We start from the raw sequence: 72089 nt of genomic DNA, 5'->3' as shown, positions 1-72089 counted from the left end.
ATTCGGAAGGCCGAATTCGGGGCGCGATACACGCCTTTAAGCCGGATAGGGCCGGCCCCTCACTCTAAGCGGCATAAGTCTTTAGGGACTCGAAACCTCGCCGAACAGCGACCAGTCTCTCGCCTTATCATGACAGTCAGTTTTAGCTTTCTCTACTGAGGTGCTTAACCCAGCAGAACCGGGGCACAATCGCAGTAGTTCTCCTAGCGCTACGTTAGCCGATAGAGCGGAACGTAAGGTACCAAAACATAGGAGCCGGGCAAACCCAACATTTGACCAAAGACATGATTCGGAGCTGATGCATATAATGCTATAAGTTCGGGGTGCTGCACTTGTGAAAGTGTTCGGACTTTTCACACCATATTGTGGGGTACGTAAGCCCCTGGTGTGTTGGCCGTACCAAAGTGTACGGTTGCAAGGCGTCATTAATGAACACATATATAAAACATGAATGCAATAATAGTCGTAATGTTATGCATTGTTTATTCAAAAAGGTGCGTTAAAGCAGAATGATACAGATAGTGCGATAAGCAAAGAGTAGGACTATGTCCCTTCCAAGGGCAAGCTGAGGAATAGTATTAAATCAAATATTTCGCTCGTTACTGTAATCCACCTGGGAATTCCGTGGTGTGACGTAGCTTTCTGCCTCCTTGGTTGCTGCATCATGTGTTCGGCAATAGTGCTGCCAGACAGGGTTTTCAGAGATTAAAGTCCTGAAAAAGAGAAAAATAACCAAGAGGGAAGCCCCTAGTGCGGTTTAAGCCGCGTCTTGGGGCACGCCGCAGTTGTGCCCCCTCCCCTCCTGTGCCCATGGTATTTTTATGCGTAATTATGTACGCGTGGCACGAGTTTCGCCGCTTGGCTGGGACTGGGGTGCGGCCGCATTGCTACGCGAGCTCACATCGCGCCAGGCGGTCTAGTTGCTGATTGCTCCGAGCGCGCTTGAAGGTGTCCGGGTCTTGAAACTCCGAACTGGTGGATTGCCTTGAGAGGCCGGTTTGCGCTTCTGCTGCGAGGGCCACAGTGTGCTCCTCCGTTCGGAGAGAGCACTTTGTGTTTCCATTGACTGTAATAACCCCACGAGGTCCTGGCATCTTGAGCTTGAGGTATGCATAATGCGGTACCGCATTGAATCTCGCAAATGCGGTTCGCCCGAGCAGTGCATGATAACCACTGCGGAACGGGACTATATCGAAGATTAACTCTTCGCTTCGGAAGTTATCCGGGGATCCGAAGACCACTTCCAGTGTAATTGAGCCTGTGCAATGGGCCTCTACGCCTGGAATAATGCCTTTAAAGGTCGTTTCTGTGGGTTTGATCCTTGAGGGGTCGATACCCATTTTGCGCACTGTGTCCTGATAAAGCAGGTTCAGGCTGCTGCCACCATCCATAAGGACTCGAGTGAGGTGAAATCCGTCAATGATTGGGTCTAGAACCAGTGCGGCGAATCTGCCATGACTGGGGTGGTCCCTGCTATCGAAAGTGATCGGATAGGAGGACCATGGGTTCAACTTTGGGGCGACCAGCTCCAATGCATATACGTCCCTGAGCGCACGCTTCCGCTCCCGCTTGGGGATGTGGGTTGCGTATATCATGTTCACCGTCCGCACTTGTGGGGGAAACCTCTTCTGTCCTCTAGTGTGTGGCTGCCAGGGCTCCTCTTCGTCATCGCTATGTGACCCCCTTATCCTTGTTTTCGGCAATTAACTTGCCGGCCTGCTTGAACACCCAACAATCCATGTTGGTGTGATTGGCTGGCTTGTCTGGGGTGCCGTGTATTTGACACGAGCGATCGAGTATGCGGTCCAAACTGGACGGGCCCGACATACTTTGTTTGAATGGCTTTTTCCGCTGACCGGGTTTAGAGCCTTTAAATTCGGCATTGACTGCTGTATCCTCAGTATTATCGCTGTTAATGCGGCGGTTATGTTTGTTGCGACGGGACCTGCTATTGCCGTCCTTGGTATCCGAGGTACCATGGTTCTTTGACATATTGTTACTGCGAGTCAGCCAGTTGTCTTCTCCTGCACAAAAGCGGGTCATGAGTGTCGTGAGGGCTGCCATAGATTTCGGCTTTTCCTGACCAAGGTGCCGGGCTAGCCACTCGTCGCGGATGTTGTGTTTGAAAGCCGCTAGGGCCTCTGCACCCGGAGAGTCGACAATTTGATTTTTCTTTGTTAGGAACCGAGTCCAGAATTGCCTGGCCGATTCCTCTGGCTGCTGAATTATGTGGCTCAAGTCATCGGCATCTGGTGGTCGCACATAAGTGCCCTGAAAGTTGTCGAGGAATGCGGCCTCCAGATCTTCCCAACAGCTAATGGACTCTGCTGGCAAGTTGTTAAGCCAATGCCGCGCTGGTCCTTTGAGCTTTAGTGGGAGGTATTTGATGGCGTGTAAGTCATCACCGCGGGCCATGTGGATGTGGAGGAGGAAATCCTCGATCCATACCACAGGATCTGTTGTGCCGTCGTATGATTCAATATTTACAAGTTTGAAACCTTCTGGGATTTGATGATCCATTACTTCGTCTGTGAATCATAAGGGGTGTGCGACGCCTCTGTATTGGGCTATATCCCAACGCAGCTCAAATGTGTCTTGCCCGCTGTGTTCGACCCGGCCGGATTTACTTTTACTGTATCCGGCGTGACGTTTATCGTCTCGCATAGTGGCGCGCCCTCGTGATCCGTATATCGATCTTGCATGTTTTGCTTTGTCCTCCAATACATCTCGCAGGTCTGGCGTGTTTCCCCATGCTTTTTTATTTGAATGGCGTCGGGGTGCGGGCTGAGCTTTTGGTTGGAATGCCTCTCTATCACGGCGACGGGGTGGCCGATCAGCCGCATCATACGCTTCTTCCTCCAGTCGAGGTAGCAGCCTGCATTTTGGGTAACTCTTGGAGGGGCGCTCGAGTTTACATTCCTCGGCCGCGAGGACATCAATCCATCTGTCAGATAGCAGATCTTGATCAGCTTGAAGCTGCTGCTGCTTTTTCTTAAGGCTACTTGCCGTGGCCATAAGCCGGCGCTTGAAGCGCTCTTGTTCGACGGGATCCTCTGGCACGGCGAATTCGTCCTCGCCGAGGCTTGCCTCGTCTTCGGAGGGGGCATGTAATTATCATCCTCCGCCTCTCCATCTGCCGCTCTCTCGGGAGGGCTAGCTCCTCCGTCCTCCTGCTCTAAATCTTGCTGGAGGGGGCTGTTGTTGTCTTCGGCACTATCCGGAGTGTTATTACCTCCTGTGCCGGTATCACCACTTTTGCTTTGGCGGGACTTAAAGCGGCACTGGTGACGTCGGCGCTTGGGTTGCTTCTTGGAGGGGCCATCCTCCGCTATCTCGTCGCCATTGCCTTCACTGGGTGTATCCACCATGTATATATCATATGATGAGGTGGCTGTCCAGTGCCCTGTGGGCAGTGGTTCCTCTTCGTCTCCCGCATCATCGTCCATACCGTCGATGTCTTCGGAGTCGAAGTCGAGCATGTCGGTTAAGTCATCGACAGTGGCTACTAAGTGGGTGGTGGGTGGGCCGCGAATTTCTTCGTCGTCCGCATCCCAGTCCTACCGGACATAGTTCGGCCAGGATCCTCCTGACAAGGAGAGAGACCTTAATGAGTTCAGTATGTCGCCAAAGGGCGAGTGCTGAAAAATATCCGCGGAGGTAAACTCCATGATTGGCGCCCAATCGGATTCGATAGGAATGGGCGCAGGCGGTTCGGAGTCCGTGGCCGGAGAAGGATCCGGCAGTTTAACAACACAGCTCTCGTGCAAGGTAAGGTCGGTGTTTGGCTCGATCGCCGCTGAGGGTAAGGCCTCCGTGGCGGTGTAACATCCCCAGTGTCATGCTACAGTAACCCTCTGTGATTAAACTAATCATTTTTCCAAACAGTGCTTAATCACCTTTGTTCAATATCCCATTTGAAATTCCAGTCAATTCAAATTCAAGTGAAGTTTGAAGTTTCTCAAAAGTTGCTGGAAAAATGTTCATCATTTGTCAAAAATTCCATAACAATTATTTGTTAAGGAACACAACATCATCATCAACTCTAAATGGTCCTAATGCATTTTAACAGAGAAAAAGTAATTAAAAAAACTAAACGAGACAAACCCCCGTCCCTCACTGGGCCTCGGCCCAGGTAACCCCCAGGCCAACCCACACGCCCCCCTCACCCCCCTGCATAACCCCCCCACTAGCTCACCGTGACCTAGCCCGAAAATATTTCCCCACTCCCCCCCTCCCCCGCACGATCCCCTCTCCCTCGAACACGTCTCTCTCTACCCCCTCTCGGTCGGATCGGGGCAACCCCGACCGGCCCCGCCGATCGCTGCCGCCACTCGGAGACCCGCCTCCCGCCTCCCGTCTCCTCCCGCCCTGCCGCCGCCGCGGCTTGCCACCTTGACGCGCCGGATCATCCCCGTCCTCCTCCCCGCCTCGACCTCGCCGACAGACGCTGCTCGCCGGAGCCGCGTCGCCTCGCCTCCTCATCTCTCCCTCATAGGCACCGACGAGCCTCGCCGACCCCCCTACTCGGCAATGGCCGTGAGCGCCCCTCCATCTCCCCTCTCTTTCCGTCGTCCCGAGCGCCACCGCGCTGGCGCACGCGCCTGCACCGGCCCCGTTCGCTACACACGCGCTTCGCCCGCCGTGCTCACCTGCTGCTAGTCGTGCCCTGCACCCGCACCCTGCCGTGGCCACGCCCTGGCTGCGCTCGTGCCGCGCCGGCCACGCCCGACGCGCACACTCGCGCATCGCCTCCCTCCCCGGCGTGCTCACCGCGCCCTGCCACTCCACCCAGCCGCTCTCACGCGCGCGCCGTGCGCCCCTGACCGTGCCCTAGCTCCGGCCCGGCGCACCCTTCCCCGCGCGCGCCTTGTTGCTGCACCGCCGCTGCCGTGCAGCCCGACGCGCGGCAGCGCTCACCCCGCGCCCGTTCCTCGCCGTTGCGCGCTCGTCGACCCACCACCACCGCCGCCTTGGGCCGCCGCTCGCCGCTGCTGGCGCCTCGCCGCGCCCAGACGGGCTCCGGCATCGACGGGCGCCCACGCCCGCAGCGCCCTGCGCTCGTTAACGCACATCCGCCGCCCGTTAACGCACATCCGCCGCCCGTTAGCCCCTAGGCCAATGACGAATGGGGCCCGCCCCTGTTAAAATGAAAACAGACTTAAAATTATATAAAAAATATATAATTAATTAATTAACTGAATTAATCTAGTTTAATTAAACTTGATTAATCCTGCTTAATTATAAACCCTAATTATTCTGCTTAGTCCATGATAGGTGGGTCCCACTGGACCCACATGTCATTTGACTTAGTCAACTGACTGTTGACGTCATGCTGACGTCAGCAAACACTTTTCTGGATAATGTTGATTAAATTAATTAAATAAATCCTAAAAATGATTTAAATCTTCTAAAATTAATATAAAATAAACCGTAGCTCGGATGGAAAAACTTTGTACATGTAAGTTGCTCAGAATGACGAGACGAACCCGGATACAAAGCCCATTCGTCCGCCACGCATCCCGAGCATAGCAAACACGCAACTTTCCCCCTCCGGTTCATCTGTCCGAAAACGTGAAACACCGGGGATACTTTCCCGGATGTTTCCCCCCTTCGCCGGTATCACCTATCGCGTTAGGTCACACCCGGCACATCTTATTGCCATGTTATGCTTTGTGGTGCTATGTTTGCTTTATATTTACTGTTTCTTCCCCCTCTTCTCTCCGGTAGACCCCAAGACCGATGATGCCGCTGTGATCGACTACGCCACCGACGACCCCTCCTTGTCTGAGCAACCAGGCAAGCAAACCCCCCTTGAGCATTCCGATATCGCCCATTTCTTTCCCTCTCATGCTTGCATTAGAACTGCTACTGCTTTCTGTATGATCCTACTCTGATGCATAGCCAATTATTGTTACCTGCTTTCATACCTTATCTGCTTATCCTAAACTGCTTAGTATCGGTTGGTTAGTGATCCATCAGTGACCCCCAGCTTGTCCCAGTTGCCTCGCTTTATGTTCGATGACTCGATCAACGTGATTGACGTCCAGGCCCCGACACCGCACATCACCCACCCTTAGTTGTACGACTCTGTAGAGTCACCATCGAGTGCCGAGGGTGGAACCTCTTACATCACTCCTGATGAGACCTTTGTAGTGTAGCTATCCGGTCGTGGTCATCGAGGGTGATTCCGCCTTAACCACTTCCGATACGACACTGTCGTGCAACCCCTCAAGTGTGAACCTCGAGGGTGGTCCCTCTTACGTTCACCTTGATGATTACATCGAGTGGAATTCGCCGGGGGTGATTCCTCGGGCTTTCCCCTTGATGTTTGGACACCCGGATACTTGGACTTTACCCCTGTTACTTGGAAAGACGGGTCAACCCTGAGGGGTACCCGCGCAAGCATAATTGTGAGTGATGTGGAGTCGGGTTGACCTGGAAGGTGCCCGCGAGATACTTACGAGGCGTGGCCGAGCATTCTTAGCCCTTGCCGCGAGTACTCAAGACGGGGCGACGGGGTCACACCGATCGTGAGTCTCTGCTCGTTACCGCGCGTTCCTAACCCACTACGATTTGGATATTTGATCCGAGGGGCCTCTGGCCTGATAGCACTAACCATCACGTGGGCATAGTATGGGCGTTCTGCGTCGTATACATCAGCCGAAGCTTAATAGACGTCAGTGACTGAGCGGCGCGCGCCGGGTTGGACTGGAAAGCACCTACCTTGTTGAAGGAGGTAGCTAGGTCTGCTCACCGGCCGCGTACGCAACGTGCAGGAGTTCCCGGGGAGATGGCCCATGACCCCTGGGGGCATAGGTTTAGTCCGGCGTGCTGGCCTCTCTATTGAGCCTAGGTCGGGTTGCGGCGTATTGTTTGGCCGAGGCCGGACATGACCCAGGAAAGTGTGTCCGACCGGAGTTAATCTAGCGTGGTGAGTAAGTTGGTGCACCCCTGCAGGGAAGAAAACATCTATCGATAGCTTCTCCTATGGTAACGGACACTTGGAGTTGTATCCCGATCGATACAACTAGAACAGGATACTTGTGATGAGAACTGGATGGTGATGAGAATTGGAATGTGTTGACACTTGGATAGTACGGCTCTGGGATTGCTTTCTCGCAGGGAGTCGAGAAAGGATCTCTGGCCAAGGTTGATAACACTACTACTACTTTACTTTATGCTACTCTACTCCCTCCTGTTGCTGCAAGATGGTGGTTTCCAAAAGATGCTAGTCTTCGATAGGACTAGGCCTTCTCTCTATTCTGGCATTTCTGCAGCCCGGTCCACATATACAACCCATTCCTTTGATACAGATGCATACTTAGTTTAGATCTGATGTAAGTCTTGCAAGTACTTTGGATGATTACTCACGGTTGCCTTGCTACTTCTTTTCCCCCATACCCGATTGTTGCGACCAGATGATGGAGCCTAGGAGCCAGACGACGCCACTGATGACTACTACTACCCAGAGGATGCCTACTACTACGTGAAGACCGCTGACGACTTGAAGTAGTTAGGAGGTTCCCAGGCAGGAGGCCTTGCCTTTTCGACCGTTATTGCTTTTGCGCTAGCCTTCTTAAGGCATTCTTGTCTAACTTATGTCTGTACTCAGATATTGTTGCTTCCGCTGACTCTTGTGTATTCGAGCTTATGTATTCGAGCCCCCGAGGCCCCTGGCTTGTAATATAAAGCTTGTATTATTTTAATTTGTGTCTAGAGTTGTGTTGTGATATCTTCCCGTGAGTCCTTGATCTTGATCGTACACATTTGCATGTATGATTAGTGTATGATTGAATCGAGGGCGTCATAGCGGGGTCCATCCACCCGTCCATGGACGGCGCAACTGGCTCCGAATTGAGGGTCGGAGCGGCTGCCTGTGCGATCTCCCGAACACTGTCCGATGGTAGAGCTAAATCATGCTCATCGTGACCGCGTGACGCACAAGGCAGAGGCTCGAATCTGTCGAAGATCAAGTCTCCACAGATGTCGGCCGTGTAGTTTAAGCTTCCAAACCTGACCTGGTGGCCAGGGGTGTAACTTTCAATCTGCTTCAGATGGCCAAGCGAATTGGCCCGCAGTGCAAAGCCGCCGAACACGAAGATCTGTCCGGGAAGAAAAGTCTCACCCTGGACTGCATCGCCATTGATGATAGTCGGAGCCATCAAGCCTAACGGTGATGACACAGAGGAACTCTCAATGAAAGCAACAATGTCGGTGTCAAAACCGGCGGATCTCGGGTAGGGGGTCTCAAACTGTGCGTCTAGGCCAGATGGTAACAGGAGGCAAGGGAAACGAAGTTTTACCCAGGTTTGGGCCCTCTCGATGGAGGTAAAACCCTACGTCCTGCTTGATTAATATTGATGATATGGGTAGTACAAGAGTAGATCTACCACGAGATCAGAGAGGCTAAACCCTAGAAGCTAGCCTATGGTATGATTGTATGTTGTCCTACGGACTAAAACCCTCCGGTTTATATAGACACCGGAGAGGCTAGGGTTACACAAGGTCGGTTACAAAGGAGGAGATACACATATCCGTATTGCCTAGCTTTCCTTCCACGCCAAGTAGAGTCCCATCCGGACACGAGACGAAGTCTTCAATCTTGTATCTTCATAGTCTAACAGTCCGGCCGAAAGATATAGTCCGGCTATCCGGAGACCCCCTAATCCAGGACTCCCTCAAGGCCCAAGTAAAAAATGAGAGAAAAGAGAGAAGGGGCAATGCTACAATACTTTCACCACACTTGTGCTTGAAATTAGCACCATGATCTTCATGATAGAGAGTCTCCTATATTGTCACTTTCATATACTAGTGGGAATTTTTCATTATAAAACTTGGCTTGTATATTCCAATGATGGGCTTCCTCAAATTTCCCTTGGTCTTCGTGAGCAAGCAAGTTGGATGCACACCCACCTAGTTTATTTTTTAGCTTTCATAAACTTATAGCTCTAATGCATCTGTTGCATGGCAATCCCTATTCACTCACATTGATATTATTGATGGGCATCTTCATAGCCCATTGATACACCTAGTTGATGTGAGACTATCTCCTTCTTTTTGTCTTCTCCACGACCACCGTCTATTCCACCTATAGTGCTATGTCCATGGCTCGTGCTCATGTATTGTGTGAAAGTTGAAAAACATTCAGAACATCAAAATTATGAAACAATTCTTGGCTTGTCATCGGGGTTGTGCATGATTTAAATATTTTGTGTGATGAAGATGGAGCATAACCAGACTATATGATTTTGTAGGGATAAGCTTTCTTTGGCCATGTTATTTTGAGAAGACATAATTATTTTGTTAGTATGCTTGAAGTATTATTGTTTTTATATCAATATTAAACTTTTGTTTTGAATCATTCGGATCTGCACATTCATGACACAACATGGATAAATATGATAGGTAGCATTCCACATCAAAAATTCTATTTTTATCATTTACCTACTCGAGGAGGAGCAGGAATTAAGCTTGGGCATGCTCGATACGTCTCCAACGTATCTATAATTTTTTATTGTTCCATGATATTATATTATCTGTTTTGGATGTTTTATATGCATTATTATGCTATTTTATATGAGTTTTGGGACTAACCTATTAACCTAGAGCCCAATGCCATTTCCTGTTTTTCCCTTGTTTTAGAGTTTCGCAAAAAAGGAATACCAAACGGAGTCCAAAAGGAATAAAACTGTCACGATGATTTTTCTTGGACCAAAAGACAGCCACATGACTTGGAGTGCATGTCAGGATGTCACGAGGCGGCCACAAGGACGGAGTGCGCCCCCACCCATGTGGGCCCCTCATGACTCCACCGACCTATTTCTTCCGCCTATATATTCTCAAATAACCCAAAACCAATCAGGAGAGCCATGAAAACACTTTTCCACCGCCGTAATCTTCTGTACCCGTGAGATCCCATCTAGGGGCCTTTTCCAGCGTCCTGTTGGAGCGGGATTCTATCACGCAGGGCTTCTACATCAACACCATTGCCTCTCCGATGAAGCGTGAGTACTTTACCACAGACCTACAAGTCCATAGAAAGTAGATAGATGGCTTCTTCTCTCTCTTTGATTCTCAATACCATGTTCTCTTCAATATTTCTTGGAGATCTATTCGATGTAATACCTTTTTGCGGTGTGTTTGCCGAGATCCAATGAATTGTGGATTTATGATCAGCTTATCTATAAATATTATTTGAGTCTCCTCTAAATTCTTATATGCGTGATTTGATATGTTTGCAAGTCTCTTCAAACTATCGATTTGGTTTGGCCAATTAGATTGGTTTTTCTTGAATGGGAGAAGTGCTTAGCTTTGGGTTCAATCTTGCGGTGCTCGATCCCAGTGACAGAAGGGGAACCGACACGTATTGAATTGTTTCCATCGAGGATAATGAGATGGGGTTTTCATCATATTGCTTGAGTTAATTCTGCTACATCATGTCATCTTACTTAATGCTTTACTATGTTCTTATGAACTTAATACTCTAGATGCAGGCAGGAGTCGATCGATGTGTGGAGTAATAGTAGTAGATGCAGGCAAGAGTCGGTCTACTTGATAGGGACGTGATGCCTATATTCATGATCGTTGCCTTAGATATTGTCATAACTTTGCGCTTTTCTATCAATTGCTCAGTAGTAATTTGTTCACCCATCGCAATAATTTCTATTTTGAGAGAAGCCTCTAGTGAAACCTATGGCCCCCGGGTCTATTTTCCATCATATAATCTTCTACTTTCCAACATATAAGTTTCCAGTATACTATTTTAGTTTCCTATTTACTTCCTTTGCAATCTTTTACTTTCCTTTCCATAAACCAAAAATACCAAAAATATTACTTTACCGTTTATCCATATCTATCAGATCTCACTTTGCAAATAATCGTGAAGGGATTGACAACCCCTTTATCACGTTTGGTGCAAGTTGGTCTTTGTTTGTGCAGGTATTCAGTGACTTTTGCGTTGTCTCCTACTGGATTGATACCTTGGTTCTCAAAACTGAGGAAAATACGTACTCTACTTTGCTGCATCACCCTTTCCTCTTCAAGGGAAAAACCAACGCAAGCTCAAGAAGTAGCAAAGACCTAGGGCAATTTTTTGAGGAAGGCCATCATTGGAATATACAAGCCAAGTCCTATAATGAAAAATTCCCACTAGTATATGAAAATGACAATATAGGAGAGTCTCTATATCATGAAGATCATGGTGCTACTTTGAAGCACAAGTGTGGTAAAAGGATAGTAGCATTTCCCCTTCTCTCTTTTCTCTCATTTTTTTATTTGGACCTTCTCTCATTTTGTAACGCCCCGGACACACCCGCCGGTGGTCGTTACTCCTGGCGGGATCTAGACTGGCCCCACAGATCAATACTGGTCTTTTCTGTGCACTTTGTCCTCACTCGTGCGCACCCGGGAGCAACTTCCCGGTCGGCCACCCATCCTGACACTACTCCAAGCTGAGCACGCTTAACTTTGGAGTTCTGTCCGAATGGGCTCCCGGAAAAGAAGGAATTCCTTATTGATATGAGTAGTCTATCATCCCTAATAAGTCAGGCTATCACATACACCCCCACTTAGAGGAACCGATGTCCTCGTCGGGCCACAGGAACGTTCCATCTTGGCACATACGTCTGTGCTTCCAGTCCAGTACATGTGCCATGTCGTGTGCCACGACGGGTCAAAAACGTCATGAACAACATGACCACGCACCTATCCGCAACGATCCGTGTAACCGCGAGGATCGGCTCTGATACCAACTTGTAACACCCCGGACACACCCGCCGGTGGTCGTTTCTCCTAGCGGGATCTAGAGTGGCCCCACAGATCAATACTAGTCTTTTCTGCGCACTTTGTCCTCACTCGTGCGCACCCGGGAGCAACTTCCCGGTCGGTCACCCATCCTGACACTACTCCAAGCTGAGCACGCTTAACTTTAGAGTTTTGTCCGAATGGGCTCCCAGAAAAGAAGGAATTCCTTATTGATATGAGTAGTCTATCATCCCTAATAAGCCAGGCTATCACAGAGCCTTCCCCGACTTAGGAGCCTCCTACTTGATCAAATCGCTGGCGTTGTTGAGTCTAGAACAAAATGTTTTGAGTCTTAGGATTATATATATCGGAGAGTAGGATTCTTTTTACTCCTCAGTCCCTTCGTCGCTCTGGTGAGGCCTCCTGACGTAGAGTTTTGACTCTTCTTTTCTCAGATCTCACTAAAAAAATTTAGGATCACGCGGGTATCTTGGAATCGTTCCGATGGTTTTGTGATGAGAACATTGTTCTTGGTGCCTCCTGACACTTAGGGGTTGTGGCGGTGTCCCGGGGAGTTGAGCTCCGAGGTGTTGCCATCACAATTTTATCGTTGCAGTTCTGGAATACCTGAGTTCGCGGACATCAAAAATCTCTTTTATGCAGTTGTTGGTGAGATAACCTCGACGCCACCCAGTACTGGGGCGGGAGTTTGGGAGTATTGCCATAACTCGTATAACGGATGCTTTTCGAAGGTTGAGGTAAATGATTTCCGAAGGTTTCTTGGTTATGTTTTGAAGGATGGATACAGCTGGATGTGGGAATTGCTAGTTTGGGTGAGATATTATACTTCCCCTGTATCCCCAACACCTGATTGCATAACCAGAAAGTTTCGGGAGTTCATAAGTGGGAATTCAAGTAGCCCTTAGGATATCTTTCCGACAGATGCATGATATGATATTGGGGTTCGACGTCTAGTGGTCCGCCTATCCACGGTTGGTTTTACAGTGGTCTCTTGTGTCTTAAAGAGTCCTTGGCTATGCTGACTCGGGGACGCTTCGTATGTCATGTGCACTGCCTTGTACATGATGATGTTGTACGATCGAGCCCGTGTGGGCCCCACCACGAAAACTTCGGACAAAATCTCTATCATATGTTTGTTTCCGACTTATTCTGCAAGCCAATCCTTTGTTTTCGTTTTGGTTTGTGGTATTTGAGTTGCTTCGATGTCAAGTGTTGATTCCATACCTCCCCTAAGTGGTGTTCTCACACTTCTATGTGAATACTAATCCCTCATGATAATCAAGATTGCCATGTTAATTCTTTTTCAACCGGCGTGTTTCTCTTCAAGTGGATCCGATCATTTCAACATCCGCAACATCAATTATCAGTTCTTCTCAACGGTGTTTGTTTCATCCGTCCCAAGTTGCCTTTATTTTACCCACCCTCCCAACCTTTTTCTTCAAGGACTCGGATTTCTTTATCAAGTAAGCCATCTTATAGATGTGAAGCCTCTTTACTCCTCTCTTTCAGTGTTCTTATCCGGTGATTCTCAGGAAGATTCTAATGGAGCTTCAAGTTCATCATTCGTCATTCTTTTCTTCTTCGGTGGACTCAAATCAAGCTTTTGGTGTTGATCATATACCTTTTCCTCGTTTCAAATACCTTGTCATACCGGTGCACCTCATAATCATTCACTTCTCGCTATTCATGTGTTCGGGAGTGCTAAAGATATCTCAGAAGGCTCGTCTTTTCAGTCAAGATCCGTTAAACCTATTTCGAGGTTGTTATCTCATTCAAGCCATTTAATTCAACCGGTGCAATCTCTCTTTTCAAGCAATTGTTCAATGGTGTATCTTTGAGTGGGCCCTAACCCACAGGTCTTTTTCCAGGATCTTACCAGACTCTTCTAATTTTACCGGAGTTATTCTCAAATCTTTCAAAGGTTGATGTAAGAATGAATTATCATCAGTCAGATGGTTTATCCAAGATCTTATAACTCTTTTCACCGTTGGCTCAACCTTTCTAATTTTCATTCCGGAGTGCATCAACAATTCATGGTGGTGTTTCTCGTCATCATTCTCAACATTTGAAGATCGAAGGAGAGTTGTTCCTCCAAATCTTGCTCCATTCTCTTCAAGATTCATGGTTCTAGCTTCAGGCCATCCTCTCATAATTGTTTTTTATTTTGAGAATTCTTTTCACTCATCTGGAGCTATTCAGGAGTCTTTTCAGTTTGATTCTCTGAAGGCCATCATTTTGGGATTATTCATATTCAGCTTCCAGCTCTCGTTCTCCAAATCTTACCGGTGCATCGTTCAAGTGTTCTCTAATCAGCTCTTCATCTCTTTGTTCTCATGTATCTAAATTCTCTAATCAAGCATCTTCATTCATGTGCTAATTCTTCCCAGTGTTCGCTATCTTTTCCTTGATCATTTTTAATTCTTACGGTGGTTCATTCAAGTTTCTTCTTCCTTCATTTATCATATCAATGCATTCGTGCTTTCCAAATTCTACCGGTGGATCATTGAGGACCTTATTCTAGTTTGCGCTATATCTCTCTTAATCCTTTCTACGAGAGTAAGTAGTATGCAAATCCGTTGCTTGTCATCAATTTAAATTGGTGAAGGATACGCATAACATAATTCTTATTCTTGTTCATCCAAGTGATTAGTTCCTTATTCTGGAGGCTCATCAAATTCTCGGTTTAAATTGTTTCATCTTTCGGAGTTCCAAGCTCTCTCAATTTTCTCGTCATGAAGATCCATATAATCATTGCAAGTCTTCACCTTGTGTATTAAACTTCTCTTTCCTTTCATTTAATCATCATGTTATTACTGGAGTTCTTCATGGAGGCTCTACATGAAGGTTCATCAAGGATTTAATTCCTTCTCGAAGTGTTCATTGAGATTCTTTTCAGAGGAGCTCAAGTTTTCTTCATCTTGCAATCCGGAGTGCAATTGTTCTCCCTTATCTTTTGAGGTGGTAACATATCATTATTCTTTCACAAGAATGAGATATTTAAACCCATCACTTTCTTCCGTAGAGTTATCTTGGTATAGTTTTCGCCTAAAGCCTTCCATTGGGAATGTTGCTCTTTGTGGTGATTATCTATGATCCAAGTTTTATCCATATCACCTCGGTGGAAGAAGATTTCTATCTTTTTTTTCTAGCCCCCAATCAGATCTTTTCTGTGAGTGGCAAGTTGTCACCTCATAATTTTTGAGATGTCTTCTATAAGTCCATATCAAGCTTATCCTTTTCGTTGTTGGTTTTTCCAACAACTCCGTTATAACTTTCTTGGAAGGGTGATCTTCAAGATCATTTGTGGCATAAGTTGACCTTTTCTTCTCCATCCTTTCATTTCAATGATATTTATTCTTTCTCTCTTATGGAGGCATTGTGATGTTGCTCTTTTCTCTCATCATCTCGAATGGTGAGGATCGTGTTCTTTTCATGCTTATCCATTTAACCAGAGTGTTGTGCCCTCTGCTCAAGTTCTTTTCATCTTATCAAGTCTAGCATTTCTTTTCAACCAGAGTGTTGTCCGAATTTGTTCTTCCTCGTTCCTCTTTTCTAGCGGAGCGTTTTTCAACTTTGTTCATCTTCATCGTATTCTTTCTTTAAAGTTGTTCAACCTCTCAAGGTTCATGGTTTCACTCGTTTGTCAAAGAAGCAACTTAGTTTTACCTCTCCTCTTCCTCTTCCTTTTCCCTCCGATGACATCCTAGATCTCGGGACGAGATCCTCTCGTAGTGGTGGAGTGTTGTGACGCCCCGAGACCGATGCGCCAGGTGTCTTCCAGTTATTCGTGGTTGTTGCCTCGTCACGTGCTTGCGTGTCGCATCTTAGCATGTCATCATGTGCATTGCATCATCATGTTTTCAAAACTTGCATCCGTCCCGGTCTCCTCGTTCTTTCCGTTGTCCGTTCTGAGCCCAGACACACTTGCACGCGCCCGCGGCATGTCCGAAATATTATTTTATAAGTGGCCGGAAAATATTCTCGGAATGGGTTGAAAGTTGGCGTGCAGTCTTATTTTAGTGTAGGTAGACCGTCTGTCAAATTTCATCCCGTTTGGAGTCCATTTGATGCCCCAACGGATAACTATAGCGGCATTATAGTCGGTCTAACATCGGACGTTTTTGGTCTCCGGAAACAGTCGCCGGGCTGCATTCCCCTCTTTCCTCTCAGCCCAAGCCCTTCCTCATAGTCCACCTAGGCCCAGCCTACCCCTCTTTGCGCAATGCATCGACTCCTTGCACGCGTCCGGAAACTGTCCCGGACCCGACCCGAGCAGTCGTGACCGATGGGTTCGGAACATCCCCAAACATCTACAAAACATCACCGTTTTTCTTACTTGGACTCCCTAGCCTATTTTTCTCGACCGCCCGATTACGATCGGACGGACCGAATACCACCTAACCTAATCCAACAACGTATATAAGAGGGCAACCCTAAATTTTAGGCGAGTTGCCCCATCGTCCACTCGTCGCCCCCGCCACTCCACCGAATCCCCCTCGGGATCCTTCCACCAACCAGCTTCATCTGCTCCCGATCCATCCATCCAGTCGATCCCCCTCCTCGAATTGTGAACCTGGCCAACCACCGAGCACCTCCAGGATCACCACACCGCCTCCACCAGAACTTCCCTCGATCCCCACCAACCAGAGCCCCACGGCCCTTCTCGACCAGCAGGGTTTGCCGGCCTCCCTAAGGGAGTCCTGGATTAGGGGGTGTCCAGATGGCCGGACTATACCTTCAGTCGGACTCCTGGACTATGGAGATACAAGATTGAAGACTTCGTCCCGTGTCCGGAGGGGACTTTCCTTGGCGTGAAGGCAAGCTTGGCGATACGGATATGTAGATCTCCTACCATTGTAACCGACTTTGTGTAACCCTAACCCTCTCCGGTGTCTATATAAACCGGAGGGTTTTAGTCCGTAGGACACCATACACAACAACAATCATACCATAGGCTAGCTTCTAGGGTTTAGCCTCTCTGATCTCGTGGTAGATCTACTCTTGTACTACCCATATCATCAATATTAATCAAGCAGGACGTAGGGTTTTACCTCCATCGAGAGGGCCCAAACCTGGGTAAAACTTCGTTTCCCTTGCCTCCTGTTACCATCTGGCCTAGACGCACAGTTTGAGACCCCCTACCCGAGATCCGCCGGTTTTGACACCGGCATTGGTGCTTTCATTGAGAGTTCCTCTGTGTCGTCGCCGTCAGGCTTGATGGCTCCTACGATCACGAATGGCGATGCAGTCCAGGGTGAGACCTTCCTCCCCGGACAAATCTTCGTCTTCGGCGGCTTCGCGTTGTGGGCCAATTCACTTGGCCATCTGGAGCAGATCGAAAGCTATGCCCCTGGCCATCAGGTCAGATTTGGAAGCTTAAACTACACGGCTGACATCCGCGGGGAGTTGATCTTCGACGGATTCGAGCCACTGCCGAGCGCGCCGCACTGTCACGACGAGCATGATCTAGCTCTGTTGCCGAACAGTGCCCTGGAGGCCGCACCCACATCGGCTTTGACCCTTAATTCGGAGCCAACTGCGCCAATCGAGGATGGGTGGTTGGACGCCGCCTCAGGGGCTGCGATCCCAACGGCGATCGAGCCGAATACCAGCCCCGCACTCTGCAACACTCGTGACTCCAAGGAGCTGGACTCCTCTCCAGACTCCAAACCCTCCGCGCCCCTGCCGATCGAATCCGGTTGGGCGCCGATCATGGAGTTTACTGCCGCGGACATCTTTCAGCACTCGCCTTTTGGCGATATTCTGAAAAAACTGAAGTCTCTCTCTTTATCAGGAGAGCCCTGGCCGGACTAGGGTCGGCAAGGTTGGGATTCGGACGATGAAGAAATTCAAAGCCCACCCACCACCCACTTTGTAGCCACTGTCGACGATTTAACCGACATGCTCGACTTCGACTCCGAAGACATCAACGGTATGGACGCCGATGAAGGAGACGATGAAGAACCAGCGCCTATCAGGCCCTGGAAAGCCACCTCGTCATATGACATATACATGGTGGACACCCCAAAAGAAGGAGATGGCGATAGCACAGCGGAGGATGACCCCTCCAAGAAACAGCCTAAGCGCCGGCGTCAGCGGCGCCGCTCAAAATCCCGCCAAAACAAATACGGTGATTCCAACACGGGAGATAATAATACTCCGGAAAGTGCCGAAGAAAACCCCCTCCAGCAAGATTTAGCACAGGAGGATGGAGAAACCAGCCCTCATGACAGAGCGGCAGACAGAGAGGTCGAGGACGATAATTATATGCCTCCCTCTGAAGACGAGGCAAGCCTCGACGACGACGAATTCGTCGTGCCAGAGGATCCCGTCGAGCAAGAGCGTTTTCAACGCAGGCTTATGGCCACGGCAAGAAGCCTCAAGAAAAAATAGCAACAGCTTAGAGCTGACCAAGATTTGCTAGTCGACAGATGGACTGAAGTCCTTGCGGCCGAAGAGCATAAACTCGAACGCCCCTCAAAGAGCTACCCAAAGCACAGGTTGCTACCCCGATTAGAGGAGGAAGCACTTGATGCGGCCGACCGGCCACCTCGTGGCCGCGACAGAGAGGCCTCTCGGCCCTCCACTCAAGCCGCACCCCGTACCAAGGCACGGGAATATGCGCCGGACTTACAAGATATGTTGGAGGACAAGGCAAGGCAAACAAGATCGATCTACGGATCACGTGGGCGCCCCACGGCTCGAGACGGTAACCGTCACGCCGGCCACAAATTCGACAGGGCCGAACACAGTAGACAAAGCTCATTGGATCTACGTCGTGATATAGCCTAGTACAGAGGCGCTGCACACCCACTATGCTTCACAGAAGAAATAATGGATCATCAAATCCCCGAGGGTTTCAAACCCGTAAACATCGAATCATATGATGGCACAACAGATCCTGTGGTATGGATCGAGGATTATGTCCTTCATATCCACATGGCCCGCGGCGATGATTTCCACGCCATCAAATACCTCTCACTCAAGCTTAAAGGACCAGCTCAGCATTGGCTTAACAGCTTGACAACAGGATCAATCAGTTGTTGGGAGGATCTCGAAGCCACATTCCTCGACAATTTCCAAGGCACTTATGTGCAACCCCTCGACGCCGAAGACCTAAGTCACGTAATTCAGCAGCCAGAGGAATCGGCCACACAATTCTGGACATGGTTCCTAACAAAGAAAAATCAAATAGTCGACTGTCCGGACGCTGAGGCCCTAGCAGCCTTCAAGCACAATATCCGTGACGAGTGGCTTGCACGACACCTTGGACAGGAAAAGCCGAAGTCTATGGCAGCACTCACGACACTCATGACCCGCTTTTGCGCGGGAGAAGACAGCTGGCTTGCTCGTAGCAACAATATGACCAAGAACCCTGGTAATTCAGATACCAGGGATAGTAGTGGCAGGTCGCGTCGCAACAAGCAGTAGCGCCGCATTAATGGCGACAATACTGAGGATACGGCAGTTAATGCCAGATTCAGAGGCTCTAAATCCAGACAGCGGAAAAAGTCATTCAAAAGGAATCCTAGGGGCCCGTCCAGCTTGGACCGAATACTCGACCGCTTATGCCAGATACATGGCACCCCCGAAAAGCCGGCCAATCACACCAACAGGGATTGTTGGGTGTTCAAGCAGGCAGGCAAGTTAAATGCCAAAAATGAAGACAAGGGGCTGCATATCGATGACGACGAGAGCCCTGGCCGCCGAATAACAATGGACAGAAGGGTTTTCCCCCACAAGTGCGGACGGTGAACATGATATACGCAACCCACGTCCCCAAAAGGGAGCGGAAGCGCGCGTTAAGGGACGTATACGCGGTAGAGCCAGTCGCCCCAAAGTTCAACCCATGGTCCTCCTACCCGATCACCTTTGATCGAAGGGACCATCCCACTAGCATCCGTCATGGCGGATTCGCCGCATTGGTTCTAGACCCAATTATTGACGGATTTCATCTCACTAGAGTCCTTATGGATGGCGGCAGCAGCCTGAACCTGCTTTACCAAGATATTGTGCGGAAAATGGGCATAGATCCCTCGAGGATTAAGCCCACCAAAACGACCTTTAAAGGCGTAATACCAGGTGTAGAGGCCAACTGTACAGGCTCAGTCACACTTGAAGTGGTCTTCGGATCTTCGGATAATTTTCGAAGCGAGGAGTTAATCTTCGACATAGTCCCATTCCGCAGTGGCTATCACGCACTGCTCGGGCGAACCGCATTCGCCAAGTTCAATGCGGTACCACACTACGCATACCTTAAGCTAAAAATGCCAGGCCCTCGAGAAGTAATTACAGTCAATGGAAACGCCGAACGCTCCCTCCGAACGGAGGAGCACACGGCGGCCCTTGCAGCAGAAGTACACAGCAGCCTCTCAGGCAGTTCTCCAGTCCGGCCATTAAATGACCGGACACCGTCAAGCGTGCCCGGAGTAACCTACAACAAGACCGCCTGGCACGACCCGAGCAGGCGTAGCAATGCGGCCCAACCCCGGCCCTCGCAAAAATGCGATACCAGTACTTCGCGTACATAACTACGCTCTAGAAATACCATGGGTACAGGGGGAGGGGCACCATCACGGCCCGCCCGAAACACGGCTTAAACCGCACCAGGGGCTGCCGATTTTTTAATTTTCTCTTACTTTCAGGACTCCACTCTTCGGAAGGCCTGTTCGGCAGTTCAATTGCCGCAAAAACGATGCAAGAACCAGGGAAGCAGACAAGCCACGCCGCATTACGGAACTCCTAGGTGGTCTCTATCACGAGCAGTATACCTGTTTCGCATACTATTCCGTAGCTTTCCCCTGGAACGGACATGTTACATAGTCCAACCTTTTGCTTATCGCATTATTTGTATCGTTCTGCTTTGACCGCAGCCCTCTTTAATAAACAATGCATAGCTTTTGTCTATTTTTGCATTACTCTTTTTTAATATATGTTCCTTAATGACATGTTGCATCCGTACACTTTGGTACGACCAAAATACGCCAGGGGCTTTAGTACCCCTCAATATGGTGTGAGAAGTCCGAACACTTTAACAAGTGCGGCACCCCGAACTTATAGCATTATATGCATCGGCTCCGAATCATGTCTTGGGTCAATGGTTGGGTTTGCCCGGCTCCTATGTTTTGGTGCCTTACGTTCCGCTATATCGGCTAAGGTAGCACTAGGAGAACCACTACGATTGTGCCCCAGTTGAGCTGGGTCGAGCACCTCAGTGGAGAAAGCTAAAACTGACTGTCATGATGAAGCGAGAGTTGGTCGCTGTTCGAGAGGTTTTCGAGTCCCTAAAGACTTATGACGCTTAGAGCGAGGAGCTGGCTCTGTCCGGCCAAGGCGTGGATAGCGCCCCAAACTCAGTCTTCCGAATACCAGGGGCTTCGCCAAAATTTAAAATTATAGAATTCTATGGCAAAGTGAGAGTGTTCACGCATTATAGTCCGATTGCCTTGTTCGTTGGGCTGAGCGCCTCCCTCGAAGGACCCAAACATGGGAAAAAGAGCGCTCAGGTTTATCCCCGAAAACCCCAGCACTAGCGGCACGGGGGCAGAAGCCGATGACTTGCCATCTCTCAGAATTGATAAACAGCCGCACAGAAGGTAATATTTTAAATTCCAACAGCATTGCTTAGCGCATATGAACAAGTTTTTAGCGCACAGGACAAAACGAGCAAGTTTCACTCAAAAATTACATCCCTAGAACATTCATCCGCCACAAGGCAGGCACCCTTCAGAACATCCTTATAATAATTCTCGGGCTTGCAATGCTCTTTCCCCGGCGGTGGCCCGTCCTTCACAAGCTTCTCCAAATTCAGCTTGCCCCAGTGCACCTTAGCACGGGCAAGGGCCCTACGGGCACCTTCAATGCAGACAGAGCGCTTGATGACTTCGAGCCTCGGACATGCCTCCACCAGCCGCCGCACCAGCCCGAAATAGCTCCCAGGCAGAGCCCCTCCAGGCCACAGCCGAACTATGAGGCCCTTCATGGCCTGTTTGGCCGCCTTGTGGAGCTCGACCAGTTGCTTCAGCTGGTCGCTCAGGGGCACGGGGTGTCCGGCCTCAGCATACTGAGACCAGAACACCTTCTCTATCGAGCTGCCCTCCTCGGCTCAATAGAATGCGGCGGCATCGGACACACTTCGCGGAAGATTTGCGAACACTCCTGGAGAGCTCCGGATTCGGGTAAGTAACAAGTAACTCACGTTTATGTGTTTGCTTTGCATAAAGAATGCCTTACCCGCCGCTATCGTCTTCACCTCATCCAACTCCTGGAAGGTCTTCTGGGATTCGGCCTTGGCAGACTTGGCATTTTCCATAGCCACCGCGAGCTCAGACGCTCACGTCTTTGAGTCAAGCTCCAAACTCTCATGTTTTTCCATGAGAGCCTGGAGCTCTTGCCGTACCTTGCCAACCTCGGCCTCATACTTCTCCCGCTCGGTGCGCTCCGTGGCCGCCCTCTTCTCGGCCTCGACCGGCGCTTGCTTAAGGGTCGCCACCTCAGACGTGGCCCCTACAATAGCCATGATAATCCTGTCATTTTTTTGCAATTGCACCTTTTTATATATATTTAAACAAGGTATTTCTTACCTTCATTGTCCTCGAGCTGCTTCTTGGCACGCCCGAGCTCTTGGTCGGACCGCTCGAGGTTCTGCTTTAGCGTGTCCACTTCCGCAATCAGTGCGGCGGACGCAAGCAGAGAAGCCTGCATACGCATATCGACTCCTTTTTGTTAGACTCCTGTGAATTTTATTTGATCCTCTATTCGGCTTTTCTTCCCGAACGCCAAACAGAGCATCAGGGGCTACTGTCTATGCGATAATATTATTTACACATTATTTACTTACCTCAAAGCCTGTTAAAAGGCTAGTACAAGCTTCAGTCAGTCCGCTCTTGGCGGACTGAACCTTCTGGACCACCGCACTCATAATGGTGCGGTGCTCCTCGTCGATGGAGGCGCCTTGGAGCGCCTCCAACAGATTGTCCGGCGCCTCTGGTTGGACGGGGGTCACCGGCACGGTGGGCTTGCTCCTCTTGGAAGGAGGTCCCCCGCCGGACTCTGGAACCTTTGAAGGTTCCGAAGTGGTGTCCGGCCTAGAGCTGGACTTGGAGCCCTGGGGGGTTTCATCCCCTTTACTCCAGGAGTCCGGGAGGTCGCCTTGCGGCGCCTCCAGGACCACTTCCTCCCGGCTTGGAACCTGTTGGGACAACACTTCGATGCCGTCCGTAGGGCGGGGGAGGAAGCCGTCGGAAGCGAGTTCACATCCGACGAGTCCAGTGAGTCGCTCGACGACGCGTCGAGCCGGTCTTTGGGTGGGCTGCATAAACATATTCGACATCAGGGAAAGTTGTGCAATAAACGAATACTATGAATTACTCTGGTATCCGGATACTTACGATTTCGCCAGGGGCTTGGCCCTGGGCGGCCACTCCTCTTCGCCGTCGTCGGCGTTGGTGGAGTAGTCTGGAGGAAGGGTTCTCCCCTTCTTGGACCCTTCGGCCTCCCCAGTTGGGGCGGCCTTCCTTTTCTTCCCTTCCCCCGCTGGAGGGGGAGAGGTCTCTTCTTCCTCCTCCTCGTCTTCACGGGAGGAGTGCGTCTTGGATTCGTCGGATGATGAATCCGACACCTCCGGGCGTCGGGCACTCTTTCGAGTCCCTGTGGCCTTCTTCTTGGCCTTCTTCTCCGGCACCACATAGGGTGCAGGAACCAGCAGCTTCACCAAGTGAGCGTCCGCTGGGCCTTCGGGCAAGGGAGCCGGACAGTCGATCTGTCCGGACTTCGCCTTCCAACTCTGTCAAAGGTAAGGGAGCTTAGATCCCACATTGAGTTAAACTATGGAAAACTAATGCCCTGTAAAAGGTACAAACAACGTACCGCGCTAGCGTGACGCTGCGCGCTGAATCCGCGATCCTCGGTGGCAGATGCGGGAGCCTCGGCGCCCTTGAAAAGCACCTTCCAGGCGTCTTCGTACATCGTGTCAAAGAGCCTGCTCAGAGTTCGGTGCTGCGCTGGGTTGAACTCCCACAGATTGAAGGCCCGTTGTTGACACGGGAGGATCAGGCGGATGAGCATAACCTGGACTACATTGACAAGCTTGAGCTGCTTGTCCACCAGGGTTTGGATGCATGTTTGCAGTCCAGTCACCTCTCCTTTGTTGCCCCACGACAGGCCCGTCTCTTTCCAGGATATGAGCCGCGTTGGGGGTCCGGACCGGAACTCGGGGGCTGCGACCCACTCAGGGTCGCACAGCTCGGTGATGTAAAACCACCCCGATTGCCACCCCTTCAGGGTCTCCACAAAGGAGCCCTCGAGCCATAAGACGTTGGGCATCTTGCCCACCATGGCGCCTCCGCACTCCGCCTGGTTGCCATGCACCACCTTCGGCTTGATATTGAAAGTCTTGAGCCAAAGGCCGAAATGGGGGCGGATGCAGAGGAAAGCCTCGCACACGACGATAAACGCCGAGATGTTGAGGATGAAGTTTGGGGCCAGATCATGGAAATCCAGGCCGTAGTAGAACATGAGTCCTCGGACGAATGGGTGGATCGGAAAGCCCAGCCCGCGGAGGAAGTGGGGAAGGAACACTACCCTCTCACGGGGCCTTGGGGTGGGGAGGAGCTGCCCCTTTTCGGGAAGCCGGTACGCGATGTCATTAGACAAGTATCCGGCCTTCCTCAGTTTTTTGATGTGTCCCTCCGTGACGGAGGAGACCATCCACTTGCCTCCCGCTCCGGACATGGCTGGAGAAGGTTGAGGTAGGGAGTGCGGACTTGGGCGCTGGAGCTCGAGTGCGCGAGAATGGATAAGCAAGGGAGGAAGAAGGTGTAGGTGAAAAGGTGGATCCTTATCCCCTTATATGGGTGGACGCAACTACGTGTCCCCACCAGCCTGGTAAAACTCGCTTATCTCCAAGCGCCGTAATCAATGGCGCGGTTGGGTTACCCACGCCCGTATTGATGAGAATCCCGGAATAAGGGGACACGATCTCTGCTTTGACAAGACGTGCCAAGGAAACCGCCTCGCATGACGCGCTGAGGTGGCATAATGAAATGACTCAGATAAAGGCTTGGTCGTGGTGTGTCACACTACGGAATACGTCAGCAGATAAGATTTGTGTAAATATTATTCTCTCTATGGCAATATGTGGAAACTTATTTTGCAGAGCCGAACACTATCTTTGTGTTCAAAATCTTCTATGAAGTACTTGGAGGAGGAACCCGCCTTGCAATGCCGAAGACAATCTGCGCGTCGGACTCGTCGTCATTGAAGCCTGGTTCAGGGGCTACTGAGGGAGTCCTGGATTAGGGGGTGTCCGGATGGCCGGACTATACCTTCAGCCGGACTCCTGGACTATGGAGATACAAGATTGAAGACTTCGTCCCGTGTCCGGAGGGGACTTTCCTTGGCGTGGAAGGCAAGCTTGGCGATACGGATATGTAGATCTCCTACCATTGTAACCGACTTTGTGTAACCCTAACCCTCTACGGTGTCTATATAAATCGGAGGGTTTTAGTCTGTAGGACAACATACACAACAACAATCATACCATAGGATAGCTTCTAGGGTTTAGCCTCTCTGATCTCGTGGTAGATCTACTCTTGTACTACCCATATCATCAATATTAATCAAGCAGGACGTAGGGTTTTACCTCCATCGAGAGGGCCCGAACCTGGGTAAAACTTCGTGTCCCTTGCCTCCTGTTACCATCCGGCCTAGACGCATAGTTTGGGACCCCCTACCCGAGATCTGCCGGTTTTGACACCGACACTCCCCTACCGCGCCGCCAAGTTTCTCGCCAAAGGATGCCGTGGCCGTCGCCCTGTCAAGACCCATCGATGGACCCCGTGGGACTCTATCCGACTGGATCTGCCGCGCCCGCTCGCGCCGGAGACCATCAGCGCTTCGACCTCCATCTCCCTGCATCGCTCTGTCGCCACGTCTGCATCGCCCCGAGCGACCGAGCTGCTGCCATGGTGACCGCAGCTGTAGCTCACGCCCTGCCAAGCCACCGCCTCGTCCCTGCTCCAGAGGAGGACGAGCAGCGCCCGTGCCCGTTGAATGCATCGCCCCGAGCACCATCGCCATGGCCTCCCCTGCTCGCAGACCGCGCCGCTGTCGTTGTCTTCGCGCCCTTTCCGTCCCGGTCTTCCCCGCCGCCTCGTCTGCCTCCCCTGCATCACGCCCTGTCAAAATTGACCTCCAACGCCGCCAAGCCAGGTCCCACACCAAGCTGCTGTCTCCTACCTCACTCGTCCCAGCCGTGTCCCTCGGAAGGTCGCCGCCACGGAGCTTCCCCGGCCTCTCCTCCGCTCCGACCCAGGCCTCCGGTGGCCTTGCCGTTGTCGTCGCCTAGGTGAGAAGACGGTCCACCGCGACCTTGCCTCTGCCTCCTCCTCTCCACGTCCTGACCGCCGGCCATGTTTTCCCCCACAGGAGCTCGTCCGTTTCCCAAGGGCTCCACCGACTGCGGAGTTCGACGGAGTCCACGACGTCCAGCTTGTCCCACCTCCCGCGGGCCTCCCCGTCGATTGTCGGAGCCCCAGCGCCACCGTGTCGACCTCGCCCCTGCCTTTTGCCTCGCCTCTGCTTCGAGCGACAGATCACCGCTCGCACGTGTCGTTGACCCGTCGCCCTGCTGCCTGGGCCAATCCAGCCGCAGCGCTCGGAGGCCCAGCTCAGCCTGCCTGCCTCACCACCAAACCGGGCCTGGCCCAATGTGAGGCCACCCCCCAGCACCTTTTTTTCCTTCTGGTGGGCTAGCAGTTTCGGCCCGTGTCCTTTTTTCCTGACGATCGAATTTGTCCATTTATGCAGAGTTACCAGTTTTACAGAAAAGCCCTCATACTTCATTCATTTAATAACTCACAAATGGTGCATCGGGTTAAAATGTTTTATATATGAAAAATGCTTAGAATTTCATCTAGTTTCATTATATGCCACTTTCATGCATGTTTAAAATGTTTGAAATGTTGTTTGTCTAATTTTGCTCCTATTCCATGCTAAATGCTTTATATCATAACTAAATAACCGTAGCTCCAAACTTAACAAACTTTATATGTAATTGGGGTAGAAAATGCATAGTTTAACATGGTGGCATCACTTTGCATGTTTAACAACTCTAAAATATGGTTTAGGGCAGAATAGTACCAAACCTAAAATATGCACATGAGGATTTTCCGGAATTGTTGTTTGTTATTTCCGGCCTCATTTAAACTTGGCTAGATAGTTAGTTTAATTATGTTTCACCTCTTGCCATGTTAATCAACATTTAATATTATTGGGTTCATAAACGAGATCAAACCAAATAACTTGAATGTGGTGTTCTATCAATATGCAACTCGTTGCATATTGAGCTCCACTTAATTTGTAGTGTTGTTTGTTGCACTTTGCCATGCCATGCCTCATTAAACCGGACATGCATCATACTTGGTTGTGCATCATGCCATGTTTATGTCGTGGTTGTTTACTATGTTGTTTGCTTCTTTCCAGTGTTGCTTCTTCGGGTTAGTTCCAATAACATCGAGTTTGTGAGGATCCGCTCGACTACGTCCATTTGTCTTCTTCATGGACTCGTTCTTCTTCCTTGCGGGATCTCAGGCAAGATGACCATACCCTCGAAATCACTTCTATCTTTGCTTGCTAGTTGTTCGCACTTTTGCTATGCCGCGATACCTACCACTTTCTATATCATGCCTCCCATATTGCCATGTCAAGCCTCTAACCCACCTTGTCCTAGCAAACCATTGTTTGGCTATGTTACCGCTTTGCTTAGCCCCTCTTATAGCGTTGCTAGTTGCAGGTGGAGATGAAGTTTGTTCCTTGTTGGAACTTGGATATTTTGTTGGGATATCATTATTATATCTTGTTTACTTTAATGCACCTATAGACTTGGTAAAGAGTGGAAGGCTCGGCCTTATGCCTGGTGTTTTGTTCCACTCTTGCTGCCCTAGTTTCCGTCATACCGGTGTTATGTTCCTTGATTTTGCGTTCCTTACACGGTTGGGTTATAATGGGAACCACTTGACAGTTCGCTTTGAATAAAACTCCTCCAGCAAGGCCCAACCTTGGTTTTACCATTTGCCACCTAAGCCTTTTTCCCTTGGGTTCTGCAGACTCAAGGGTCATCTTTATTTTAAACCCCCCCCCCCCCGGGCCAGTGCTCCTCTGAGTGTTGGTCCAAACTAGAGCCCCTTGCAGCGCCACCTCGGGGAAACTTGAGGGTTGGTTTTAGTTGTACGGACTGCTCATCCGGTGTGCCCTGAGAACGAGATGCATGCGACTCCTATCGGGATTTGCTAGCAGATCGGGTGGCTTTGCTGGTCTTGTTTTACCATTGTTGAAATGTCTTGTAACCGGGATTCCGAGTCTGATCGGGTCTTCCTGGGAGAAGGAATATCCTTCGTTGACCGTGAGAGCTTGTGATGGGCTAAGTTGGGACACCCCTGCAGGGTTTTGAACTTTCGAAAGCCGTGCCCACGGTTATGGGCAGATGGTAATTTGTTAGTATCCGGTTGTAGAGAACTTGACATTTAACTTAATTAAAATGCATCAACCACGTGTGTAGCCGTGATGGTCTCTTTCCGGCGGAGTCCGGCAAGTGAACACGGTTTTGGAGTTATGCTTGAACGTAAGTAGTTTCAGGATCACTTCTAGTTCACGACCGTGCTTTTGTGACGCCCCCGATTTGACCGTACACTAATCATACACGCAAACGTGTACGATCAAGATCAGGGACTCACGGGAAGATATCACAACACAACTCTACAAATAAAATAAGTCATACAAGCATCATATTACAAGCCAGGGGCCTCGAAGGCTCGAATACAAGAGCTCGATCATAGACGAGTCAGCGGAAGCAACAATATCTGAGTACAGACATAAGTTAAACAAGTTTGCCTTAAGAAGGCTAGCACAAACTGGGATACAGATCGAAAGAGGCGCAGGCCTCCTGCCTGGGATCCTCCTAAACTATTCCTGGTCGTCGTCAGCGGGCAGCACGTAGTAGTAGGCACCTCCGGTGTAGTAGGAGTCATCGTCGAAGGTGGCGTCTGGCTCCTCGGCTCCAACATCTGGTTGCGACAACCAGGTAGAAGGGATAGAGGGAAAAGAAGGAGAAAGCAACCGTGAGTATTCATCCAAAGTACTCGCAAGCAAGGAGCTACACTACATATGTATGCATTGGTATCAACTGGAATAAGGCTATTATATGTGGACTGGACTGCAGAAAGCCGGAATAAGAGGGGGATAGCTAGTCCTTTCGAAGACTATGCTTCTGGCAGCCTCCGTCTTGCAACATGTAGAAGAGAGTAGACTGAAGTCCTCCAAGTATCATCACGTAGCATAATCCTAACCGATGATCCTCCCCTCGTCGCCCTGTGAGAGAGCGATCACCGGTTGTATCTGGCACTTGGAAGGCCGTGTTTTATTAAGTATCCGGTTCTAGTTGTCATAAGGTCAAGGTACAACTCCAAGTCGTCCTGTTACCGAAGATCACGGCTATTCGAATAGATTAACTTCCCTGCAGGGGTGCACCACATAACCCAACACGCTCGATCACATTTGGCCGGACACACTTTTCTGGGTCATGCCCGGCCTCGGAAGATCAACACGTCGCAGCCCCACCTAGACCAATAGAGAGGTCAGCACGCCGGTCTAAACCTAAGCGCCCAGGGGTCTGGGCCCATCGCCCTTAGCACACCTGCATGTTGCGTGGGCGGCCGGAAGCAGACCTAGCCTAGTAGGCGTTCCAGTCCAATCCAGCGCGCGCCGCTCCGTTGCTGACGTCACGAAGGCTTCGGCCGATACCACGACGTCGAGTGCCCATAACTGTCCCCACGTAGATGGTTAGTGTGTATAGGCCAGTAGCCAGACTCAGATCAAATACCAAGATCTCGTTAAACGTGTTAAGTATCTACGAACGCCGACCAGGGCCAGGCCCACCTCTCTCCTAGGTGGTCTCAACCTGCCCTGTCGCTCCGCCACAAAGTAACAGTCGGGGGCCGTCGGGAACTCAGGCCCACCACTACCTGGATGGAGCCACCTGCCCCTTCAGCCCCCATCTCCAAACAGTATCACCGGTAATGTAACAGTGCAAGTATATAGTATATGCCCGTGATCACCTCCCGAAGTGATCACGGCCCAGTAGTATAGCATGGCAGACGGACAAGAGTGTAGGGCCACTGATGGAACACTAGCATCCTATACTAAGCAGTAGGATAGCAGGTAATGGTAACAACAGTAGTAGCAAGGACAGGCTATGCATCAGGATAGGAATAGCGGAAAGCAGTAACATGCTACACTACTCTAATGCAAGCAGTATAGAGAAGAGTAGGCGATATCCGGTGATCAAGGGGGGGCTTGCCTGGTTGCTCTGGCAAGAGAGAGGGGTCGTCAACACCGTAGTCGTAATGGGTAGCAGCGGCGTCGGTCTCGGTGTCTAGCGAGAGAAGAGGGTGCAGAAACAATAAATATAATGCAACCAAATGCATGACGATGCATGACATGGCAAAGTGTGATGCTAGTTGTGCCCTAACGCGGTACGAGGTGGTACCGGTGAAGGGGGAAAACATCCGGGAAAGTATTCCCGGTGTTTCGCGTCTTTGGACCGGTGAACCGAAGGGGGAAAGTTGCGTGTTTGCTATGCTAGGGATGCGTGGCGGACGAACGAGCAGCGTATCCAGATTCGTCTCGTCGTTCTGAGCAACTTTCATGTACAAAGTTTTTTCATCTGAGCTACGGTTTATTTTATATGATTTTCTAAAGTTTTAAAGCATTTTTAGAATTAACAGAATTAGTTTAATTTTAAAAAATGCCATTATGATGTCAGCATGAGGTCAGCGTGATGTCATCAGTCAACCAGTCAATTGACTTAGTCAAACTGACTGGAGGGTCCCACTATCATTGGATGTTTGTTAACAAAGTAATTAAACAAGGTTAATTAGTTTAGTTAAATGACTAGGTTAATTAAATACAATTAATTAAGTTAATTAATCTTTAATTAATTAATTAATTAATTTCATTTTTATTTTTATTTTATATATTTTTTAATTCCCCTTTTTAAACGTTTAATAGGGGCGGGCCCCACATGTCAAAGGCCCAGGGGCTCGCGGGCGCTGCGTTAGTGGTTACGGGCACGGGCGCCAGGTCACCTGGACCCGGGCGCGCGCGCGGTCCGGCTGCAGAGCTGGGACGCCAGGCGAGCTCCGGCGGTCAGAGACTCGGGCAACATGGGGGAGGATCAGCAGGGGAGCCTTGCAGCAGTGCAACGAGGGGGCTTGAGGAGCACAACTGCCGCAGCGACAGCGGTCGCGAGCTCCAGCGCGGGAGCGGAGGGCCACGGTGGAGGGCGCGTTGTCGGCGACAGAGGGAGGCGGCCGCGGCCGCGGTGGGGTGTGCGCGTGCGAGGGGAAGGGGGCAGCGAGTGGGCGGGAGCGCGGCCACGTGGCAGTGGGGGGCGCGCGCAGGCATGCACAACAGGCGGCACGGTTCGGCGTGGTGCTGCAGCGGGCGCAACCCGTCGAGCGGAGTCGCAAGGGTGCGGGGTGGTCCTGGTGCGCGACGAGCACGGTCATGGACAAGCGAAACAGAGAGAGGTTGGGGAGGCGGCGGCTCACAAGGTGACGGTCGAGGAGGGCAATGGGCTCGGGGTGGATGGCGAGGCGAGGGTACGGAGGAGCACGACGTCGGGGCGACGCTCGACGACGGCGCTCGGGTCGGGGGCGACGGGATCGGGGCAGCGAGCGCTGGGGCGCGTCGGGGAGGAGGCGAGGCGGTGAGGCGGCGGGCGGCGCCAACGGGGATCAGGTTGGCGATGGCGACGGGGAGCACCGGCGGGGTCGGGCGGCAGCACTGATTCCCCCTGATCCAGATCGGGGGAGGCAGAGGAGGGGCGAGGGGGTCGTGGGGGAAGTGGGGGTTCGTGGGTTAGGGTTCCAGGGGTGGGGGAATAAGGAGGCGGCGGCTGGGCCGGCCTGGTTGGCCCCAAGGCCATCTGGGCCGTGGCCCAGCGAGGGAGGGGGGTGTTCTCCTTTTATCCTTTTATTTATTTCGTTTCTTTTTTTCTTTCCTGTCTTATTTTAGTTTCCTTTTAATTTTGTTTTAGCAAAATACCAAAATGGCACCTATTTTAACGTTACCAAATATGCCACTACCACACTAACTTGCTACCCAATTCTAAAATAGCTTCGTAATTTTTTAATATTTAAAAGTATTTAAATAATAGTTTTCGCTACTGTTTTATTCATCTTATAGTATTGAAATATTTTATAAAGGTGTGGTTTCTCCCCCATAATTACCTGTGCAATATTTGGTTCACTCCGAACATTTTAGTTTTAATATTTGAAAACTTTTATTGTTTGCTAGATTTTGAATTTGAATTTGAATCGGTTTCGAACTAACTCGAGTTTATCAACAGTAACCGAGGTGACGTGGCACCACTAGCAAAGTTTTACTGTAGCTTGATTATCCGGGCGTCACAATTCTCCTCCACTACAAGAAATCTCGTCCCGAGATTTAAGAGGTAGTGAAAGGGGGAAAGGATTGGTTACGAATCTAGCGGGCCTTCTCAGTCATGATTGCTCTCCTCGAAGAGGCCGATCCATAACGTTGATGTCTTCATACTTCAGCTTGAGGTCATCATGATGAAGTCGGTATCCTTTCTTTGGGAACTCCGTCGTACTTACGAATAGGAAAGGGGCAGCTTCAAAAGGACAGACCTCTACAAGGCTGCTTATCCGGTAGATAGTATTAGGGAAGGTGGCAGAAAGTAACTCTCGAGTTGAAACTTAAGAAATTAATGAGAGCAAAATAATGAGGTTTCATGGGAAGTTTCGAGCGAGCGGGCAACAGTTCGATGCCCGAAATAGGGCGGGAAAGCGGCTCAAAGCAATCGGGAATAAGTATTGCATCCGGTAACATATTTGATGATCTCTCGGAAGGTGGTTCGTGAATTACATACGAGGCCATGCGCGAGGAACAACCTTGGGAAGAGGGGGTGCAGGAGAGTCAGGTTTCGATCCTGTGGAACTGTGGGTTATGGGCCCACCATGTGGTTGAAAGTAGTAAGGGGCCGACATCTTGCACGGTCATGATAGTAAGGCGTGTCAGAGGGTAGCCTGTCAATTACGTCAGCAACAACATCGATACCAAGGGCGAGGGACGAAGAGAACAATTTTCCTGCTCGTTGAATGAGGCGGACCAATAGGCAAGGTTCTCGTCCATTGGTGGTTACCGGAATGTTATCAACATAGTAACAGGGTCTTGCTGACAGAATTGTACACCGAGATGTTTGTACAAGCAGGGAATTATAACTGCTTATATCATATAGATCATAGAAAGGGTTTAAACAAACCAATGGAAAGGGAAAAATATCTATCAGGTTTGTTCAGAACAAAGGAACGAACAATGGGTTTTAACACATTTCAGGGGTATATCCTTCCCAAGGGCAAGCAGAGCAAGATATCCATGACAGGATATAATGTAGAAAACCCTTTAGGAAAGGGGAGAGAAACTTCATGACATTGCCCATACAACGGGGTTTGGATAATTGAGCAGGAAATATTTAGCATTGGGCTTCAAATGTTCTTATCGATGATCAGAGTACCACAGACAGGCTTCGAGATAGCATTGACATGGTCATCAAGTAAGGGGTCGGAATTTGGATGCACAAAGGATTCATCAGGAACAACTTATAGCATAAGTCTTATGATTTCCTCAGGGAAGAATCGCTAAGCTTGCTAAAAAAGGGAACTATAATAATAGGTCCTCCGGCCAGGGGTGATAGGCATGACCTCACCTTACCGATATATAAGGACCAATGTTATAACTCTTGGAAATAAGTCCCAACCATCATATCTGACCGAGATTCAGACATGATTGGTGTCAGGATAACTCAGACTCGGGATGCCTGAGAAGAAGGTGCAACACAAATTGCCGAGATGACATTGTAAGATTCTCGGGAATTGAACTATGGAAGCGAGTTCCGAAACAAGAGTTCGTCATTAAATCAAGGAGAGAATGAGGAGGTGGCTGATGAACTCAGCGACATTTCAATGAGATTTCCAAAAGATGGATTTCCACAATTATGTGAACAAGGAGATAACATTAGTCAGATCAAATGACTTAATGATGTATGCTGGAGGAAACCATACATAATTAAACATTGGTTGAAAGGTGCACCCGAAATATGGGTTGGGTTGCACGACCAACGTCGGAATGGCGACTGGGCAACCAACACACCAAATTGGAATCATTATCCAATAACTCTGAAGCAATAGGGTTGCTGGAGATATTAAATTTGCACAACGGAGTTCACTCAACACGGGGACCAAGTAAAGAATGGTGATGGCGAGAAGCATCACTGTATCACGAATTCTTAAGAGGTGGTGAAATTCTCACGACATTCTTGACATATAAGATAGTAATACTCCAGAGTAAAGAAGAATAATTGCCGGATAGCAAGGATCTCAAGGTATAACACACAACACGAACAAGTTTGTGTTGGAGGGAAGTCAATAAAGTGGGCGATGATAATACAGATCATCGAGGGCAAGGATGGTATTCCTCATCATGAACTCAATTGACATCCTGGAAGAGCTTAGAATGCCGATGATGATCACGACACAATTGTTGAGAGATTTCATGAAGATGTAATCGGTCGACGATGACATCAAGCCAAAGGAATGATGAAGCAAAAGGTTACTGAAACCAAGGGTATGACATAAACGAAACCAAGCTCGTTGTTTAAGGAGAAATGGTATGATGAGGAAGGTCGACGTAAGCTTAGCTCATCGTCGAAAGTTGTGCTCCGGGAATAAGCACTAGGTAGCACATTTAAAACCATCACAATAATGATATAGCCAAATAGGGTAGGAAGGACGTGATCGGGTACAAACTTGTAAGTAATGAAGGTTACCAAGATTTGTTTAATCGTGGTGCGGACTTGAGTCAATTATAGGTGTCTTTTAGTGTTTAATAACTCAGAGCCCGTGAAAAATTGGAATCAGTGAGAATCTAGCACTTGATGAAGAACTCATAATAAGTATGCAGTTCCATGATAATCTCGAGATACCAGGGGGGTAATACTCGACGACAGATCAAAGTAGAGGTTGGACTAGGGTATTGCTCTGTAGAAGACAAGTGCTTAAACTTGCACGAGAAATGGTGTTTATAGGAGAACATGGTTCGAACCATGATTGCAAAAGGCTGAATCCTAGATATAAGAACTTATACCAAGGGAATAATTAATTTAAGAGAAGCTTTAATGATAAGATCTACATCGTGTCCATGGGCATGAACACAAAGTTCAAAGTCGACTCCCACTTCTTCAATGCACCTTTCAGTCACTGCTCTAGATAAAAATAATTTTAGTGTCAAAACCTACCTGGTGAATTACCAGAGGAGTATGACCCGTGAAAACTTTCGGGTTCACATAGATTAAGGAAGGCATAGGTTCAACCCATCGGGGCTTCTTAGAACATATACCATGAACTTCAGGAGTAATTAACACAAGCTCAAAAGTAGAGCATGGTTGAAAAAAGTAGAGGATACAATTTACCAAAGGCATTATGTATCTTTGGAAAGGCTCACAAGGTTATTGAACATTAAGGACGATGTCGGATGAAATCAAACAATGGATCTGACGATACACAATGGAGCTGATGTGAGTATCGGTACTCTACCAGAAGAAGAAAGAATGTAAAGGCATTGGATTATGGAAACAACTGACTAATCCAGAGCTCAAGTGCAAAGGAATTATGATTTTCAAATCAAGGGATCAGAAGCAATGTTCTGATTAGGGATGGATAAGTTGAATAGCCTTAGGGGTACAATCAACGGCAATTGGATTTGTTGAGAACCAGCTCATGTTCACAAATGACGTCTGAGCCAGAAAGATAATTGAAAAGGATCAACTGATGATTGCGTGCATTCGCACTCATGTTGAATCAATAGGATCAAAATGACGGTGTCTAAGGATACTAACGAATATTGCCAGACATATCGAAATCATTCATAATGCAAGCAGACAAGTATTGCAGAGCAATAAGCTACCGAGGAATTTTGGAGGATCAAATAGTATTTCGAAGACCATTGTGAAACACACGAACAACTGGGGATGAGTGGATAGTCGATAAGGGCGAGAAATTATCCGTAGGGGTATTTAGGTGGAAAGGAACTGTAAGGCAGTAGGCACAAAATATTCTCGGATCAATAGAGAGAATTTCAGGATATCTTGTAGTGACAAGATCAACTGGGAACAACAGTAAGAACGACAGATGTATGTATTTATCCATAGGGATATTTCAGTGGTAGGGAATTGAAAAAGCAACGGACATCAAGTCTCGAGTGAACATCGGAGAGTATCTTCAGAATCCTTCGGTGCAGCACGCGATCATCTGTGCTAAGGGCTCTCCGGGACGAAGTGGTTACGAGAACCTAGAGTTAGAGTTAGTAAATTCATTTTAACCCGAATAGAAGAGAGGGCAGAGTTCCAGAGTATAGGTCGAGGAATAAAAGATCCTAATACCACCCAATGGCGACGTGAGCCCGTAAGGCGCACAGCCATGTTAGTAAAAGTTTTGTAATATCTAGACTCGACTTCGGCCAAGGAGGGTGGAAGGGGGATTCCTACAGGCAGTCAGCTCTGATACCAACTTGTGACGCCCCCGATTTGACCGTACACTAATCATACACGCAAACGTGTACGATCAAGATCAGGGACTCACGAGAAGATACCACAACACAACTCTACAAATAAAATAAGTCATACAAGCATCATATTACAAGCCAGGGGCCTCGAAGGCTTGAATACAAGAGCTCGATCATAGACGAGTCAACGGAAGCAACAATATCTGAGTACAGGCATAAGTTAAACAAGTTTGCCTTAAGAAGGCTAGCACAAACTGGGATACAGATCAAAAGAGGCGCAGGCCTCCTGCCTGGGATCCTCCTAAACTATTCCTGGTCGTCGTCAGCGGGCAGCACGTAGTAGTAGGCACCTCCGGTGTAGTAGGAGTCGTCGTCGAAGGTGGCGTCTGGCTCCTGGGCTCCAACATCTGGTTGCGACAACCAGGTAGAAGGGATAGAGGGAAAAGAAGGAGAAAGCAACCGTGAGTACTCATCCAAAGTACTCGCAAGCAAGGAGCTACACTACATATGTATGCATTGGTATCAACTGGAATAAGGCTATTATATGTGGACTGGACTACAGAAAGCCGGAATAAGAGGGGGATAGCTAGTCCTTTCGAAGACTACGCTTCTGGCAGCCTTCGTCTTGCAACATGTAGAAGAGAGTAGACTGAAGTCCTCCAAGTATCATCACGTAGCATAATCCTAACCGATGATCCTCCCCTCGTCGCCCTGTGAGAGAGCAATCACCGGTTGTATCTGGCACTTGGAAGGGTGTGTTTTATTAAGTATCCGGTTCTAGTTGTCATAAGGTCAAGGTACAACTCCAAGTCGTCCTGTTACCGAAGATCACGGCTATTCGAATAGATTAACTTCCCTGCAGGGGTGCACCACATAACCCAACACGCTCGATCCCATTTGGCCGGACACACTTTTTTGGGTCATGCCCGGCCTCGGAAGATCAACACGTCGCAGCCCCACCTAGACCAACAGAGAGGTCAGCACGCCGGTCTAAACCTAAGCGCCCAGGGGTCTGGGCCCATCGCCCTTAGCACACTTGCACGTTGCGTGGGCGGCCGGAAGCAGACCTAGCCTAGTAGGCGTTCCAGTCCAATCCAGCGCGCGTCGCTCCGTTGCTGACGTCACGAAGGCTTCGGCTGATACCACGACGTCGAGTGCACATAACTGTCCCCGCGTAGATGGTTAGTGCGTATAGGCCAGTAGCCAGACTCAGATCAAATACCAAGATCTCGTTAAACGTGTTAAGTATCTGCGAACGCCGACCAGGGCCAGGCCCACCTCTCTCCTAGGTGGTCTCAACCTGCCCTGTCGCTCCGCCACAAAGTAACAGTCGGGGGCCGTCGGGAACTCAGGCCCACCAATACCTGGATGGAGCCACCTGCCCCTTCAGCCCCCATCTCCAAACAGTATCACTGGTAATGTAACAGTGCAAGTATATAGTATATGCCCGTGATCACCTCCCGAAGTGATCACGGCCCAGTAGTACAGCATGGCAGACGGACAAGAGTGTAGGGCCACTGATGGAACACTAGCATCCTATACTAAGCAGTAGGATAGCAGGTAATGGTAACAACAGTAGTAGCAAGGACAGGCTATGCATCAGGATAGGAATAACGGAAAGCAGTAACATGCTACACTACTCTAATGCAAGCAGTATAGAGAAGAGTAGGCGATATCCGGTGATCAAGGGGGGCTTGCCTGGTTGCTCTGGCAAGAGAGAGGGGTCGTCAACACCGTAGTCATACTGGGTAGCAGCGGCGTCGGTCTCGGTGTCTAGCGAGAGAAGAGGGGGTAGAAACAATAAATATAATGCAAACAAATGCATGACGATGCATGACATGGCAAAGCGTGATGCTAGTTGTGCCCTAACGCGGTACGAGGTGGTACCGGTGAAGGGGGAAAACATCCGGGAAAGTATTCCCAGTGTTTCGCGTTTTCGGACCGGTGAACCGGAGGGGGAAAGTTGCGTGTTCACTATGCTAGGGATGCGTGGCGGACGAACGGGCTGCGTATCCGGATTCGTCTCGTCGTTCTGAGCAACTTTCATGTACAAAGTTTTTTCATCTGAGCTACGGTTTATTTTATATGATTTTCTAAAGATTTAAAGCATTTTTAGAATTAACAGAATTAGTTTAATTTAAAAAAATGCCATTATGATGTCAGCATGAGGTCAGCGTGATGTCATCAGTCAACCAGTCAATTGACTTAGTCAAACTGACTGGAGGGTCCCACTGTCATTGGATGTTTGTTAACAAAGTAATTAAACAAGGTTAATTAGTTTAGTTAAATGACTAGGTTAATTAAATACAATTAATTAAGTTAATTAATCTTTAATTAATTAATTGATTAATTTTATTTTTATTTTTAATTTATATATTTTTTAATTCCCCTTTTTAAATGTTTAATAGGGGCGGGCCCCACATGTCAAAGGCCCAGGGGCTCGCGGGCGTTGCGTTAGTGGTTACGGGCGTGGGCGCCAGGTCACCTGGACCCGGGCGCGCGCGCGGTCCGGCTGCGGAGCTGGGACGCCACGCGAGCTCCGGCGGTCAGAGACTCGGGCAACATGGGGGAGGATCAGCAGGGGAGCCTTGCAGCAGCGCAACGAGGGGGCTTGAGGAGCACAACTGCCGCAGCGACAGCGGTCGCGAGCTCCAGCGCGGGAGCGGAGGGCCACGGTGGAGGGCGCGTTGTCGGCGACAGAGGGAGGCGGCCGCGGCCGTGGCGGGGTGTGCGCATGCGAGGGGAAGGGGGCAGCGAGTGGGCGGGAGCGCGGCCACGGGGCAGTGGGGGGCGCGCGCAGGCACGCACAACAGGCGGCATGGTTTGGCGTGGTGCTGCAGCGGGCGCAACCCGTCGAGCGGAGTCGCAAGGGTGCGGGGTGGTCCTGGTGCGCGACGAGCACGGTCATGGACAAGCAAAACAGAGAGAGGTTGGGGAGGCGGCGGCTCACAGGGTGCCGGTCGAGGAGGGCAGTGGGCTCGGGGTGGATGGCGAGGCGAGGGTATGGAGGAGCACGACGTCGGGGCGACGCTCGACGACGGCGCTCGGGTCGGGGGCGACGGGATCGGGGCAGCGAGCGCTGGGGCGCGTCAGGGAGGAGGCGAGGCGGTGAGGCGGCGGGCGGCGCCAACGGGGATCAGGTTGGCGATGGCGACGGGGAGCACCGGCGGGGTCGGGCGGCGGCGCTGATTCCCCCCTGATCCAGATCGGGGGAGGCAGAGGAGGGGCGAGGGGGTCGTGGGGGAAGTGGGGGTTCGTGGGTTAGGGTTCCACGGGTGGGGGAATAAGGAGGCGGCGGCTGGGCCGGCCTGGTTGGCCCCAAGGCCATCTGGGCCGTGGCCCAGCGAGGCAGGGGGGTGTTCTCCTTTTATCCTTTTATTTATTTCCTTTCTTTTTTTCTTTCCTGTCTTATTTTAGTTTCCTTTTAATTTTGTTTTAGTACCAAAATGGCACCTATTTTAACGTTACCAAATATGCCACTACCACACTAACTTGCTGCCCAATTATAAAATAGCTTCGTAATTTTTTAATATTTAAAAGTATTTAAATAATAGTTTTCGCTACTGTTTTATTCATCTTATAGTATTGAAATATTTTATAAAGGTGTGGTTTCTCCCCCATAATTACCTGTGCAATATTTGGTTCACTCCGAACATTTTAGTTTTAATATTTGAAAACTTTTATTGTTTGCTAGATTTTGAATTTGAATTTGAATCGGTTTCGAACTAACTCGAGTTTATCAACAGTAACCGAGGTGACGTGGCACCACTTGCAAAGTTTTACTGTAGCTTGATTATCCGGGCGTCACAGCTTTGCTCCTCTTCTCGCTCTTATTTGCGTAAGTTAGCCACCATATATGCTAGTGCTTGCTGCAGTTCCACCTCACTACCTTTTCCTACCCATAAGCTTAAATAGTCTTGATCGCGAGGGTGTGAGATTGCTGAGTCCCCGTGACTCACAGATTACTCCCATAACCAGTTTCAGGTGCCGATGATACCAGTGCAGGCGACGCAACTGAGCTCAAGTGGGATCCCGATGAAGTTCTTGACCGTAGTCTTGTTTCGTTTCCAGATGATCAGTAGTGGAGCCCAGTCAGGGCGATTGGGGATCTAGCATTAGGGGTGGTCTTCTTTTATTTTGGTTCTGTAGTCGGACCTTGATTGTATTCTGGATGATGTAAGGCTATATTTATGTATTGTTTGAAGTGGCGATTGTAAGCCAACTCTTTATCCCTTTCTTATTCAGTACATGGGATGTGTAAAGATTACCCCTCTTGCGACATGCCTACTATGCGGTTATGCCTCTAAGTCGTGCTCCGACACGTGGGAGATATAGCCGTATCGTAGGTGTGACACATTTTTTTGGCCTCTTTTTTTTGTCCGGAGTCTCATCCCGACTTGTGGATGAATCATAGTCTCCATCATCCTTTCCTCACATGGGACAATGCTCCAATAATGAAGATCATCACACTTTTATTTACTTATAACTCAAGAATTACAACTCGATACTAAGAACAAAATATGACTCTATATGAATGCCTCCGGCGGTGTACCGGGATGTGCAATGACTCAAGAGTGACATGTATGAAAGAATTAAGAACGGTGGCTTTGCCACAAATACGATGTCAACTACATGATCATGCAAAGCAATATGACAATGATGGAACGTGTCATACTAAATGGAATGGTGGAAATTTACATGGCAATATATCTCGGAATGGCTATGGAAATACCATAATAGGTAGGTATAGTGGCTGTTTTGAGGAAGGTATATGGTGGGTTTATGGTACCGGTGAAAGTTGTGCGACACTAGAGAGGCTAGCAATGGTGGAAGGATGAGAGTGTGTATAATCCATGGACTCAACATTAGTCATAAAGAACTCACATACTTATTGCAAAAATCTATTAGTTATCGAAACGAAATGATACGTGCATGCTCCAAGGGGGATAGATTGGTAGGAAAAGACCATCGCTCGTCCCTGACCGCCACTCATAAGGAAGACAATCAAGAAATAAATCATGCTCCGACTTCATCACATAACGGTTCACCATATGTGCATGCTACGGGAATCACAAACTTTAACACAAGTATTTCTCAAATTCACAAGTACTCGCTAGCATGACTCTAATATCACCATCTTCATATCTCAAAACAATCATAAGGAATCAAACTTCTCATAGTATTCAATGCACTTTATAAGAATGTTTTTATTATATCCCTCTTGGATGCCTATCATATTAGGACTAAATTTATAACCAAAGCAAATTACCATGTTGTTTAAAGACTCTCAAAATAATATAAGTGAAGCATGAGAGTTCATCAATTTCTATAAAATAAAACCACCACCGTGCTCTAAAAGATATAAGTGAAGCACGTAGAGCAAAATTGCCTAGCTTAAAAGATATAAGTGAAGCACATAGAGTATTATGATAAATCACAATTCATGCGTGTGTCTCTCAAAAGGTGTGTAAGACAATTATCATTGTGGCAAACTAAAAAGCAAAGACTCAAATCATACAAGACGCTCCAAGCAAAACACATCGTGTGGTGAATAAAAATATAGCCTCAAGTAAAGTTACCGATAGACGAAGGCGAAAGAGGGGATGCCTTCCGGGGCATCCCCAAGCTTAGGCTCTTGGTTGTCCTTTAATATTACCTTAGGGTTCCTTGGGCATCCCCACGCTTAGTCTCTTGCCACTCCTTATTCCATAGTCCATCAAATCCTTACCCAAAACTTGAAAACTTCACAACACAAAACTCAACAGAAAATCTCATAATCTCCGTTAGTATAAGAAAATAAATCACCACTTTTGGTACTGTTGTGAACTCATTCTTTATTTATATTGGTGTAATATATACTTTATTCCAACTTTTCCATGCTTCATACCCCTCGATACTAGCCATAGATTCATCAAAATAAGCAAACAACACATAGAATATAGAATCTATCAAAAACTGAACAGTCTGTAGCAATCTGGATATTTAGAATACTTACGTAACTCAAAAAAATCAGAAAAATTAGACGACCTAAGAAATTTGGTTATTGATCTTTTGAAAAAATAATCAGTATTTTATCACGATTCTGTTAAAAATGAGAATTGTTTTCCTGAGCGCAAAAGTTTATGTTTTTCAGCAATGAGAATTGTTTTCCTGAGCGCAAAAGTTTATGTTTTTCAGCAAGATCAAATCAACTATCACCGTAAGCTATCCCAAAGGTCTTACTTGGCACAAACACTAATTAAAACATAAAACCACATCTAACAATAGGCTAGATGAATTATTTAATGCAAAACGGGACCTAAAAAGCAAGAACAAAAATAAAATTGGGTTGACTCCTAGCAAGCGCTATAGTTTAACGCCCTTAGCTAGGCATAAAACACGAATAGATATAGGTATTGTCATCTTTGGTATGCAATCCATAAGTGGCTCTCATAGTAGCTTCATATGGCAATTTATTTTCTTTCTTGGAAAGTGTTCAATTCTCTTCCTTAACATAAATTGAAATCTAATGTTTCCTTCTTTCATATCAATAATTGCACCAATCGTTCTAAGGAAAGGTCTACCAAGAATAAAAGGACATGTAGGATTGCAATCTATATCAAGAACAATGAAATCTAGGGGCACATAATTTCTATTTGCAACAATAAGAACATCATTAATCCTTCCCATAGATTTCTTAATAGTGGAATCCGCAAGATGCAAATTTAAGGAACAATCATGAAATTCACAGAAACCTAGCACATCACATAAAGTTTTTGGAATCATGGAAACACTAGCACCCAAATCACACAAAGCATGCCACTCATAATCTTTAATCTTAATATTAATAGTAGGTTCCCACTCATCATAAAGTTTTCTAGGGATAGAAACTTCCAATTCAAGCTTTTCTTCAAAATATTACATCATAGCATCAATGATATGTTTAGTAAAAGCTTTCTTTTGATTATAAGCATGAGGAGAATTCAATGTGGATTGCAACAAGGAAATACAATCTATTAAAGAACAATTATCATAATTAAATTCCTTGAAATCCAAAAGAGTGGGTTTATTCCTACTTAAAGTTTTGACCACTCCAATCCAACTTTTGTCAATTTTTGCATCAGGATCTAAAAACTCCGAATCATTGGGACGCCTTTTAAGTAAAGTTGACTCATCTCCTGTCCCATCTTTATCAAGATTTATATTGGAAAACAAATATTCAATAGGAGTCACATCAATCACTTTTAGATCATCATCATTATTTTCACAGAAACTAGAAGAACATGTTTTTACAAACCAATCTTTTTAGCACGCATCTTAGCGTTTCTTTCTTTGTACTCATCAATAGAAATTCTCATAGCTTTGAGAGACTCATTGATATCATGCTTGGGTGTAATAAATCTAAGTTTTAAATAATAAACATCAAGAGAAATTATATCCACTTTCTTATCCAAATCATGAATCTTAAGCAATTTTTCTTCAATCAAAGCATTGAAATTCTTTTGCGAACTCATAAATTCTTTAACACTATTCTGAAAATCAGAGGATACCTTATTATAATTTCCATAAGAATTGTTGTAGGAATTACCATAATTATTAGAGGAATTACTAGGAAACGACCTAGGATTAAAATTGCCTCTATACGCGTTATTACCAAAATTGTTCCTACCAACAAAATTCACATCCATAGATTCATTATTATTCTCAATCAAAGTAGACAAAGGCATATCATTAGGATCAATAGAAGCACTCTTTCTAGCAAATAATTTCATAAGCTCATCCATCTTTCCACTCAAAACATTAATCTCTTCAATCGCATGCACTTTTTTATTAGTGAAAGATCTTTCTGTATGCCATTGAGAATAATTAAGCATAATATTATCTAGGAGTTTAGTAGCTTCTCATAAATTAACTTCCATAAAAGTACCTCACGTGGCCGAATCTAAAAGATTTTTAGAAGCAAAATTCAATCCGGCATAAAAAAAATTGTATAATCATCCACAAATTCAAACCATGAGTAGGGAAATTCCGTATCATCAATTTCATCCTCTCCCAAGATTGTGCAACATGTTCATGATCAAGTTGCTTAAAATTCAGAATATCGTTCCTAAGGGAGATGATCATAGCGGGACGAAAAATACTTGGAAATAAAAGCATCTTTACACTTATTCCATGAATTAATACTATTTTTAGGCAAAGATGAAAACCAAGTTTTAGCACGATCTCAAAGTGAGAACGAAAATAGATTAAATTTACAATATCGTTATCCACATATTTTTTATTTTGCATATCACACAAATCAACGAAATTGTTTAGATGGGATGCGGCATCTTCACTAGGAAGGACGAAAAATTGATCTTTCATAACAAGATTTAGCAAAGCGGCATTAATTTCACAAGATTCCGCATTAGTAGCGGGAGCAATCGGAGTACTAATAAAATCATTATTATTGGTGTTGGAAAAGTCACACAATTTGGTATTCTCTTGAGACATCGTGACAAAGCAAGAAATCCAACACATGAGAACACAAAAAGCAAACGAAGAAGATGAACGGAAGAGAGGCGAAGAAAAGGCAAATCTTCTTTAAAATCATTTTAGAAGTGGGGGAGAGGAAAACAAGAGGCGAATGGCGAATAATGTAATGCAAGAGATGAGAGTTTGTGGTGGGTACTTGGTATGTCTTGACTTGGCGTAGATCTCCCCGGATAGAAATTTTTCTTCCTACTTCTTGAGCTCGCGTTGGTTTTTCCCTTGAAGAGGAAAGGGTTATGTAGCAAAGTAGAGTAAGTATTTCCCTCAATTTTGAGAACCAAGGTATCCATCCAGTAGGAGACAACGCACAAGTCACTGAATACCTACACAAACAATCAAACAACTTGCACCCAACGTGATAAAGGGTTGTCAATCCCTTCACGGTTACTTGCAAAAGTGAGATATGATAGAGATAGATAAACGGTAAAGTAAATATTTTTTGTATTTTTGGTTTATAGATCGGAAAGTAAAAGATTGCAAAAAGAGTAAATCAGAAATTAATATTGTAGATCAGAAACTTATATGATGGAAAATAGAACCTGTATGATGGAAAATAGACCCGGGGGCCATAGGTTTCACTAGAGGCTTCTCTCAAGATAGAAAATAATGCGGCGAGTGAACAAATTACTGTTGAGCAATTGATAGAAAAGCACAATTTTATGACGATATCTAAGGCAATGATCATGAATATAGGCATCACGTCTGTGTCAATTAGACCAAAAGATTCTGCATCTACTACTATTACTCCACACACCGACCCCTATCCAGCATGCATCTAGAGTACTAAGTTCATAAAGAACAGAGTAACACATTAAGCAAGATGACATGATGTAGAGGAATTAACTCAAGAAATATTATGAAAACCCCATCTTTTTATCCTCGTTGGAAAAAATACAATACGTGCCTTGCTGCCCCTACTGTCACTGGGAAAGGAAACCGCAAGATTGAACCCAAAGCTAAGCACTTCTCCCTTTGCAAGAAAAACCAATCTAGTTGGCCAAAACAAACCGATAGTTCGAAGATAATTACAAAGATATCAAATCATGCATAAAAGAATTTAGAGAAGATTCAAACTATATTCATAGATAAGTTGATCATAAATCCACAATTCATCGGATCTCGGCAAACACACAGCAAAAGAGTATTGCATCGGATAGATCCCCAAGAACATCGAGGATAACATGGTATTGAGAATCCAAGAGAGAGAAGAAGCCATCTAGCTACTAGCTATGGACCCGTAGGTCTATGGTAACCTACTCACGCTTCATCGGAAGGGCAATAGAGTTGATGTAGAAGCCCTTCGTGATCGAATCCCCCTCCGACGGGACGCCAAAAAGGCCCCTAGATGGGATCTCACGGGTATAGAAGGTTGAGCCAGTGGAAAAGTGTTTTTGTGGATCCTCTCATTGGTTTGGGGATATATGGGAATATATAGGCGAAGAAATTAGGTCAGGAGGTGCACGAGGGGCCCACAAGGGTAGGGGCACACCCTACCCCCTGGGTGCGCCCTCCTTCCTTGTGGCCGCCTCGTGGCTCCTCCGAATTCATCTCCAAGTCTTCTGGTTGTCTTTTGGTCCAAGAAAAATCATCGCGAAGGTTTTATTCCGTTTGGACTCCGTTTGGTATTCCTTTTCTGCGAAACTCTAAAACAAGGAAAAAAGAACTTGCACTGGGCTCTAGGTTAATAGGCCAGTCCTGAAAATAATATAAAATAGCATATTAATGCATATAGAACATCCAAAACAGATAATATAATGGCATGGAATAATCAAAAATTATAGATATGTTTGAGACGTGTCAACCGCTATCCAACATACATCTAGTGTATTAAGTTCATGGAAGAACGAAGTAACGACTTAAGCGAGATGACATGATGTAGACAAGATAAAAATGGCATATGAAATAAATCCCATCTTTTTACCCTTAATAGCAATGACACATGCGTGTCATGTCCCTTTCTGTCACTGCAATTGAGCACCGCAAGATCGAACCCATTACAAAGCACCTCTTCCCATGGCAAGGTAAATCAATCTAGTTGGCCAAACCAAACCAATAAATCGGAGAAGAAATACGAGGCTATAACAATCATTCATAAAAGAGCTCAGAGAAAACTCAAATAATATGCATGGATAGATCTGATCATAAACTCACAATCTATCGAATCCCAACAAGCACACCGCAAAAAGTCATTACATTGAATAGATCTCCAAGAACGTCAAGGAGAACATTGTATTGAAGATCAAATAGAGAGAAGAAGCCATCTAGCTACTAACTATGGACGCATAGGTCTGTGGTAAACTACTCACGCATCGTCGAAGGGCAGCAAGGATGATGAAGAGCCACCTCCGGCAGAGTGCCGGGAAAGGCCTCCAGATGGGATCTTGAGGTTCTGGAACTTGCGGCGGTGGAAAAAGTATTTTGTGGGCTCCTCTGTTGGTTTCACGATTTTAGAGAATTTATAGAGACGGAGTTAGATCAAACGGAGCCATGTGGGCCCCACAACATACCATGGCACGCCTACCTCCCTAGGCGCACCCTGGTGTCTTGTGGGCCCACGGTCCATCGTCTGGCTTCCTCCTGAAGCTTCTAGTGTCTCTTTTGTCCAGAAAAAATCTCCTAAAAGTTTCATGGATTTTAGACTTCGTTTAGTCCTGATATTCCGCGAAACCTAAAACAAGCAAAAAAAATAGGAATTGGCACTGGGCACTATGTTAATAGGTTAGTCCCAAAAATGATATATAATTGCTTGAAAGTGTATATAAAACATCCAAGATTGATAATATAATAGCACATATCAATAAAAAATTATAGATACGTTGGAGACGTACCAAGCATCCCCGAGATTAATTCCTGCTCATCCTCGAGTAGGTAAATGATAAAACCAGAATTTTTATGTGGAATGCTACCTAACATATTCATCATATATTCTTTTCTTTGTAGCATGTATATTTGGACTTGAATAATTCAAAGCAATAGTCTATAATTTGACATGAAGACATCAATACTCAAGCATACTAACAAGCAACCATGTCTTTCAAAATATCAACGCTAAAGAAAGTTATCCCTATCCCATTATGCTCAATCATTGATCCATTCATGAAACACACTCAACATTAGCTGCATCCAATGCAAAAGTATGTCAATACTGCTCTCTAGTTGGTGCTTTATAAGAGCAGATGGAGACTCAAATTAAAAATAAAAATTGCATAAAATTAAATATAGAGGCCCTTCGCAGAGGGAAGTAGGGATTTGCAGAGGTGCTAGAGCTCAAGGCTTAAATTAGAGATACAATTATTTTGAGAGGCATTATTTTCCTGCCAATGAAAACGACCGAGAATTCCCATTATCTTTCGTGCAAGAAAAATTATAGGTAGTTCCCAAATAGAAAGGAAAGTTTATTTCCTTTCCACCATTCTTTCACAATCCATGGCTAGCCGTATTCCTGGGTGCCTTCCATACCAACACTTTCCAAGGAATTTATTGTCATAATGTTTTTCCATTTCGGGACTGGGCATCCCTATTACCTGCCACACTCTTGTGCAATGACAACTGAATAAACACTCATTGTGAGAATAGAATACCTAGCATGGAAAATATTGGCCACCCCCTGCCGCTTCATAAGTGGTACGGGCACACAAAACGGAAATTCATTTTGAAAATTAGAGTTGGCACATGCAAATTTACTTGGATCGGCATGGAAATACCGCATATAGGTAGGTATGGTGGACTCATATGGCACAACTTTAGGTTTTAGGAGTTGGATGCACAAGGAGCATTCCCGCTTAGTACAAATGAAGGCTAGCAAATAGATTGAGAAGCGACCAACCAAAAAGCGAAAACGGTCATAAGCATGCATTTAAAATAACTAACATTGAATAATGCACCATAATTAGGATATAACTTCATTTCATAACTATTGACTTTATGTGCATGCATAGAAAATCACAAACCTTAACACCAATATTCTTACTAAAGCAATTACTCACCAACATGACTCACATGTTACTATCTCCATATCACAAAACTATTGCAAGGAATCAAGTTTATCATATCTAATGATCTATATGAAAGTTTTTATTATATCCCCCTTGGATATCCATCACTTTGGGACCAAATTCATATCTTGTGCAAATTACCATTGCTATTATCAACTCTCAAAAAGATATAAGTGAAGCATGAGAGTACAAATATTTCTTCAAAAAAAATTCAACTCTCAAAACAATATAAGTGAAGCATGAGAGTATAATTCTTTAAAAAATCAACTCTCAGAATAATATAAGTGAAGCATGAGAGTATATTTCTTTAAAATATAACCACCGTCGTGCTTAAATGATATAAGTGAAGTACTAGAGCAACTGCCTAGCTCAAAAGATTTAAGTGAAGCACATAGAGTATCCTAGCAAATCATGATATCTGTGTGGCTCTCTCAAACAAGTGTGTTCAGCAAGCATGATTGTGACAAACTAAAAAGAAAACAAAGAAAAGACTCATATAATACACGACGCTCCAAGCAAAACTCATGATATGTGACGAATAAAAATATAGCTCCAAGTAAAATTACCGATGATCATTAGAAGAAAGAGGGGATGCCTTTCGGGGCATCCCCAACTTAGTTGCTTGGGAGTCCTTGAATATTACCTTGTGGTGCCTTGGGAATCCCCAAGCTTAGGCTCTTGTCGCTCCTTATTCCTTCATCCATCGTGATCTCACCCAAAACTTGAAAACTTCAATCACACAAAACTCAACAAAACCTCGTGATATCCGTTAGTATAATAAAGCAAATCACTACTTTAAGTAATGTTGAAAAACCATTCATATTTTATTTTTGCATTATAGCTAATTTATTATAACTTCACCATGGCTTATACCCCCTGATACAATCCATAGTTTCATTAAAACAAGCAAAACAATGCATAAAAAGAGAATTTGCCAAAAACAGAATAGTCTGTTGCAATCTGAACATTTACCATACTTCTGTAACTCCAGAAATTCTAAAACATTAGGAAAACATGGGAAATTTGTATATAAATCATGTGTAAAAAGTCCAGAATTTTTTTACACTCCATTTTTTAAAAAATTCTGCTACTAGACGCAAAAGTTTTTGTTAATACACAAAATCAAAGCAACTATCACCCAAATCATCCCAAAGGCTTTGCTTGGCACAAACACTACTTAAAACACTAAAACACAATGATAATAGTCGAATAATTTTGTGTTTATTGAAAAACAGAAAGGAAACCAAAAATTAAAAGATAACTATTGGGTTGCCTCCCAACTAGCGCTATTGTTTTTCGCCCCTAGCTAGGCAGAATGCATAGTTTCAAGTGTTGTCATCTTTGGTTTTAGTTCCATAGGTGGACCTCATGATTGACTCATATGGTGGCTTAATATAGTTCTAGGGAAGTGTTCCATACCATTCTTTAATGAAAACTGAAATTTAATATTCCCTTCTTTCATGTTAATAACGATACTTATAGTTCGTAAAAACGGTCTACCAAGTATTATGGGGCAAGACGGATTGCAATCAATGTCAAGTACAATAAAATCAAAGGGCACATAGTTCCTATTTGCAAGAATAAGAACATCTTTAATTCTACCCAAAGGGTTTTTAATAGTAGAATCCGCCAATGCAAATTAAGAGAACTTTCATCCATATTGGTAAAACCTAGCACATCACATAGAGATTTCAAAATTGTGGAAACACTAGCACCCAAATCACATAAATCATTGCACTCAAAATTTTTAATCCTGACTTTAATGGTGGTTTCCCATTCATCATATAATTTTCTAGGAATTGAAATCTCTATCTAAAGCTTTCATCATCGCTTCTACAATATGTTTAGTAAAAGCTTTATTTTGTTCATATGCATTGGGTTAATTTAGCATGGATTGCAACAAATAAATACACTCAATCAAAGAACAACTACCATATTTAAAATCTTTATATTCCAAGAAAGTGGGCAGATCACTAGTTAAAGTTTTTACATCTTAAAACCCACTTTTAGTAATTTTTTCATCAAGATTTTCACCCTCTGAGTTATGGGAATGCCTTCTAGCTAAAGTTGACTCTTATTAAGTCCCCTTTTCATCAAGTTTTATATTGTTAAACAAGGAATCAATAAATGAAACACCAATCATTGTAGTGTCCTCATCATTATTACGAAAGAAACCGGGAGGAATCAGTTTTTCTAAACATTCTCGTTTAGCTCTTAGCATAGCGGTTCTTTTCTTACTGTCATCCATAGAAACATATAAAGCTTTAATTAATTCATTAATATCAATCTTGGGTGGCAAAATTTTAGCTTTAAGATTTTCCACATCATGAGTAATTCTATCGATGCTCCTAGACATATCATCAAGTTTACTCAATTTTTCTTCTATCGTAGTGTTGAAAACCTTTTGAGCATTAATAAATTCTTTAATATTACTTTCAAGATTAGAGGGAATCCTACTACTACTACTACTACTATTATTATTATTATAAGAATTACCATAGGAATTGCCATAATTATTAGAGGAGTTTCCACGAAACGGCCTAGGATTAAAATTACCTCTATAAGCATTACTATTAAAATTGTTTCGTGAGACAATTTCACGTCTACGGGATCATTATTTTTCTCAATCAAAGTAGACAAAGGCACATCATTAGGTTCAATAGGAGCATTTTTACTAGCAACCAATTTCCTAAATGCATCAACTTTATCACTCAAAGTACTAATTTCTTCAACAAAAATCACTTTTTTACTCATAGCAGCTCTTTCAGCATGCCATTGTGAATAATTTGGTGTAATATTATCAAGCAATTTAGTAGCTTCACACAATGTAGTCTCCATAAAGTACCACCTACAGCGGAATCTAAAAGATTTTCTACAAACAAAGTTCAATCCCGAATAAAATTTTGTATGATGATCCAAAAATTTAAAAAATGAGTAGGGCAATTTCTTATCATTAATTTCATCCTTTCCTAAGATTGGGCAACATGTTCATACTCAAGTTGCTTGAAATTAATTATTTGATTTCTAAGGGAAATAATTTTTGCGGGAGGAAAATAGTTAGTAATAAAAGCATCTTTGCATCTATCCTAAGAATCAATGCTATTTCGTGGAAAAGACGAAAACAAAATTTTGCACAACCCCGAAATGAGAACGGGAATAGTTTTAACTTCACAATATCATTATCCATATCTTTTTTATTTTGCATGTCACACAATTCTATGAAAGTATTAAGATGGGATGCGGCATCTTCATTAGGACTACTAGAAAATTGTTTTTCATAACAAGATTTAGCAAAGGAGCATTACTATTCACAAGTCTCCGCACTAGTGGTGGGAGGAGCAATCATAGTACTAGTAAAATCATTATTATTAGTATTGGAAAAATCACACAATTTTGTATTTTCTTGAGACATCGTAACTATGCAAACAATATAACAAACAAGCAAAGAAGCAAACAAGAAAAAAGGCAATAGAAATATATTTTCATAAAAACTTTTTAGAAGTGGGGGAGATGAAACCGAGAGGCAAATGGCAAATAAAGTAAATGCAAGGAGATGAAAAGTTTATGCGCAGGTACTTGATAGATGTTGATGATATCTCCCCGGCAACAGCGTCAGAAATTCTTCCTGCTACTTGTGAGTTGTGTTGGGATTTCCTAGAAGAAGAGAGGATGATGCAGTACAGTAAAGATAAGTATTTCCCTCAGTTATGTAACCAAGGTTACCAATCCAGTAGGAGAACCAAGCAACACTATGTAAACAACACCTTGATGACCCACAAGTATAGGAGATCAATTGTAGCTCTTTTCGATAAGTAAGAGTGTCAAACCCAACGAGGAGCAGAAGGAAATGACAAGTGGTTTTCATCAAGGTAATGTCTGCAAGTGCTGAAATTGTAAGTGGTAGAGTAGTTTAGTAGCAAGATAATTTGTAATGAGCAAGTAATGATAACAGTAGCAAAAAGTGCAGCAAGGTAGCCCAATCCTTTTGAGGCAAAGGACAGGCCAAAACGGTCTCTTATAATAAGCAAAGCATTCTTGAGGGTACACGGGAATTTCATCTAGTCACTTTCACTATTTTGGTTTGATTTGTGTTCACTACTTTGATAATTTGATATGTGGGTTGATGTCTACTACGCAACTTTATTTTTGTAGACATGTGTTGGGCCTCCAAGCGTAGAGTTTTGTAGGACATCCCTCAAGTGGATGACCTAAGGTTTATCAATCCATGAGAGTTGTAGGATGAAGATGGTATCTCTCAAACGACCCTGCAACCAAATACAAGAAATATCTTGTGTCCCCAACACACCTAATACAATGGCAAATTGTACAGGTGCACTAGTTCGGCGAAGAGATGATGATAAAAGTGTAATATTGATGGTAGAAATATATTTTTATAATCCGAATAAATAAAAACAGCAAGGTAGCAAGTAACAAAAGTGAGCACAAATGGTATTGCAATGCTTGAAAATGAGGCTTAGGGTCCGTACTTTCGCTAGTGCAATCTCTCAACAATGTTAATATAATTGGATCATATAACCATCCCTCAATGTGCAATGAAGAATCACTCCAAAGTTCCTATTTAGTGGAGAACATACGACGGAATTGTTTGTAGGGTACAAAACCACCTCAAAGCTATTCTTTCCGATCAATCTATCCTAGAGTTCGTACTAAAATAACACGAAGGTATTCTTTCCGATCGATCTAACCAAGAGTTCGTATTAAAATAACACCAAAGCAAATTCAAATTCATAATATTAATCCAACACAAAGAACTTCAAAGAGTGCCCCAAGATTTCTACCGGAGAAACAAAGACAAGAACGTGCATCAACCCCTATGCATAGATTACCCCAATGTCACCTCAGGAATCCGCGAGTTGAGTGCCAAAACATATATCAAGTGAATCAATATGATACCCCATTGTCACCACGAATGTTCAATTACAAGACATATATCAAGTGTTCTCAAATCCATAAAAGTATTCAAGAATGAAATCTCTAAGGGAAAAATTCAATTCATCACAACAAGATAGAGAGGGGAAAACAACATATGATCCGACTATATTAACAAAGCCCGCGATACATCAAGATCGTGACATCTCAAGAACACGAGAGAGAAGAGAGAGAGATTAAACACATAGCTACTAGTACAAACCCTTAGCCCCGAGGGTGGACTACTCCCTCATCATCGTGGTGGGCATCCCCAAGCTTAATTCCTACTCGTCCTCGAGTAGGTAAATGATAAAAGAAATAATTTATGGAGTGTGAATGCCAGCAAAGTGCATAAATTTGATCAATGATAATTTCAATCACTTTTCCTAGCATCATAACATCAATTCTTTATCACAAAATTTTCTCATGTTATAGTAGCAACCAAGGTTGTCAGAATCGCGATTCTGTTATACGATTCTACGACTTTATGATCCAAACTAACCCCTATGTTTCTACGATTTTAGTTCATAGAATCTACGTTTATACGATCCTGATAGTGAAGATTCTACGATTTGCGATCTTACCATCGGAGCTCCGATCCGATTCAAAATCGTGATTCTGACAACCTTGGTAGCAACCAATTCACATGTTAAGGTTCAAACAATGAATTCTCTTGAAACTCAACAACCTATGTTCTCAGTCACCAAGCAATTGCAATTCAACTTATTCAACAGAGTTTAAGTAAGAGCTCCACATACTCAACCATCATATAGTCTTCTATGATTGCTAACACTCACCTCATACACGAGCAAAACATTTTAACCAGACACATAGAAAGATAGGGGCTTATTGTTTTGCCTCCCAACGTATTCACCTCAAGGGTGATGTCAACAATAATAACTCATGCTACCCATATTCAACTGGACATATGTGCCTAGATCTTTTCTCACCACATGATGCTTGCCAAAAGAGAAAAATAAAAAGGAATAGAGAGAAGAACTTTGACTCTTTGCATAAAAGTAAATACATAAAAGTAAAAGATAGGCCCTTCGCAGAGGGAAGCAGAGGTTGCCATGCGCTTATTTGTTTGTATGCTCAACCCCTTAGTGCAAAAGAACATCACGCTATATTGCCCCTTCTGATAGCAACCTTTATTATGCAGTCTATCACTTTTATTCTTCCATCACAAGTTCATACAACGCTCAATTTTCTCTTACACTAAATGATATCACACTTTTAGAAGCAATTTTTATTGCCTTATTGCACCGATGACAACTTACTTGAAGGATCTTGCTCAATCCTTAGGTAGGTATGGTGGACTCTTGAAAATAAGATTTGGGTTTAAGGGTTTTTGGATGCACAAGTAGTATCTCTACTTGGTGCGGAATTTTTGGCTAGCAAAGATGGGGGGAAAGCACCACATGTTGAAGGATCTATGACAATATAACTTCTATGTGAATATGAACAAACATAAACCATTACATTATCGTCCTTGTCCAACGTCAACAATTTTGGCATATAATATTTTGAGGGGCTCACAATCACAAAAGATTTCCATGATAGTGTATTTATATGTTAAAGTTCTCTTCGTTATACTAATTATTCATGAATTGCTTGTATGACCAATATTGTGATTGTCAAGCTTCAAAATGTTTCACTTTCTAAACCCAATGTGAAGCTACCACTAGGCATGATATGATTTCAACTTCATGACATTCAATTTATTTAACAATTTACTCATAGGATATAAGTGAAGCACAAGAGTAAATGACATAGAAAAGAGCTTCGTTGACGGGATGTGAAAGCCGCTTACTTAGCCTCCCTGGCAATTATTTGAGGACTCTATTTTACTTAAAAACGTTATGATTTAAGTATTTTATTAAAAACAAGCAAAACAAAACAAAATTACATTTCAACAATAGCACACATCATGTGAAGAAGCAAAAACTTAGGATTCACCGATACTAACCGATAATTGTTAAAGAAGAAAGGTGGGATGCCTACCGGGGCATCCCCAAGATTAGATGCTTGAGACTTCTTGAAATATTAACTTGGGATGCCTTGGGAATCCCCAAGCTTGAGCTTTTGTGTTTCCTTAATTCCTTTTATATCACGGTTTCCCTAAATCTTAAAAACTTCATCCACACAAAACTCAACAAGAACTCGTGAGATAACTTAGTATAAATGAATGCAAAAACTTTATCATTCTCTATTGTAGATGTCGGCGTCCTGGGAACGGGGGTACCCTGACTTGCCTGCCTGTGGCCCGCGAGCATGGCTCCATCAACGGCCCGGTACGGCCCAGCTTCAGCAGCAGCAACTCAAGACCCTCGCGAGGGGCCAAGCCTTGCGAGGCGGACGACACCAAGACCTCCCTAGGGCAGCCTCAGTAGGCCGGCTCCCGAGGAGCGGAGATATCTATGCAAGGGGCACCTCGCGAGGTTCGCATGATGTGAGCCATGACGACCAAGGCCAGGTGGGCGCCATCGGGCGCGGTGTACCAGTTTCCTCTTTGGTGCTAAGGAGGCAAGCGAAGGCGCGGGGTCCCGAGGCATCAGGCAAAGGTTTCCATATCGGTGCAACAAGACCAAGACCAGCAGGACAGTAGGACGGAGATCATCGCGGATCCCACAACAACATCATCATCAGAGCCTTTGGCAGACGAAGTCTACTTTTGTCAGGATAGCTTGTACTAGTTGTCCCCCTTCGAATTTGGCCATTGTGGGATCCCTTCCCGCCTAAACATTTGGGAAGAGGACCAAGGCCACTATAAATAGGACCTAGCCACCACCGTAGCAAAGGGAGATCATCCTGAGAGAGGGGACGGATCATTCAGATCATCCTCACACTCACCAGCTCATTGAGCTCAAGAACACCTCACCTCCTGAGGCTGTTCTTCCACTATACTAGTTCATCCTCGGCTCCTCGAGGCAATCCACCCACAAACTGGAGTAGGGTATTACACCGCAAGGTGGCCCGAACCAGTATAAACCCTTGTGTCTATCTGTTCTTCGGGTTCGTCGAGCTAGGCCGTGGGATCGTTGAGCGAGCGAGTTGGGGAGAGAGTGTTCTTCGTGCGCACCCCAGTGTTCGAACCTCTCAAGGCTTTGCCGGAACCCGTAATCCGACATTTGGCACGCCAGGTAGGGGTGCGCTCTGATAACCCACAAGTATAGGGGATCAGTTGTAGCCTCTTTCGATAAGTAAGAGTGTCGAACCCAACGAGGAGCTAAAGGTAGAACAAATATTCCCTCAAGTTCTATCAACCACCGATACAACTCTACGCACGCTTTACGTTCTCTTTACCTAGAACAAGTATGAAACTAGAAGTACTTTGAAGGTGTTGTAGGGTAGGTATGCAAGATAATAAAGAGCACGTAAATAAAAACTAGGGGCTGTTTAGATAAATAAACAACTAAGTTAGTTTTAGTAGAGAGATTTTTGTCACAAGAAAGCTATTTGTCCCTAGGCAATCGATAACTAGACCGGTAATCATTATTGCAATTTTATATGAGGGAGAGGCATAAGCTAACATACTTTCTCTCCTTGGATTATGTACACTTATGATTGGGACTCTATCAAACATCCTTAACTACTAAAGATCATTAAGGTAAAACCCAACCATAGCATTAAAGTATCAAGTCCTCTTTACTCCCATACGCAAACAACCTACTTACTCGGGTTTGTGCTTCTGTCACTCACGCCACCCACCATAAGCGAATCATGAACATATTGCAAACCCAATAGCGGGGATCACTCACGCTTGCGTGACACGGAGAGCACCATAGGACAACACCAATAATAAAACATGCAACTCAAACCAATCACGATCATCAATCAACCCATAGGACAAAACGGATCTACTCAAACATCATAGGATAGCCATACATCATTGGGAAATAATATATAGCGTTGAGCACCATGTTTAAGTAGAGATTACAGCGAGGATAAGAGGTGTTACACCAATGCATAGAGGGGGCGAGAGTTAGTGATGATGGCGGCGAAGTTGTTGGTGTAGATCGCCGTCACGATGATGGCCCCGATGGCGTTCAGGCGCCACCGGGAGAGAGGGGGAGAGAGCCCCCCTCCTTCTTCTTCTTACTTGACCTTCCCCCTATATGGCAGAAGGCTTTCCCCTCTGGTACATGGACTCCATGGCGGCGAAGGGGCAGGAGCCCCTCCGAGATTGGATCTCTCTCTCTCTCTCTCTCTCTCTCTCTCTCTCTCTCTCTCTCTTTGTTTCCTTCTGTTTGTGCACTCCCAGATTCTGGCCTTTCACCGTTTCCTAAATTCCTGGAGATCCGTAATTCTGATTGGGCTGAAATTTTCACATGATTTTTATCCTGATATTAGCTTTCTTGCGCCAGAAGAAGGGCACCAACCGCATTACAAGGTGACCACAAGGGACCAGGCACACCCTACCCCCTAGTGTGCACCCCTCATCCTTGTGGCCCCCTCGGGCATCGTCTCGCGTTGATTCCACTTCCCAAAATTCACATATATTCCAAAAAAATCTCTGTAAGTTTTTATCCCGTTTGGACTCCGTTTGATATGGATTTTCTACAAAACAAAAAACATGCAACAAACAGGAACTGGCACTGGGCACTGGATCAATATTTTAGTCCAAGAAAATCATATAAATTGTTGCCAGAAGTATGTAGAAGTTGTAGAATATTGGCATGAAACAATCAAAAATTATAGATAAGACGGAGACGTATCAACATCCCCAAGCTTAATTCATGCTCGTCCTCGAGTAGGTAAATGATAAAAAAGATAATTTTTGATCTGGAATGCTACCTAGCATAATCTTGATCATATAATCAAATCATGGCATGAATATTAAGACACGAGTGATTCAATGCATTAGTCTATCATTTGAGATAAAGACAAAATATAATACTTCAAGCATACTAATAAAACAATCATGTCTTTCTCAAAATAACATGGCCAAAGAAAGTTATCTATACAAAATTATATAGTCTGGCTATGCTCCATCTTCATCACACAAAGTATTTCATCATGCGCAACCCTGATGACAAGCCAAGCAATTGTTTCATACTTTTATTGTCCTCAAGCAGTTTCAACTTTCACGCAATACATGAGCGTGAGCCATGGATATAGCACTTTAGGTGGAATAGAATATGATGGTTAGAGTTGTGTGGAGAAGACAAAAAGGAAGAAAGTCTCACGTTGACGCGGTTAATTAACGAGCTATGGAGATGCCCATCAATTGATGGCAATGCGAGGAGTATGGATTGCCATGCAACAGATGCACTAAGAGCTATAAGTGTATGAAAGCTCAAACTAAAAACTAAGTGGGTGTGCATCCAACTTGCTTGCTCATGAAGACCGCGGACATTTGAGGAAGCCCATCATCGGAATATGCAAGCCAAGTTCTATAATGAAAATTCCCACTAGTATATGAAAGTGATAACTCAAGAGACTCTCTATATGAAGAACATGGTGCTACTCTGAAGCATAAGTGTGGCAAAAGGATAGTAGCATTGCCCCTTCTCTCTTTTTCTCTCATTTTTTTATTTTTGGTGGGCTTCTTTGGGCTCTTTTTTTGTGGGCTTCTTTGGCCTCTTTTATTTTTTGTAAAGTCCGGAGACTCATCCCCACTTGTGAGGGAATCATAGCTTCCATCATCCTTTCCTCACATGAGACAATGCTCTAATAATGACGATCATCACACTTTTATTTTCTTACAACTCAATATTACAACTTGATATCTAGAACAACACGACTCTATATGAATGCCTCTGGCAGTGTACCAGGATGTGCAATGATCTAGCATGGCAAAGATATATAAAAACGGACAAGCCATGGAAATATCATGCTAGCTATCTTACGGTCATGCAAGGCAATATGACAATGAATGCTCAAGTCTAGTATATGATGATGATGGAAGTTGCATGGCAATATATCTCGGAATGGCTATGGAAATGAAATAATAGGTAGGTATGGTGGCTGTTTTGAGCAAGATATAAGGAGGCTTATGTGTGATAGAGCGTATCATATCACGGGGTTTGGATGCACCGGCGAAGTTTGCACCAACTCTCGAGGTGAGAAAGGGTAATGTACGGTACCGAAGAGACTAGCAATGATGAAATGGTGAGAGTGCGTATAATCCATGTACTCAACATTAGTCATAAAGAACTCACATACTTATTGCAAAAAATTTATTAGCTATTGAAACAAAGTACTACACGCATGCCCCTAGGGGGATAGATTGGTAGGAAAAGACCATCGCTTGACCCCGACCGCCACTCATAAGGAAGACAATCAAAAATAAATCATGCTCCGACTTCATCACATAACGGTTCACCATACGTGCATGCTTCGGGAATCACAAACCTTAACACAAGAATTTCTACCAATCCACAATTACTCACTAGCATGACTCTGATATCACCATCTTATATCACAAAACTATTGCAAGGAATCAAACATATCATATTCAGTGATCTACAAGTTATGTAGGATTTTATGACTAACCATGTGAATGACCAATTCATGTTGACTCTCTAAATAGATATAAGTGAAGCAAGAGAGTTTAGTTCTTTCTACAAAAAATATGCCCAAGCTCTAACAAATATAAGTGAAGCAAAATAGCATTCTACAAATGGCGGTTTTCTATGTGAAGAGAAACAGGCAATCCAAACTTCAAATGATATAAGTGAAGCAGATGAAGCATTCTATAAAGCCATACTCAAAAGATATAAGTGAAGTGCATGAATCATTCTATAAATCAACCAAGGACTATCTCATACCAGCATGGTGCATTATTAGAAGAAAAATAAAAAGCGCATGACGCTCCAAGATTTGTGCATATTATGTGACGAATAAAAATATAGCTCCAAGTAAAACTACCGATGATCGTTAGAAGAAAGAGGGGATCCCCAAGCTCTGGGGCATCCCCAAGCTCAGTTGCTTGGGAATCCTTGAATATTACCTTGGGGTGCCTCGGGCATCCCCAAGCTTAGGCTCTTGCCACTCCTTATTCCTTCATCCATCGTGATCTCACCCAAAACTTGAAAACTTCAATCACACAAAACTTAACAAAACCCTCATGAGATCCGTTAGTATAATAAAACAAATTACCACTTTAAGTACTGTTGAAAACTTATTCGTATTTTGTTTTGTCATTGTAGCTACTGTATATTAACTTCTCTATGGCTTATACCATCATAAAATCGATAGTTTCATGAAAGCTAGCAAAACAATGCATCAAAAACAGAATCTATCTTAAACAGGACAATCTGTAACAATCTGAACATCGCCATACTTATGTAACTCCAAAAATTCTGAAAAATTAGGAAAAAATAAAAAATTTGTATAGAAGTACTGTGCAAAAAGTTTCAGAAACATTAGACATTCCAGTAAAAAATCAAAATTCACGCACTACAGCCAAAGTTTCTGTTTTTGCACTTCACAAACCAAACAAGCAATCTAATCATCCTAAAGGCAAATATTGGCACATTATTTTTATAATACAATGGATTTGTACAAGGGGTTAATTATTTTTGTTGAAAAGTTTCTGTAATCGATATTCAAAAAGTTTCCGTGGGCATGAATAAAGTTCGAGGAGCTCCCCCACTTTAGCGGTGCTCGTCTTTCTTACTTTCACCTTTCTTTTTGAAAAGTTTTAGGTTCCCCACTTTATTTTTTTTGTTTTTAAACTTTATAGAAGCACACAACAGAACAAAATGACTCTCTAAAACTTCCGGGTTGTCTCCCTGGCAGCGCTTTCTTTAAAGCCATTAAGCTAGGCATATAGTGCTCAAGTAATGGATCCACCCGGATCCCAAGGTATATCAAATCAAATTTTAATTAACAATGATTTGTGATTTAGTAGTGAGCACAAAGTAACATATATCATGCAACATCGAATTCTAATTCTCTTCCTATGCATAGGCATGTCATAAAAGAACAATTCATGCACACAAACTAAAGGCCAATACATAGCATAAACAATTTCTTGCAATTTTATTGTATTGGAAACATGGAGAGGCAGAGATGTAGTTCCTCGCTCATAATAATTGCAAGTAGGAGCAACAAGCACATGCATATTATATCTAATAAAATCATCATGTGTAGTAGTAAAACACAACCCATCAATATAATCCTTAATAAGCGCAAACTTCTACGATATAGTGTAGTAGGGAGTATTCAAAAAGATAATAGGACTATCATGCATGGGTGCAATAGCAAAAATTTCTTTCATAACATAAGGAACAACAACAACTTCATCTCCATAAGCATCACTCATATTGGCATCATGGCCACAAGCATAGCGAGCATCAATTTCATCAAAAATGGATATTTCAAACGAATCAAACCGATCATAGCAATTATCATAGCAATCATCCTTCGGTAAGCATGAAGGGAAATTAAACAATGTATGAGTTGAAGAGTTACTCTCATTAGAAGGTGGGCACGGGTAGCTAATCCGATCTTCCTCCTTTTGTTCTTCGCTCTCCTCATCATCTTTTTCATCTAATGAGCTCACAGTGTCATCAATTTCTTCTTCCATAGTTTCCTACAAAATATTAGTCTCTTCTTGGACAACAGAGATTTTCTCAATAAATGCATCAATATCGGCATTATATTCATAATTCTCATAGCAATATTTAAGTATAGCAAAATTTTCAGGCCTATAAACATCATCATCAAAAGCTTCATACCATTCAAACAAAGATTCTATTCCATAAGCACCCTTAAAAGCAACGAATTCATCTATTCGTTCCACATCATGGTAATCATATATACCATTAGCATAAGAAGCCAGGGTTCCATTATCATTAAATTTATATGAAATGGGAAGGTGTGGAGCCTTCATCCTAGAGCAACAAGTATAATCATATCTCAAGCATAGTTGCCGAGCATACCAATGCAACATATGAATTTGATACCATAAGAGTTCCCTTTTTGAGTCAAGCGATAATCCCTAAAGTATTCACGTTGATCCAACATGTCTCCCATCGTATAATCGAATGGGGTTTTCTCAGGATTATTAAAGTAGTGCATAACATCTTTCACATAATGAGCATCGAGGGTTTTCGGAGGTTCCCCATCTCCATGAGTAGCAAGTACACCTAGTTTTTTTGGTATTTCGTGTTCCATATCCATAACTAAAGATAGAGAATAACTTAGAATAGAAAATAAAATCTACTCAGTGATAAAGCAAACAAGCACACATGAGAATATTCACCCCACGCTATTGCTCCCCGACAATGGTGCCAGAAAAAGGTCTTGATAACCCACAAGTATAGGGATCAGTTGTAGCCTCTTTCGATAAGTAAGAGTGTCGAACCCTGTAGGATCGAAAGTATGTCTAGAGGGGGGGTGATTAGACTACTTGACCAAATAAAAATCTATCCTTTTCCCAATTTTAAGTCTTAGCAGATTTTAGCAACTTAGCACAAGTCAAGAATCAACCTACACATGCAAGTCTAAGAGTATAGCAGCGGAATGAAAAACATTGCACATGAAGGTAAAGGGAGGAGTTTGGAGGGAGCAAACGCAATGTGGACACGGAGATTTTTGGCGTGGTTCTTATAGGTGGTGCTATCGTACATCCACGTTGATGGAGACTTCAACCCACGAAGGGTAACAGTTGCACAAGCCCACGAGGGCTCCACCCACGAAGGGTCCACGAAGAAGCAACCATGTCTATCCCACCATGGCCATCGCCCACGAAGGACTTGCCTCACTAGGGTAGATCTTCACGAAGTAGGTGATCTCCTTGCCCGTACAAACTCCTTGGTTCAACTCCACAATCCTGTCGGAGGCTCCCAAGTAACGCCTAACCAATCTAGGAGACACCACCCTCCAAAAGGTAATAGATGGTGTGTTGATGATGAACTCCTTGCTCTTGTTCATCAAATGAAAGTCTCCCCAACACTCAACTCTCTCACACGAATTTGGATTTGGTTGAAAGATGATTTGAGTGGCAAGCAACTTGGGGAAGGCTAGAGATCAAGATTCTTGTGGTTGGAATGGAATATCTTGGTCTCAACACATGAGTAGGTGGTTCTCTCTCAGAAAATGTATGTTGGAAGTGTAGGCACGTTCTGATGGCTCTCTCCATGAATGAAGAGTGGGTGGAGGGGTATATATATAGCCTCCACACAAAATCTAACCGTTACACCCAATTTACCAAACTCGGTGGGACCAAATCATGAAACTCGGTCAGACCGATCTAGTCCAAAATGTGAATGTTAGGATTTTCGGTGGGACCGACATGTCAACTCAGTGGGACCGATTTAATTAGGGTTAGGGCACAACGTTATCTCGGTGAGACCAATCACATAAACTCGGTAAGACCGATTTCTATAATAGGCAAACGGAGAGTTGGTCAGGCAAACTCGGTGGGACCGAATCGCTAATTTCGGTGAGACCGAAACATTATGAAAGGGAAACAGAGAGTTTGCATTGCGAACTCAGTGGGACCGATCGCTCATCTCGGTTAGACCGAGTCGTTACGAAGGGAAATAGAGAGTTTGCAATACCATCTCGGTGAGACCGAGAACCCTATCAGTGAGACCGAACTGATTAGGGTTTCTGGCTATGGCTATGTCAAGTGAACTTGGTGGCGCCGGATAGATCAAATCGGTGGGGCCAAGTTTGACTTTTGTTTTGGGACATATGTGGATATGAGAAAGTGGTTGAGTGCATTTGGAGCATATCACTAAGCACTTTGAGCAAGCAAGCCATTAAGCAACACCTGATCCCCTTTTAATAGTATTGGCTTTTCATATGGACTCAATGTGATCTTTGATCACTAAAATGAAAATGTAGAGTCTTGAGCTTGATCCAATGTGTGTACTTAGCATTTTGAGGGGTCCATATTCCTAGTCCATGCCATGCCAATCATTGAACTTTCTAAAATGATCATTTTTAAAGAGCATTAGTTCAATGAGCTATATGTTGTTAGGAATTACCAAAACCACCCAGGGATAGTTGCACTTTCAATCTCCCCCTTTTTGGTAATTTATGACAACATATAGATCAAAGCTTTAACAAATAATAATAAGATTGAAATGCATCGTCGCTTTGAGAGGTATGTGATAACTAAGAGCTCCCCCTAAATTTGTGCATTATTTAAAATTTGCTTTTGAATGCAAATGCACAATCGATTAGGATCATGGATTACTCTTCCATGTCACATACATCTTGGTGGAGCGCTCAAAATGATAGAAAGTAAAAACATGCACTCATCACCAAGGCAAAGTGAATGATCATACAAGAGATATAAAAGATAACATCATTCAAGCATAAGCATTAACGTATGATATGATCAAACACATGATCATACAAGTATGTCACACGCATAGACATAAAGTATCAAGCAAGCACACAAAAGTATCGACCAAATAGCAAAAGAGACAAAAGAAGCAAAGCAAAAACACTCTCTCTCGAAGCCTATGATCTATACATTTCTCCCTCTTTGTCAACAAGTTACCAAAAATTTTGAAAATGCATAGTGCTATGCGTCTCTCTAGGCTTGATCTTCGGGAGGAGGCGTTGAGAGGACTCCAAAGACGAATGCATATGTTGAAGTTGTTGGAGCTGGTGGAGTGGCAACTGGAGGTGGCACTGAAGATGTAGCTGCAGGTGCTGATGTAGTTGCTCTTGTGTCATCCATGGGCACTGCAGCAGATCTTTGACCTCTTGGCACTCTTTGAAAGGCATCTGTGGTAGCCTGCCCTTTCCTCTCCTCAGCTTCTTCCTGGATCTGCTCAATTGTTGTCTACATCTCTGTCACTTTTAGATCAAGATCATAGCACTTGGTTTCAATGATCCTTTCCAAGCTCTCTTGGTTTTGAGTCAGGGTGGCCAAGCCCTTCTCTATCCTCAAGGTTGCTTGAATTAGATATGCAAGTTGATCTTGTTTGGTCTTGAGAAATACTTGAGATGCCTCTTCAACACTTGGCATCTTTGCAACTTCTTCAGCCTTAGATTTCTCTCTCTTTTCTTGTGCCTGCACAGATGTGGGATCTTCTTCATTCATGACAATAGTGTAGTTCTCAAAATCTGGTCTCAAGGGTAGATGCTCCTTGTCCAAAAGATAAGTGTCTGTGCCCATCTTTGAGTTGATGAGCATTTGAATTTGTGGAGCATACCAACATGATCTCTTCTGATCTGCAGTTGTCCTCTTGATTGTTTCCATAATCAGGCTCATGACTTTGAACTTTTGGGGCACATCAAACAATTGCAGCAAGTTGATAGAATGACCTCTGATCATCTTGTGATCTCCAGATTTGGGCAATCAGGTATGCTTCAGGATAGTGTTGATTGTGGCCAAACCAGATAACATATAATGAACAGACCCTAGCTTATGAGTTTCCAAGGCTTTGTCTGGGATTTCTTTGTACATGTTGGCCATTGAGTTGTGGTCTTTCTTCTTCTTGGCATAGATATCCAAGTCGTCTTCATGCTCTTCAGGGGCATTGATCACTTTTTCCCACTCAGCAACTGTTGATTGGTACCTTGTACCCTTAGACATCCAAACAATTCTACCATCAGGATAGAAATGAGCTGTGGAGTAGAATTGCATAATAAGCTCGTCATTCCACTTAGTGAGTTTTTGACCCACAAAGTCATCTACTCCACAAGATCTGAAACTTTCATGCACTCCTGGAAAATGATCTTCATTCTCATCAATGTATTCCCAATCTGCCCACTTCATATAACAAACAATTGGCTTCTTGTCAAGCAGGATGGTCTCATAGAAATCATGTTGCTCTTTGGTATGGAACCTGTAGTCCACATCAGTCCTTCTCCATGAAGCATATGGATCGGTTTGTCTCCAAAGTCTGAGACTTGCATCCTTCCTGATGTTCATGTCTTCTGCCACTGGATGGTTGTCATCATGATCTGGAATCTTGGGTTTGAGCTTCCTAAGCACTTGGGCTTCAGCATCTTCTTCATCAATTTTCGGCACTGGGGCCTTGTTCTTCTCAGTAGCAGAAATATTTCTTGTGCTCCTCTTGGGATTTGAAGGGGCAGAAGCTTTGGGAGTTGTCTTGGGCTTAGAGGGGACAGCCCCAGACTTGATGGCATCTCCCATCAGCTTTTGTGACTTTGGTGCTGGTGCAACATTCTCTTCTTCATCATCATCTTCAGCTGGATCTCTCATCATAGAGGATCTGCCAATAACTTTGGCAATGGTCTTCTTGACCCTTTCTTTCCTCTTCTTGCCCTCTCCAGCGGCCTCTTAAACATTTGACTTGGAAGATTCAATAGTTGAGGCTCTGGCTTTTAAGGTTGGCACCCTATTTGCAAGGGCCTTCTTGTGCATACCAGGCTTTGTTGCAGCAGCAACAGCATATTCCTTCTTCAGCACCTTCTTCTTGGAGTTCACTTCTTCCTCAGCAGCCACATAATCCTCATCCTCTGAGTCTGAGTTTCTCTTCTTCCTTGTCCTTGTAGCTGCTTTGGGCAAGTTGCTTGGAGTGCTCCTGCTGCCCTCATCATAGGTGCTAGAGGGACTAGTGCCCTCACTCAGGTTCATCCGCTCTTCTGACTTGTTTTGGCTATCACTCTGGTCAAACATACTGGCAAAGAAAACTAACTGCTGACCCTGTGAATAGATATAGATGAGGCAGAGTGGATGAGCATCACAAAGTGCAGAGTTTTTGCAAAACAAATGAGTCAAACACTTAGTTTTAGTTTTCCACAGGAAGCATTTCGGAGCTACCGATTTGTTAAACTCGGTGACACCGAAGCCACTTTTGGAGTCTAAACATGTGAAATCGGTCAGACCAAGACATAGTTCGGTGACTCCGAGATTGCTAGGGTTTCACAGAGAGTTTAACTCGATCACACCGATTTTCAACTTTCGGGCAGACCGAAAAGTGCAAGTGCAATGGCCTAGGCCAAATCGGTGAGACCGATTTCCACAACTCGGTCAGTCCGAGATGAGTTCGGCGGAAACCTAACCCTAAATTTTCGAATCAAAACTAATCTAAGGGATGTTCTTGTTGGACAGGATGATCTCATACGTGGTAAAGAACATGGCATTTGCTTTTTGCTAAGAATCAGAGTAAGGAACAGCACAAAGTTTCGAACTCATACCCTAGTTTGGCGGTGAGTTCGCTACGGCGACAACAGCAGGGTTGAATTCCATTGACGGTGATGGAGACCAGTGGTAGGAGGTCCCAAGCGAGGAGAGGACGATCCGGAGACCCGAGGCGGCAGAGCAGGACACGCGCAGGATGAAGGGTTTTGGAGAAATTTCCAAAATTTGACCCGACGGTATATATATCCTGACACTGTCGGTGTGACCGAGTGGAACAACTCGGTGGCACCGAGATTCGGAATCACAAGCGGTTACTGCAACTCGATGTGACCGAAAAGTTATAATCGGTTGCACCGAGATTGAAAACCTAGATAAACTCAATGAACTCTGTCAGACCGAAATGCACAGAGAGGTTTTGGAAGTTTAAGTCTACGACGAATCGGGGACTCTGAGTGCTCCTCACACAGAGTGTTCGAATCTGACTTGATCAAACTTTGTGATGTAGCATGAATAGAGTTTGAGACGAGAAAAGCATAGATAGCTAGAGTAAGTTCTTAGGCATTCTAGTCCATCCATTTGGCAAAAGAAAAAGAGCCAAACAATCAAAGCAACAAATGGATGTCCACTAATGAGAAAAATATGCAATCAACATGCACACACAATAAAATGGAAAATGAAATATGTGACAAAGCAATCACAAACACTCTAGCATCTATCAAGCAATTGGTGATGACTAAGTCATCTATATATGAGTATATTGACTTAGGAGTCAAATGAGAACATTTGATCATAGGTCATACTCATTGTTTAAGCACAAGTAGGGTTACCACTTTTACATAAAGCATTGTTGTGTTCACACCATTAGAGTTGCTTTAGCTCAATATTTAGAGTAAAGGTCCCCCTAGATGTGATATCCCCCCTAAGAGGGATGAACTAACCTTGGGTTTTGTCGATGATGACTTCATGTAGATGTTGAACATGTGGATGCTCAATGTTAATGTAGATCATTCAGAGAAATCCATTGGAGTGAGTTGCACTTTCAATACCTACACGGGTTAGTCCCACAAGGAACAAACAAGGATATCCATAGACATAGAGTGAAGTTCATACATGATGATGTCCATGAAAGCATTAGGTTACCTTGTCCCTTTTCTTACCAACAAGAGGGTTTGTGACTCTTTGAACTAGTGCAAGATGTGGAAGTTGTTTGCACTTGTCCTCGCCAAAATGGTACGAATGGAGTATGTTGGCGGAGTCACCCCCAAGAACTCTCTAGTTATTCTTCTTCAGGATCCACATCACCTTGATGGGAATCCCTAGAGTTTTAGTCATACTTGACGAGGTAGAACTTGATGTAGTCTTGGGAACCCACTTGACCAAGGCCTTGGGAGCTTCTTCAAATGCATCAATCTCCTCTTGAAGCTTGTCCTTGCCTTTTTGCTTGTGGTCTTGTGGTGGAAGATCATCTTGAGCTGGTGTCCCTTGGAAAGAAGTAGGATCATACTTCTCTTGTTGAGGAACAAACTTCGTCTTGGGGTATTGATCTTCTTCCCACTCAACTCCATTGGCATTGAACTTTCGTTCAAAACCAACACCTTGATTCTTCCGATGCCTTCCTTTCTTGCGCACAATTTGCTCAAATTGCTTACTTCTGGCAAGGCTCTTGTAAACACCTTCCTCTGTAATTCCCTTCAATAAGATATTTTCTTGCTCAAGTGTAACTTGGCTAAGAGAATCATTAGTGGAATCAAGAGAACTACTAGAAGCAATAATATTGGATTTAACATGGTTATTGTTACTACTAGAAGAAGAATCTTGTTCTTGTTGCTGGATTTTACTTGTGGCATGTAAGTAGACAAGAGTAACCGCTTGGGAATGTAAGAAGAACTTTTCTTATGAAGATCATCATTGATTGGCTTTAAGAACCCATGCTCTTGCTCAAGGTTGAGCTTTTCAAAGCGTAGCTTCTCATGAGTCTTTAAAAGCTCTCGATGATATTCCAAGGTAGTTTCATGAGCTAACTTAAGAGTGTTTAGTTCTTTAGTTAGACGCTCAATCTCCTTCTTATCATCATTCGTTTTATCTTGATTAGCATAATTAATAGCAAGTTCATCATAGTTTTCATCACTAGAGTTGTCAACAAGTAAATCATCATCACCTAGCAAATTATCTTCATCACTATTGAAATCAACATACTCAGCGTGTGATACCTTTGGGCCTTTAGCCATGAAGCATCTTCCAATTCCTTCATTTGGTGAGTCAAATATGTCATACGAGTTGGTTGACACAAGTGCTAGACCGGCAACACCTTCATCTTGAGTATATTCGGAGTCGTAGTGATAACTTCTCTCATAGTGATTATCGGAGTCGGAACCGGATACCCATTCACCAACATGAGCTTGATGTCTTCGTTTTGTGTAGCTCCTTGATGACTTGTCCTTCCTTTCTGAATCCTTGCTTCTCCAAGATCTTCTTCGTTCATAACGATCATCTCTACTCCTTCTCTCTCTTGGAGGTGATTCTTCTCTTCTTTTGTAGGGGGGCGTACACTCATTTGAGTAGTGTCCGGGTATTCCACAATTGTAATAATTACGCTCACGACTCGAAGATCTTTTGTCATCGTAGGACCTTGACTTGGAACGTCTTTCCTTGCTTCTACTCTTGTAGAATTTGTTGAAGTTCTTCACCATTAGGCTCAATTCCTCATTGGAGGTTTGTTTCTCACTTAATGATGTAGGAGCATCACATGAGGCTTTGTAAGCACCACTTGACTTGTTGTGAAGCTCTTCCTTATACTTGAGTGACATATCATGAGTAACAATTCTTCCAATGACTTCCGTTGGCTTGAGATCTTTGCAATTGGGCATCATTTGGATCAATGTGCACACAGTATCATATTTTCCATCCAAGGCTCTTAGGATCTTCTTGATGATGAGTCTATCGGTCATCTCTTCACTTTCTAAGCCGGCAATCTCATTTGTGATGAGAGAATGCCTAGAGTACATTTCAGCGACACCTTCATCATCCTTTATTTTGAACTTGTCAAGTTGACTTTGAAGCACATCCAATTTGGATTCCTTGACGGAGTCGGTACCTTCGTGCATATCAATCAAAGTATCCCAAATTTCCTTTGCATTCTCAAGACGACTGATTTTGCTGAATTCTTCGGGGCACAATCCGTTGAAGAGGATATCGCAAGCTTGAGCATTGTATTGTAGCATCTTCAACTCTTCCGCGGTAGCTTCACGTTTCGGTTCTCTCCCATCAACGAATTCACCTTGCAAGACAATACACACAATAGCCCGAACTGCGGGGTTATGTCCAAGAATATGCATTTTCACCTTATGCTTCCAACTAGCAAAATTAGTACCATCAAAGTAAGGACCTCTACGGTGGTAATTTCCCTCGCTAGACGCTGTCGGCGTCCTGGGAACGGGGGTACCCAGACTTGCATGCCTGCGGCCCAAGGCGTGGCTCCACCAGCGGCCTGGTACAGCCCATCTTCATCAACCAACGCTCAAGACCCTCATGAGGGGCCAAGCCTCGTGAGGCGGATGACACAAGACCTCCTCAGGGGCGGCCTCACTAGGCTGGCTCATGAGGAGCGGAGAGATCAAGGCAAGGGGCACCTCGTGAGGTTCCCATGACGTGAGCCATGACGACCAAGGCTAGGCGAGCGCCAGCGGGCGTAGGGTGCCAGTTTCCTCCTTTGTGCTAAAGAGGCATGCGCAGGCGAGGAGTGCCGAGGCGTCAAGCAAAGGTTTCCATATCAGTGCAACAAGACCAAGACCAGTAGGACGGCAAGACGGAGGTCACCACGGAGCCCATGACGGCATCACCACCAGAGCCTTTGGCAGGTGAAGACCACCTTTTGTCAGGAACTTGTACTCGTTGTCCCCCTTCAAACTGGCCGTTGTGGGATCCCTTCCCACCTAATATTTGGGGAGAGGACCCTGGCCTCTATAAATAGGGCTAGCCACCACCATAGTCAGGGGGAGGCTCATCTGGAGACGGATCACTTAGATCATCCCCACCCACACAAGCTCACCGAGCTCAAGAACACCTCTCCTCAGGAGGTTGTTCTTTCCTTGTATTTGTTCATCCCCAGCCTACAAGGCAATCCACCACACCACACTGGAGTAGGGTATTACACCGCAATGGCGGCCCGAACCAGTATAAACTCTTGTGTCCCTTGTTCCTTGGGTTCGGCGAGCTAGGCTTTGCGA

Source organism: Triticum urartu, chromosome 5 (genome assembly GCF_003073215.2).
Source record: "Triticum urartu cultivar G1812 chromosome 5, Tu2.1, whole genome shotgun sequence".
NCBI classification, from domain to species: domain Eukaryota; kingdom Viridiplantae; phylum Streptophyta; class Magnoliopsida; order Poales; family Poaceae; genus Triticum; species Triticum urartu.
Note: the sequence above shows the minus strand (reverse complement) of the source record.